The sequence below is a fragment of the Vulpes lagopus genome, chromosome 15 (genome assembly GCF_018345385.1).
Source record: "Vulpes lagopus strain Blue_001 chromosome 15, ASM1834538v1, whole genome shotgun sequence".
NCBI classification, from domain to species: domain Eukaryota; kingdom Metazoa; phylum Chordata; class Mammalia; order Carnivora; family Canidae; genus Vulpes; species Vulpes lagopus.
In genome coordinates this window covers 20,603,919-20,670,494 of record NC_054838.1, presented here as the reverse complement: position 1 = coordinate 20,670,494, position 66,576 = coordinate 20,603,919, and the positions used below count along the sequence as shown (strand labels likewise).

At 35.4% G+C, this 66,576-nt stretch overlaps 5 protein-coding genes and 1 pseudogene across 5 annotated transcripts in view; 5 read left to right on the top strand and 1 right to left on the bottom strand.

Annotated features, from left to right (window-relative positions):
- The first annotated feature begins 6,646 nt into the window (after nt 1-6,646).
- LOC121476109 (olfactory receptor 52N4-like) lies at nt 6,647-7,612 on the top strand. The gene has a single exon (XM_041729851.1). The coding sequence runs from the start codon at nt 6,647-6,649 to the stop codon at nt 7,610-7,612; it is 966 nt and encodes a 321-aa protein (XP_041585785.1).
- Nucleotides 7,613-23,108: 15,496 nt separating this feature from the next.
- LOC121476482 (olfactory receptor 52N4-like) lies at nt 23,109-24,000 on the top strand. Its single transcript, XM_041730535.1, is given in 2 exon segments — nt 23,109-23,144; nt 23,146-24,000. Coding segments are annotated over 2 exon segments (891 nt in total).
- Nucleotides 24,001-33,562: 9,562 nt separating this feature from the next.
- Nucleotides 33,563-34,522, top strand: LOC121476108 (putative olfactory receptor 56B2). Its single transcript, XM_041729850.1, has one exon. It carries the CDS (start codon nt 33,563-33,565, stop codon nt 34,520-34,522), a length of 960 nt encoding a protein of 319 aa, XP_041585784.1.
- A 9,201-nt stretch (nt 34,523-43,723) lies between these two features.
- LOC121476107 (putative olfactory receptor 56B2) lies at nt 43,724-44,683 on the top strand. The gene has a single exon (XM_041729849.1). It carries the CDS (start codon nt 43,724-43,726, stop codon nt 44,681-44,683), a length of 960 nt encoding a protein of 319 aa, XP_041585783.1.
- Nucleotides 44,684-55,646: 10,963 nt separating this feature from the next.
- On the top strand, nt 55,647-56,607 carry LOC121476106 (annotated as a pseudogene).
- A 9,382-nt stretch (nt 56,608-65,989) lies between these two features.
- Nucleotides 65,990-66,576, bottom strand: part of LOC121476481 (olfactory receptor 52N1-like) — a 955-nt gene continuing 368 nt past the window's right edge. Inside the window, 2 exon segments of the mRNA XM_041730534.1 lie at nt 65,990-66,350; nt 66,352-66,576. The exon segment at nt 66,352-66,576 is cut by the window's right edge and continues 368 nt beyond it. Coding sequence (XP_041586468.1) covers nt 65,990-66,350; nt 66,352-66,576 — 586 coding nt within the window.

Below are 66,576 nucleotides of genomic sequence, written 5' to 3'. Positions count from 1 at the left end.
CAGGTACCTATGTCTAGGTAGAGACATAGACAGAGGGAGAAGCAGGCTCCATGCCAGAAGCCCAACGTGGGACTTGATCCCGGGTTCCCAGGATCACACCCTGGGCTGAAGGTGGCGCTAAACCGCCAAGCCACCCGGGCTGCCCAAAAAGCCTATATATTTTAAGCAGTCATCTCCTTCCCCCTGCCCAGGGCAACCGAATATTTACTTTCTATTCTATGGATTTGCCTATTCTTAATATCTCATATAAATGGAATAACATAATATGTGGCTATCTGCCTCTGAATTGTTTGACCTAGCCTAAAGTTTGAAGGTTCATGTTTTTTGATCTCTTTTTTATGCATACTGCACTGCCTTGGAGACAACTAAGAACTCAATCATATTATTTGATTAGAGTCATTAAAAATAAGATAATAAAAGAAAAAATGGTTACATGTGTGAGTGACTGAAACATTCTGTGCTAGGTGCTTTCACCATGTGTCCTACAAGACCTCACATGGAAAGAAAACTCTGCAGAATTAAAAAAACTCACTTTTATCACAATTTCTGTTCGATTCCTCTTCATTAAGTACATGCACACATGTGAGTGTACACATACACACACACACATAACATACGTATGAAATAATTCACTTATTTAACTATCATCACATAGCAGTAAGAATGGAAAGCTCCCTTTTTTTTTCCCTCATCCCATAAGGGTTAGTTGATTGCTACACAAGCATCTGTGTATGCAATTTTTGAAGTATCCCTTTAGGATATATAGGACATTTTTCTTTAATACTTGCTTTACTAGTATAGGTATGGGATTTAGAAATTGAGGGCTGTGCATGTACATATAGCTTACATTTTATACTAAGATCCCGAATACCTGGACCAGACTGCATTCAGCTCACTGTTTGCTATCCAGAACCTAAGGTATTAAAAGACTATAAAAGTGGGACTACAGACAGGATTTATTATTATATTTTCAGGCAGAAAGATAACGTGGAGGCTTTGAATTGTTATGACAGTCTCAGAAATACAGATTTCAGTCCACTCACCAGATTTGAAGGCAGGAGTGCTGTGGGGGCTGGCTGGGAGGTTACAAAATATTTGTTTCCCCAATGCTCAGATTGTGATTCAATGTAGCTTTCCATCATGATTTTGAATGTCAATGTCATCTCCCTAACCAAATAGGAATCACTGGTTCTGTTGTACTGGAAGTCAGGTATGAATCCTGCTCATGACAAGAAGAAATGGGTGAGAACTAGGATTCTCCATCAATGATTAGAACACTTACTTCTTACCTGCCCTCCCCTTGTACTCAGAAAGAGAACTTAATTTTTCTTGGTTCATTTCTAGGGAGAGTTAGGACTGTATTTCATCTGTTTCTTTTTTTATTTTTTGTATATTTTTATTGGAGTTCGATTTGCCAACATGTAGCATAACACCCAGTGCTCATCCTGCCAAGTGCCCCCCTCAGTGCCCGTCACCCAGTCACCCCATCACCCCGCCCACCTCCCCTTCCACTACCCCCTTGTTTGTTTCCCAGAGTTAGGAGTCTCTCATGTTCTGTCACCCTCTCTGATTTTTCCCACTCATTTTCTCTCCTTTCCCCCCTATAATCCCTTTCACTATTTTTTAGATTCCCTGTATGAGTGAAACCATATAATGTTATGACAACACTTGAGCAGAGGACCCACTGTCATGTTAGAGAAGACCATGGGTTTTAGACTTAGAACAGTCTAAAGAGAAAACAAACTTGTTGCGAAGGGAGTTTGGGAATGACAATGGACAAAAGATGATATCAAAGTTGAGCCTTACAGATAACATAAATGTATTAGTATTAGTACTCCAAAATGCCTGTCCACACCCATGACATAATATTAGTTAATTTTCCTTGCTGAAACAATTAAGTTATAATGTATTGAAATCATTTTTACTTTGTTTTGGAAATTTCCTTAGTTATTTTGTGCTTAGTACTATATTACCTATGTATAAGTGTGGACCTCTGACAGTTTTACAAATGTATTAAAGATGGCACTTAAAATTATTGTGTAACATGAAAGTCAGTTTTAGTAGTTAAATATATAAAAAGAAAGTACAAGAGATATATCTAGGATATTTATTTCATATTTAGGAAAGACATTCTCTAGAATACAGTACAAGGAATCTAAAAAATAAATTGCCTATTTTTAAATTAAGGATACCTGTACTTTTCCTAAATTTATCTCCTTCTGTTGCACAGATATATAAAGAGTTGACTAGCTGAATGTATTAAGGAGAAGTGAGTAGTTATATTATTTTTTCAACAACTTATGACAATTTACATTAGTCAAACACTTATCAGAAATAAATTTCAATATCTATTTTAATAGAAAACATATATAGATGGATAAACATATGCACTTATATACATATATATGATTTTTATAGTTTTAAAAACTTACTCTAATGATATCTATGAAAATAATCAGAAATATATTATTGTATTCAAACATAATGTACACATTTACCAGCCCAATAGAATGAAACTCTATGACAATATTGTTTTTCATGGAAACACAATATTAAAAACCTGTACTGTTCTTTTTTCCCAAAATGCAAATTGTAAGAGTTTTGTTAGCTGTGTATCATTAATTGAGGCCACACCAATGACACAAAAATAAGAAACTGAGAAGCAGTTCAGCTGTGATATAATTCAAATGTCTCATTTTATTATTTATTTATTTATTTATTTACCTATTTTTATCTCTCATTTTCAGTGTTCTGTATACTAACAAAGTGAACAAGAGAATTATATCAGCACTGTTTAATGTTTTGGTTGTGGAGAAATTTTGCCAAAACTAGAGATAAAACAATTTGGTATTTCAGCTTGAATTGCACTGTGTCAAGGCTTTCTTTTATTTTTTTCAAAAGTGATCTTGATCCAATATTTTCTTGCTTTTGTTTCTGCATTATCTGAAAGTAATATTTTATCCAAAAATTTTTGATGTTTTTTTTATTTTGGTATGTTTCCTGTTTATAAAAAAAATTCTCTGCATACTTTGAGTGTGGCTCACTTTCTGATATACCACTTCTTAAAAACCATAAATATGTTAAAAAAAACACTCTGAGTTAAGACCAATTTTGTAGGGTAGTTTAGATAGTTGATATTTATTTCCCAATGAATATATTTTCTCTAGCACATTTTTTCGAATTCCTTGGATTTCCTTTGTTTTCTCTATTTCATTATTTTTTTGAAATTTATAATTTCTGATGATTTATGAGGTAAACATTATGGTTTTGTTTCTTTTGGTGGTTCCTTGGTGCTTTCCAAGTAATACTACTTATACTATAGCATTTAATTTAATAATGCTTAATGTCTGGTATAGATTATGACTCATTAACTCATTAACCTGCTCATTTATTAAAAAATATTTTTCTAATAGGTACTAAGTGTTTTACTTGCCACTGTCTTAATATGAAGGTTTCATTAAATTGTGGATGATTCAAAAATATCATATTTATGATACCATGATGTTAAAATAGTGAAAGACATTGATTCCATTAGCAAATCTATTCCTTAACTATAAGCCTGGTACTTTGATAATTACATGATATTAAGAGGCTTTGAGGTTGGCTTTCTAACCTCTTGAAAAGAGAACTGAGTTTTCCTGAAATATGTTATACTAGAGGCTATTTGGGAGGAATATGAAAAAGAGAGAGGTTTGCAGAATCAAGAAGTTAAAATACCAGTATGATTTGAGTGAGAAAAAACAAGCATCAAGAGAGAACACTACTCTGACCATTTTGACTCTTCATATTGAAAAGAATTTGTCCATTCCTTGTAGAAACTTTTTTGATATGCCTCAAAGTTAACTTCATTGCCATTTCTTTCTGTTTCTATATGATTCTATGATTTTTGTAATGGCATAGAGGAGATCTTTGAAGGGCATGTTCATCTTATGTTGCTTTACTATTTCCAAAAAAAAAAAAAAAAAAAGGTCTTTTGCAGTATCTAATCTGTCATCCTATGGTGCAAGTATATAAGGATAAAAAATAGGTGTAGGTAGAAAAACTGAATAAAGAACAAGTTGATATATCTGATTCGTCCACTATCCTAAACAATGTTAATTATCCTCTTATAATGACTAGCAGTGTAAGACTAAGAATGTCTCCAAGGGAGTAGAGGTCCCTGTTTGAGCACTGTAAGTAAATCCTACCAATTGATGAGATTCACTCAATGCCTGGAGTTTCAAATCAGCTCTTGATAGTCTCTTTCTTTCTTTCTTTTTTTTTTTTTTTCGCAAAATCATTTTCTTTTATTCTGTGGCACTTCAATAAAGTAAGTAGACTTGTGCATGATTTATGTTAATTTATACATGATGGTGGGGATTAAGACCAAAGAGAGGCTTCTGGGGGAATTCTTGGTCTTTACTTCCTAAGATCTTCAGGGCAGGGGTTGACTTCTCTCGACTTCCCCACACTTCCTAACCAACAGTCGGCCTGAATGCACATTGGCCAAATGTTTGGAGCAGCATCTTGAAGAGAGGCAATCTGTTTAGAATTCGTGACATCCGTGCCAGCGTCGGGGCCGGTTTTCTGTACCCCTTGGTAGGGACGATGAGCACAATGCCTGGACTCCCCACTCGGCCCTGTTTCTATGATATTGATTTGGACCCTGAAACTGAACAGGTGAATGGGTTGTCCTAAACAGATAGTCTCTTTCTTAAGCGTGAATTAATATTCAAAAATTACCATATATATGAGAAACTTCTCCAAATTAAAGAAAAAAACTATAAAAATAAGTAATTGAAACTTAGATAATATATGAAGCATGTGTGTATATATATATATATATATATATAATATATATATATATTACTGTCAGATTCACAAGATTCAGAAGAAAATATGATGTTGGAATTTCGTAGTGTTAGGCAACAGAAAATGCCAATATATTTGGGATATAGAATTCAGGAATTTTTCTAGAAAGTGGCTAAAAAATAAATAGATGCAATATAAAACTTTTTAAAGAAAAACAATGAAAAGAAGGGAATAAGGCCAGAAAATCCCATATTTAACTAAAAACAATAGTAGTAAAATAACAAGGACAAGATTGGGAAGATATTATCAAAAGTTAATACAAGAAAATTTCTAAAACCAAAGGCCACAGATTTCCAGATCCCAAAAGGCCCAATAAATGCCTGCACTTGATGGGATGAGCACTGGGTGTTATTCTGTATGTTGGCAAATTGAACACCCATAAAAAATAAATTTATTATTAAAAAAATGCCTGCTTGGTAAATGACATACATGCACACATACACCTCTGTCATCACTGTCACCAGCATTAAATATGAAAGCATAGAAGTTTTAAAATGTTCTCTTTTTTTAAGGTTTTATTTACTTATTTGAGAGAGAGACAGTGAAAGAGAGAGAACAGGAGCAGGATGAGGGGTGGAGGGAGAAGCCGACTCCCTGCTGAGCAGGGAGCCAATGTGGTCTAAATCCAGGGACTCCAGGATCACGACCTGAGCCAAAAGCAGGGACCCTGTTTTTTTTTTTTTTTCTTAAGATTTTATTTAAAAATGTTCTTAAGTAGGGTGCCTGAGTGGCTCAGTAGGTTAAGTGTCTGTCTTCCACTCTGGTGGAGATCCCGGGGTCATGGGATGGAGCCCCAGGTAGGGCTCCCTGCTCAGCGGGGAGTCTGCTTCTCGCTCTTCCTTGCAGTTCCCCTTGCTTGTGCTCTCTCTCTGTCAAATAAATAAATGAAATATTTAAAAAATAAAATAAAATAAAATGTTCTTAAGTATTTCAGAACCAGAAAACAAATAAATGGTTGTTTAGGAAAGGAAAGGAAGAATAGTTCATGTAAAAAGTATCAACTGTCTTTTTACTATCTGTACCTTAAACTAGGAGATTGAGAATGCCTCTGAAATTCAGACATAAGAAACCTCATCTACATAGAACCTCCATTTACTCAATAATAAAGTGCAGATAATAAAAATGCATCCTGGGCTCATAGTAAGGATAAAATGAGTTAATGTATATAAACTCCTTAGAACTTTACCTAGTACATAGTAAGTATAAATATGAATTATTGTTAAAAAAAGAACAATAAAAAATAAAAACAATAACAAATACATCCTAATCATACCTGTTATGTCACTAGTGAGGTAATCAATGAGTTCTACCTTCAGAAAGCACCCAGATGGAGAGGTTATAATAATTAACATTTAAATAAGATATTACAACAAATACCAATCTGAAAGATCATAATGACATAGATCATAAGTGTAACACAATTACACTTGATTATAAGTTTAAGGGGATTGTATCTATATCTTTTTGTCTTAAAATAATGTAAACACATTATCTGTCATAAAACCTGACACATAGTAGATGTGAAGTATATATTGTTAAATGAACCAAAAAATTAATGAATTAACAAACAATAGTTTAAACTTAAACAGTGTTTACATAAATTTGTCCTGGCACTTAAAATGTTTATTTTCTTGTTATTACAATACAATATTTAACAGAGAGAAGAGACAGAGAGAGGGAGCACAACAAAGATTATTTTTCCCATTTTTCCAAACCTCAGAGGATCAAAAAATGAAACAAAACAAAGATATAATTTCATCACTACAGGCTTCTTAACAATTACACCAGCTTAATTATGATAATTCTGAATGAAACAGATGCAACACCAGCCTCATTCATTCTTAATGGGATCCCAGGACTGGAAGACATGCACATGTGGATTTCCTTCCCATTCTGCTCCATGTATATTGTGGCCATGGTAGGGAATTGTGGGCTTCTATACCTCATCTGCTATGAGGACTCCTTGCACAGATCCATGTATTATTTTTTGGCCATGCTTTCCCTTACCGACCTTGTTATGTGCTCTAGTACAATCCCTAAAGCTCTCTGCATCTTCTGGTTTCATCTCAAGAAAATTGGATTTGAAGAATGCCTAGTCCAGATGTTCTTCATCCATACCTTCACAGGGATGGAATCTGGGGTGCTCATGCTCATGGCCCTGGACCGCTATGTGGCCATCTGCTACCCTCTGCGCTATTCAACCATCCTCACCAATTCTGTCATTGCAAAGGTTGGGCTTGCTACTTTTCTGAGAGCAGTGTTGCTCATCATTCCCTTGATTTTCTTCACCAAGAGACTACCCTATTGCAAGGGCAATATAATACACCATACCTATTGTGACCAGCTATCTGTAGCCAAGTTATCCTGTGGAAATATCAAGGCCAATGTTATCTATGGTCTGATAGCTGCCCTTCTGATTGGAGGCTTTGACATCCTGTGCATCACAATCTCCTACACCATGATCCTCCGGGCAGTGGTCAGCCTCTTTTCAGCAGATGCTCGACAGAAGGCCTTCAGCACCTTCACTGCCCACATCTCTGCCATTGTTTTCTCCTACAGTCCAGCCTTCTTCTGCTTCTTTTTTAATCGTTTTGGGAGCCGTACAATCCCTCCTTCTTGCCACATCATTGTGGCCAATATTTATCTGCTCCTGCCTCCCACTATGAACCCTATTGTTTATGGAGTGAAAACCAAGCAGATACGAGACTGTATCATAAAGATTTTTTCAGGTTCTAGGAACATTAAATCCCACAGCACATAAGGGAGATATTTTTCATGGAAGAGATGAAGGAGGAGGAAAATAATACTCCATTGGCTGTGTAGTGAGAACCTAAAGATGCCTTTTATGATTTCTACTTTGTTCTTCACAAGGGAAAGACCTGGGGGGGGGGGCATTAAATGTTTTCAGAATCTCCAAATCACTGATATGCCTCCCATGTTGTTTTTCACCTCTTCACCCCTGTGAAGAAGTTCCCAGGTTCCCATAAGCAAAACACAATGGGAACCTGAGTAACTTATCAAAAGAAATGGATAAATCAGAAAGAGAGAATCTGCTGTTAGGTGCCAGTTTGTCTTGTTTTCAAATAGTGATTAGAATTTTTGTTTGAAAGACAGTTGTTACTTATGTCTGGAAAACATGTGCTATATTTTTCTCATCATTGCCAAAAATTTCTCTATTTTTTCAATATCATCCTCCTGATGGAGAAACTTGTAAATACACTATGAGGTCATTAGTCTAATGAGATTTCAGCCTCTGGACTGTAATTTGGAAGTAAGTCATCTGACTATGTCTCCTGTAGAAAACTCCTAAATGACTAAAGATATTTGTCTAGTAAATAGATCAAAGAAGAAATTTTGGGATCTGGAAAGAAGAAAAAAATATAGTAAGAAAAAATGATAAATATAGAAATCTTTTCTTCTCATTTTGAATTTTCTAAATTATATTTGACTATTGAAAATAAATTTATAGCTTTGTTGATATGGTTCCAAATTTATGTTTAAAATGTTTAAAGTAACTATAAATAAGATAGGATAAAGGAACTTAAAAGAAGGTTAAGTTTTTATATTTCACTTGAACTATCAAATGATGATATCAGGAGACTGTGATGCTATGTATATAAGTATAAAACAAAGAACAACCACTAAATAATCTATGCAAAGAGATACATTGTAAAAACACTATAAATAAAAAATGAACTTGTAAAAATACATTCAGGACCTACAGAATGGCAGAAATGTTAGATTATTCTGATTATTTGACCCTGTTATCATTATCTAGTGTCCTTTTTTGTTCTTTGTGACAGTTTGGCTTAAAGTTTATTTTGTCAGATATAAGTATAGACTTCACTGCTCTTTATTTGGTTACCATTTGCAAAATATCTTTTTCCATCCTTTTCTCTTCAACCTGTTTATATCTTCATATATAAAATCTTTTGAATATAGCACATAGTTGAATCTTGCATTTTAATCTATTCAGTCACTCCATATTTTTTATTATGATGTTTATTTAATCCATTTGCATTTAAAGTATTAATGTTACGAAAGAACTTACATTCTTACTTTCCCCATTGTTTTCTGTATGTCTTTAATTATTTTATCTTTTTCCTCTCTTATTTCCTTTGTGTTTCACTAATTTCTTTGTTGTGGCATGCTTAGACTTCTTTATTTCTGTTGTGCTCCTTATATAAATATTTTCTTTGTAGCTACTGTGGGGACAGCATAAAATTATATATTGGTCATAATATATTTTGACTAATGTATTTAAATTATATTATGACATAATTTATTTAAATGCTACTCCTTTACATCTCTTCTACCGCTTTCAGTTATCAATATCACAAATTACATTATTTTATATTTTGTACCATTAACACTGTCTCATAGTTATTTTTTATGCTTTTTCTTTTAAATTATGCACTGGAGGGATGCCTGAGAGGGTCAACAGTTAAGCATCTGCCTTTGGCTCAGGTCGCGATCCCGGGATCCTGGGATAGAGTCCCATATCAGGCCCCTCTGGAGGAGCCTGCTTCTCCCTCTACCTATGTCTCTGCCTCTCTCTCTGTGTCTCTCATGAATAAATAAAATCTTTAAAAATACATAAATAAATTATACACTGGAATTAAGTGATTTACGCAATGCTATTACAGTATTACAGGATTCTTTATTCTTTACCAAAGAGTTTTGTATTTTCATGATTTCATGTTGCTGTCCAGAGTCCTCTTGTCTCAACTTCAGGTCCTTGTACCAATTCTTATAAGGTAGATCTAGTATTGATGAACTCCTTCGGATTTTGTTTATCTGTGAAGGTATTTAATTCTCCTTAGCTTTTGACAGTTTGCCAGATTGATTGGCAGCTTTTACTTTTCCTTTCAGAACTTTGAACATATCATCTGACATCTTTATGGCTTGCAAAATTTCTGCTGAAAATTGCTAATTTTATGGAAGCTTATCTGTACATGATAAATTACTTTTCTCTTATTGCTATTGAGATTCTTTGTCTTGACTTCTGGTAATTTGTTTATAATGTGTCTCTGAACCCTTTTGGGTTTAGCCTAGTTGGACTCCTTTAAGCTTTCTGAAATGAGAGGTCTATTTTCTTCTTCAGATTTGGGAACATTTTGGTGATTATTTCTTCAAAAAACTCACTGCCCTTTTCTCCTCCTTTTCTTCTTTTAAGACTCCTGTCATGTATATGTTGATTTTATTGCTGATTTCCCATAAATATCTTAGGTTTTCCTTACTTTTTTCCCCATTCCTTTTCTGTTTTGCTCCTCTGGCTCAGTAATATCAAATGACCTGTCTTCAAGATCACTGTTTCTTTTTTCTGCTTGATCAAAACATCAGTTTATGCTCTGTAGTAGATTTTTTTAAATTAATTTTTATTGGTGTTCAACTTACCAACATACAGAAAAACACCCAGTGCTCATCCCATCAAGTGTCCGCCTCAGTGCCCGTCACCCATTCCCCTCCAACACCCGCCCTCCTCCCCTTCCACCACCCCTAGTTGGTTTCCCAGAGTTAGGAGTCTTTATATTCTGTCTCCCTTCCTGATATTACCCAACATTTCTTCTCCCTTCCTTTATATTCCCTTTCACTATTATTTATATTCCCCAAATGAGTGAGAACATACACTGTCCTTCTCCGATTGACTTATTTCTCTCAGCATAATACTCTCCAGTTCCATCCACGTTGAACCAAATGGTGGGTATTTGTCATTTCTAATTGCTGAGTAATATTCCATTGTATACATAAACCACATCTTCTTTATCCATTCATCTTTCGATGGACACCGAGGCCCCTTCCACAGTTTGGCTATTGTGGACATTGCTGATAGAAACATCGGGGTGCAGGTGTCCCGACGTTTCATTGCATCTGAATCTTTGGGGTAAATTCCCAACAGTGCAATTGCTGGGTCATAGGGCAGGTCTATTTTTAACTCTTTGAGGAATCTCCACACAGTTTTCCAGAGTGGCTGCACCAGTTCACATTCCCACCAACAGTGTAAGAGGGTTCCCTTTTCTCCGCATCCTCTCCAACATTTGTGGTTTCCTGCCTTGTTAATTTTCCCCATTCTCACTGGTGTGAGGTGGTATCTCATTGTGGTTTTGATTTGTATTTCCCTGATGGCAAGTGATGCAGAGCATTTTCTCATGTGCATGTTGGCCATGTCCATGTCTTCCTCTGTGAGATTTCTCTTCATGTCTTTTGCCCATTTCATGATTGGATTGTTTGTTTCTTTGGTGTTGAGTTTAATAAGTTCTTTATAGATTTTGGAAACTAGCCCTTTATCTGATACGTCATTTGCAAATATCTTCTCCCATTCTGTAGGTTGTCTTTTAGTTTTGTTGACTGTATCCTTTGCTGTGCAAAAGCTTCTTATCTTGATGAAGTCCCAATAGTTCATTTTTGCTTTTGTTTCTTTTGCCTTTGTGGATGTATCTTGCAAGAAGTTACTGTGGCCGAGTTCAAAAAGGGTGTTGCCTGTGTTCTCTTCTATTATTTTGATGGACTCTTGTCTCACATTTAGATCTCTCATCCATTTTGAGTTTATCTTTGTGTATGGTGAAAGAGAGTGGTCCAGTTTCATTCTTCTGCATGTGGATGTCCAATTTTCCCAACACCATTTATTGAAGAGACTGTCTTTCTTCCAATGGATAGTCTTTCCTCCTTTATCAAATATTAGATGACCGTACATTTCAGGGTCCACTTCTGGGTTCTCTATTCTGTTCCATTGATCTATGTGTCTGTTTTTGTGCCAGTACCACACTGTCTTGATGACCACAGCTTTGTAGTACAACCTGAAATCTGGCATTGTGATGCCCCCAGCTATGGTTTTCTTTTTTAAAATTCCCCTGGCTATTCGGGGTCTTTTCTGATTCCACACAAATCTTAAATTAATTTGTTCTAACTCTCTGAAGAAAGTCCATGGTATCTTGATAGGGATTGCATTAAACGAGCAAATTGCCCTGGGTAACATTGACATTTTCACAATATTAATTCTACCAATCCATGAGCATGGAATATTTTTCCATCTCTTTGTGTCTTCCTCAATTTCTTTCAGAAGTGTTCTATAGTTTTTAGGGTATGGATCTTTTACCTCTTTGGTTAGGTTTATTCCTAGGTATCTTATGCTTTTGGGTGCAATTGTAAATGGGATTGACTCCTTAATTTCTTTCTCTTCAATCTCATTGTTAGTGTATAGAGATGCCATTGATTTCTGGGCATTGATTTTGTATCCTGCCACGCTACCAAATTGCTGTATGAGTTCTAGCAATCTTGGGGTGGAGGCTTTTGGGTTTTCTATGTAGAGTATCATGTCATCGGCGAAGAGGGAGAGTTTGACTTCTTCTTTGCAAATTTGAATGTCTTTAATGTCTTTTTGTTGTCTGATTGCTGAGGCGAGGGCTTCCAGAGCTATGTTGAACAGCAGTGGTGAGAGTGGACATCCCTGTCTTGTTCCTGATCTTAGGGGAAAGGCTCCCAGTGCTTCCCCATTGAGAATGATATTTGCTGTGGGCTTTTCGTAAATGGCTTTTAAGATGTCGAGGAAAGTTCCCTCTGTCCCAACACTCTGAAAAGTTTTGATCAGGAATGGATGCTGTATTTTGTCATATGCTTTCTCTGCATCTAATGAGAGTATCATATGGTTCTTGGTTTTTCTCTTGCTGATATGATGAATCACATTGATGGTTTTACGAGTGTTGAACCAGCCTTGTGTCCCGGGGATAAATCCTACTTGGTCATGGTGAATAATTTTCTTAATGTGTTGTTGGATTCTTTGGCTAGTATCTTTTTGAGAATTTTTGCATCCATGTTCATGAGGGATATTCGTCTGTAATTCTCCTTTTTGGTGGGATCTTTGTCTGATTTTGGAATTAAGGTGATGCTGGCCTCATAGAACGAATTTGGAAGTACTCCATCTCTTTCTATCTTTCCAAACAGCTTTAGTAGAATAGGTATGATTTCTTCTTTAAACGTTTGATAAAATTCCCCTGGGAAGCCATCTGGCCCTGGACTCTTGTGTCTTGGGAGGTTTTTGATGACTGCTTCAATTTCCTCCCTGGTTATTGGCCTGTTCAGGTTTTCTATTTCTTCCTGCTCCAGTTTTGGTAGTTTGTGGCTTTCCAAGAATGCGTCCATTTCTTCTAGATTTCCTAATTTATTGGCGTACAGCTGTTCATAATATGTTTTTAAAATATTTTGTATTTCCTTGGTGTTGGGAGTGATGTCTTCTTTCTCATTCATGATTTTATTAACTTGAGTCTTCTCTCTCTTCTTTTTAATAAGGTTGGCTAATGGTTTATCTATCTTATTAATTCTTTCAAAGAACCAACTCCTGGTTCTTTTGATCTGTTCCACAGTTCTTTTGGTCTCGATTTCATTTAGTTCTGCTCGAATTTTAATTAACTCTCTTCTTCTGCTGGGGGTGGGGTCCATTTGTTGCTTTTTCTCTAGTTCCTTTATGTGTAAGGTGAGCTTTTGAATTTGAGTTCTTTCCAGTTTTTGAATGGATGCTTGTATTGCGATGTATTTCCCCCTCAGGACTGCTTTTGCTGCATCCCAAAGATTTTGAATGGTTGTATCTTCATTCTCATTAGTTTCTATAAATCTTTTTAATTCTTCCTTAAGTTCCTGGTTGGCCTTTTCATCTTTTAGCAGGATGGTCCTTAACCTCCACGTGTTTGTGGTCCTTCCAAACTTCTTGTTGTGATTAAGTTCTAATTTCAAGGCATTATGGTCTGAGAATATACAGGGGACTATCCCGATCTTTTGGTATCGGTTCAGACCTGATTTGTGACCCAGTATGTGGTCTATTCTGGAGAAAGTTCCATGTGCACTTGAGAAGAATGTGTATTCAGTTGAGTTTGGATGTAAAGTTCTGTAGATATCTGTGAAATCCATCTGGTCCAGTGTATCATTTAAAGCTCTCGTTTCTTTGGAGATGTTGTGCTTAGAAGACCTATCTAGTATAGAGAGAGCTAGATTGAAGTCACCAAGTATAAGTGTATTATTATCAAAGTATTTCTTCAGTTTGGTTATTAATTGGTTTAAATATTTTGCAGCTCCCACATTCGGGGCATATATATTGAGGATTGTTAAGTCCTCTTGTTGGATAGATCCTTTGAGTATGATATAGTGTCCCTCTTCAGCTCTCACTATAGTCTTCGGGGTAAATTTTAATTTATCTGATATAAGGATGGCTACCCCTGCTTTCTTTTGAGGACCATTTGAATGGTAAATGGTTCTCCATCCTTTTATTTTCAGGTTGTAGGTGTCCTTCTGTCTAAAATGAGTCTCTTGTAGACAGCAAATAGATGGGTCCTGCTTTTTTATCCAGTCTGAAACCCTGCGCCTTTTGATGGGGTCATTAAGCCTGTTCACGTTCAGAGTTACTATTGACAGATATGAGTTTAGTGTCACCATGATATCTATTCAGTCCTTGTTTTTGTGGATTGTTCCACTGAACTTCTTCTTAAAGGGGAATTTTAAGAGTCCCCCTTAAAATTTCTTGCACAGCTGGTTTGGAGGTTCCATATTCTTTCAGTTCCTGCCTGTCTTGGAAGCTCTTTATCTCTCCTTCCATTTTGAATGAAAGCCTTGCTGGGTAAAGTATTCTTGGTTGCATGTTCTTCTCATTTAGGACCCTGAATATATCCTGCCAGCCCTTTCTGGCCTGCCAGGTCTCTGTGGAGAGGTCTGCTGTTACCCTAATATTCCTCCCCATAAAAGTCAGGGACTTTTTTTCTCTTGCTGCTTTAAGGATCTTCTCCTTATCTTTGGAATTTGCAAGCTTCACTATTAAATGTCGAGGTGTTGAACGTTTTTTGTTGATTTTAGGGGGGGATCTCTCTATTTCCTGGATCTGAATGCCTGTTTCCCTTCCCAGATTAGGAAATTTTTCAGCTAGGATTTGTTCAAATACATATTCTGGCCCTCTGTCCCTTTCGGCGCCCTGGGGAACCCCAATTAAACGTAGGTTTTTCTTCCTCAGGCTGTCATTTATTTCCCTTAATCTATCCTCATGGTCTTTTAATTGTTTGTCTCTTTTTTCCTCCGTTTCCCTCTTTGCCATCAACTTGTCTTCTATGTCACTCACTCGTTCTTTCACCTCGTTAAGCCTCGTCGTTAGGACTTCTAGCTTGGATTACATCGCATTTAATTGATTTTTAATTTCTGCCTGATTGGATCTAAATTCTGCAGTCATGAAGTCTCTTGAATCCTTTATGCTTTTTTCTAGAGCCACCAGTAGCTGTATAATAGTGTTTCTGAATTGGCTTCTGACATTGAATTCTAATCCAGATTTTGTAACTCTGTGGGAGAGAGGGCTGTTTCTGATTCTTTTTTTTTTTTTGAGGTGAGGTTTTCCTTCTAGTCATTTTGCTCAGTGCAGAGTGGCCAAAAACAAGTTGTATTGGGTAAAGGAGAAAAAGAGAGAGAAGGAAAGAAAAGAGAAAAAGAAAAAAGAGAAAGAAGAAAAAAAAGGGGGGGGGAAGAGAAGAAAAAGAGAAAGAAAAAGAAAGAAAGGAGAAAAAAAAGGGGCGTGGGGTGGGGAAGCAATCAGAAATCAAGAAGAAAGAAAGAAAGAAAAGCACAAAACAAAACAAAAACAAAAAACAAAAACAAAAACAACAAAAACACGTGGGAGTATCTTCCGATTCTGTATACTTTAAGTCCCTTGACTTCCCCTGGACCTGGTCCGTCTCCTTGGTCTTCTGGGGGAGGGGCCTGCTGTGTGATTCTCAGGTGTTAGCACTTGGGGGAGCTGCTCTGCTCCTGCCTGGTGCAGGGCTCAGTGGGGGTGTTTACCCCGTGAGGGCCCGGGAGGAAGCCACAGTGGCGGGGCAGCAGCTCTGGGACCCTGGAGTCAGCCCCCGCAGTAGCTCCGGGGCTCTCCGTCTGCAGGGCCTGGGGGCTCCGGGGCGGGGCCGCTGATCTGCTCAGCTCCAGGCAGGAGCGTCCTCGCTGTCCTGGGCCCTCCCGGCCTCTGCCTGTCCCGGGGGAGGCCGGATCCTGGGCTGTGTCCCGGCGCCCTGTGCTCCGGAGCCTGCGCTGTTGGATTCGCGCTCCCGCCCCGCAGCCCCCTCCGCGGAGCCGCTGCCCGAGCCCCTCCGAGCTGCTCCGGGTCCCGCCGAGCGCTGCAGCCCTTAGGGTGCTCGGGGCGCTCTCCCGGGGCTCAGGTGCCTGTTAGTGTCCCAGGGAGCCCGAGGGCATCCCCGCCCTCCTGGGTCCTGCTCTAACTCCCTGTGGGCCCCTTTCCGCGGGGAAGGTTGGTGCAGCTCCTGCTCCTCCGGGACGGGGCTCTCCTGTCCTGGGGACACTCGCCCCGGCCTCAGCCCGGCTCCTCGCGGGGCCCCTCCCCCTTGGGGATCTTTTGTTTCTTTATTTCTTTTTCCCTGTCTTCCTGCCTTGATAGAAGCGCGAACTCTTCTCACTGTAGCGTTCCAGCTGTTCTCTCTTTAAATCTCAGGCCGAATTCGTAGATTTTCAGGATGATTTGAAGGTTATCTAGGTAATTTGGTGGGGACAGGTGGTTGGGGACCCTACTCTTCTGCCATCTTGCCCCTCCTCTAGGAATCTAAATTTAGAATCAGTTATTTTTTTTATTGTTGCCACTCTAGCCATCATTATTATGTCAAAATGTAAGCATTTAATTATTCTTCACATAATATGTATGCATGACAAGCCTGAACTTTTGATGACTTTCTAGAATGCCATAATATTTCATTATCTACGTTAGTAGAAAGTAAGCTCTTTAAAACTAGAATACATAATATCTGTTTCTTTTTTCATAGTTCTTAGTCTGACTAGAAAGTATTCCATATTCAATGATGTTATTTAATTAGACACACGGAAATATAAACAAATAAAAAAGAAGTGGATGGATGTGTGAATGACTGAAACATTCTGTATGTAAGTGCTTGCAACTTGTGTCCTATAAGGCTGTACATAGAAAGAAACAACTGTGTAACAAATATTAAAATCACTAATGTCATTTTTAAAAGTCTCCATATACACATGCTTACACAAATACACAACGTATGAAACTATTATTTATGTAATATTATTTCGTTGGTAAGCATGAAGCATTTCCTCTAGTTTTGATCCTCTCCTACAGGTCGGGTAGACTTGACTCACACCTGCACCTGTGTCTCTAATGTTCTGAAATATTCTATAGAGAAATATACAATTTTATCCCCTTAAGAAAAACAGAATATTTCTTTAAATACTCAGTTCAATAGTAAAGATATCAAGGGATTTAGAACTTAAAGGCTGTACATGTACACATATTGTAGAATACTGAATTTTTGTGATCAACATCCTGAACACCGGGAACAGATTGCATTCAGCTTATTGCTTTGCTGTCAGAAACCAAGATATTAAGGGACATACTGAAGGGAATCCTGGGTGACTCAACTGGTTGAGCATATGAGTCCTGATTTCAGCTCAGGGCATGATCTCAGGTCATGAAGTCCCCCCGCCCCCCCGCACTTTGGACTCTGCATTCAGTACAGAATCTGCTTGAGATTCTCTTTCCCTCTCTCTGTCCCTCCCCCAGTTCACACACACTCTCTCTTTAAATGAACAAATAAAATATTTTTTTTAAAGTGGGACTAGAGACAGGACTTTTTATTTTATAGGCAGTAAGGAGGAGAGAGTCTTTAGACATATAACATTTGATTATTATATTCTCAGAAACACAGGTTTGATTTCATTCACCCATTTGAAGGCAGAACTGTTGTAAAAGATTGGGTTTTCTTGGAAAAATGTTTATTTCCCCATTTTTCAGATTGCATACCGGTAGGACTTACCATCATGATTATAAACATCTATGTTATCTTCCTAACCAAATAGGAATCATTGGTCTTGTTCAGGTGTGAGTCAGCCTCATCACAAGAAGAAATGGCAGAGAGCTAGAGAATAGTTCTCAGTCTTGGTCAAACAGTTACTTTGATGTGACATCCCCTTGTTCTCAAAATGAGGACCTACTTTCCTTGCTTCATTCCTAGAGAGATTTATTTGAGACTGTATTTCTTTTATTCCAGATAGCAAAATATAGTTGGAGGAACCCATTATCATATTGAAGGAAAAACTTGGTTTTTAAAATTGAGGAGTCTAATGAGAAAATTCATTTATTACCTATGGATTTGGGGAATGAAAATAGACAACAGATGACATAAAAATGTACTTTATAAGTGGTGATATTCTTGTGTTGATGTTACTACTTCAGTATAACCTACACACAGATAGCATAATATGAGTTCAATTTCCTTGTAGAAAAATTAAGCTATATGTATGAAAATAATTTTAAATTTGTTTTGGAGAAGTAATTTAAACTATGGTTGATATTGTATTACTTGGAATATACTTGGTGGATCTATAACTAAGAGTTTTGCAAATGTATAGATATAAAATGTAACAATAAAGCTAGTTTTATTAATTGACCCTAGATTAAAAAAAGGAAATACAAGGGATATAAATGTGATAAAGATATCATATTTAGGAAACACCTTCTTAAAAATAGAACACAATCTCTGAGACATATTTTCAGTTTATGGGTATCTGTGCTTTCCCCAATTTCTCTACTTGCTTCTGTTTCATGGATAGTATTAAGAGTCAAAGAAAGGCTGAGGAAATGTCCCAGATTAAAGAAGTCTGGAGAAATGCACAAACTTTACTCATTACATGACCTGGCCAGAATCCTATATGGAAAACAGTCCTACATGGGACATTATTGGCACAATTGCATTAACCAGTGTTGGACTCTGGGTTACAATAAAGTATTGTATTACTGTTAAATTTCATAAATGTATTAATTTTACTGAGGTTTTTAAAGAAAAATATTCTTGCATAAATATTCTTAATAAATGAAAATTAAAACAAAAGAAGAGTTTACTATTCAAATTTATTGAGATGAATAAATAAGTAGTGATACTATTTTTCAACAACTTGTGTGAGAATTTGGCATATAATGATCAAATAAATGAAATAAGTGAGTCAGAGAGACAAATACCATATGGTTTCACTCATATGTGGAATTTAAGAAACAAACTGATGAACATGGTGGAAAGAAGAGAGAGGCAAACCATAAAACAGACTCTTATTGTGTGTGTATATATATATATACTTTTAAATGTATACATATATTGCAAGCTTATCTTATTTCTACAATGATCAAATGAGGTAAAACATATATATGTACATATGTTTATATATAATATGTTTATGTTTTAAACATAAAAATATTTAAAATGTTTATATATGTTATACATATTTGTGTGTGCATGTGTATGTATACAAATATGTAAATGTACATATATAAATTATTACAGCTTTTGTTACTTTTAATAATATCTATAAAAGTAATCTGAAAAACAATGCTGTATACAAGTAGAAATTTATACACCTGATAGAAAAGGACTTGATGGCAATTTTGATAACCAAGGAAATTATTCTTGTATTATAAAAACATATTTTTCTTTTGTCCATAATGCAAATTACAGGACTTCTATTGGTCTTCCAATTATTTATCTTAAGTTGAGTAACTAGGAAATTAAGGATTAGCTAAGAAGCTGATATACGATTTAAATAAATTCCCAAATTTAAAAGCTTCTACTGTGTAGTAGTAACAAATAAAGGAAAATAATTTCAGTGTTGTCTATTATTTTGATTGTGAAGAATCCTTGTCAAACCTGGGGTTGCAACAATTTGATATAAATTGGTTCAAATTAAATAGCTCGACCTCAAATTTTTTAATCTAATATTTCTCGAAAGTCACTTTGACTCAACATACAAGAAAATATATATAAATATATGCAATAAAAGATATATTCTTTATTTTTTGATGGAGAATTTTATTTTTTTAAATTGATTTGTTTATTTGAGAGAGAGAAAGAGCATGAGAGTGGAAGGGGGATAGAAAGAGAGAAAGAAAGAATCTCAAGCAGACACCCCAGACACCCCACTGAGTGTGGAGCCCAGGCTCAATCTCATGACCTGAGCCAAAACCGAGTCAGATGCCTAACAGACTGAGCCATCCAGGCACCCCAGTGGAGAATTATAGAAACTTATATTTTCTGGTGACTGATGAAGCAGACGTCATAGTTTTGTTTCATCTGGTGCCCCCTTTATGCTTTCTAAGAAATAATATTTAGACTGCAGTGCTATAATTCTTAAAGTCAAGTATGAAATATGATTCATTCACTCATTTATCTCTTCCTTTATTCAAAAATATTCATTAACATCGAAAGCAAGCCTGGTGTCTTCCTAGACACTTCAGATATGAAAATAAATACAGTCTGAAAATATATTAAGAGTTTTGTTACATTAAAGGTGATTCAAGTATATAAATAAATTTTCAGAATCCATGATGTTAAAAAAAGAGATTGATTTCATCAATAGTTCTATTCCTTACCTGTAAGCCTGCCACCTTCATAATTACATCATGTTAGGAGGAGTTAGAGGAAGGCACTCTATCCTCTCCAAATGAAAGTTGAATCATCCTGAAGAAATTGATCACTGAGCTAGTTTTGGTGGGAAGAGAGGGACACAAATAGGATAAAGAATTGTAAAATCATAAAGCTAAACATAGCAGTGTAATGGGAATAAACAGCAACAGAATGGATCATGCTTCTGGCCTAAGACAATTTGTCCTTTCCTGTTTGAAAATTTTCCTGATGCCCTGCAAGTGTTTTTTCATGGTAGTTTCTGTCTACTCTTATTTTGTAACTATATGAAAACAGGTCTTTGAAGAGCACTCAATAACATTCAAGCTAGGTTGCTTTGCTGTTTCTAAAAGGAGTTGCTTTGTGCAGTATCTAATCTCTCATCCTTCAGTGTAAATACAGAAAGATAAAACAGGGATGTAGATAGGAAAATGGAATAAGAGAAACTTGGTATTTCTGGCTCATCCACTATACTACACAATGTTAATTATCCTCTTATGATGACCTGAAGTTTATTCTTGGAAGAAACTAACACGACCTATGAATGAATATATGTTAGATGTGATAAAGGCCAAAGATGAGGCATAATAAAATATGTGAGAATTTAATACAATATTCATATTTAAGTGTGATACCTGTAGTGTCCTTCTACTCAACTCCAAGAACTCTGGAAGCCAATTAAATATTCACTTCAGGAACTAGATTGGTGGATTCTCTTTGGAAAAAATCGCAAATCTCTAAGACCTATAAATGATGACAACTAAGGATGTCAACAATGAAGCAGTCTCTACAGAGGATTCAAAGTAAATATTACCAAATGCTGAGAATCAGTCATCACCTGGAATTTCAAATCAGCTTTTTAAAGACTCTCTCTTAAGTGTGAATTAAGTCAAAGATTATCAGACAGTTGAGAAATACTTCCAAAATAAAAAAAAATAAAAAATAAAGTATAAAACTAAATTATTAAAATTTAAAAGTTATGTAAATAATATACAAGAAGTAGAGTAAATATATGTGTATTTAATTTTTGTACATTCACCATAATCAGAGAAAAATAAGATGTTGGAAACCTGTAATATCACACAACAACAACAAAAAAATACCAAGAGGTTTGGGATATATAACACTTTCAGAACACTTTCAGAAAGTGGATTAAATAGATTCAGCCTAAAAAATTTCAATTAAAAAAACAAAGACGAATTTCAGAAGAACCAATACCGAACTAAAAAATGTGTAGAAAAATAACAAGAAAAAAATTGGGAACAAATTATTAGAAGTTAGGTAAATTTCCAAAGTCAAAGATATTAGATTTCCAGTGTCAGAAATCCCATAAATGTCTTCACAATTATACATGCACAAACACACATATCTTTTTATCATTACCATTAAATTTCAAAATGCAAAAAAATTTATATTTTTTAATAGTTCAGGGCCAAAAACAATACAAATGAAAAAAATGCCAGTAGGAAATAGTTCATGTACAAAGGAACTGTCCTTTTAATGTCTTCCTGGAAACTAGGATATACCTAAATGCCTTTATTAATCTACAATTTTAAATCCAGCAAAAAAGATTAATAAACTAAACCATATTCAGACACTGATACTTTCGAAAAAAGTATCATGGAGTTTTCCATGGAGTCCTGGAAACATAGAAGAAAAAAAAATCATATCTACAAATAAATCTACAGAGAGTTGGTGAAGGGGAATTTCTAGATAAGAATTATGTGTCTAATTGAGAAAAAAGCTATTTTAGAAAAGCAGGGCAGAGACTTCTCAGAAACAGATGATGTGGGAAGGACTAATATTGATAGGTTGTGTTTATCAAGAAATAATAGTAGAAATGTTTTATAATTTTGAAAATAAGTTAAATTATTTTCATATATCTACACTAAATACTAAGAAAACTAAAGTATTAGCAAAAGGTAAAATATGAATTGAGAAGAAAATATAGTCATCATATCATGTGACAGCAAGGGATAAAACCTATATTATATAAAATTAAACATGTAATACAAATTTTAACAAAAACAATTTCAAGAGAAAAAGGAAAAAAAGCAGGTTGGACATATTATTTAGAAGTGCAAAGGTTAATACTAGTAGAGAGCTAAAATAAGTAATTGTGACCAACTGTGAGAGGATAGACTTCAACAGTTGGAAAGATGGACCTGGATATTTTTTTTCATTATTAATCTATAGTACTATTTCTACACATTTTTTATGGCAAAATTTACAAGAATTAATTTTTTAAAAATGGTCAAAAAGGGTTTAGCTTTGGTATCATATATCAGTACATAGACATGAAAAAGCTTCATCTAAATAGTGCCTCAATTTATTCAAATACAAAATTGCAGATTAATAAAAAATACTTCCTGGACTTGTAGTGAGGATTAAATGAGTCAATATTTGTAAAGTTCTTAGAAGAATATTTAGTATAGCATAAATATGACCCAATAAGGGCAAAAACATTTTTGACACTTGCTAGTTTCTGGGCTCTAAGATATATATTGTGTCTACACTACAGGAACAAATATTTCTTTAAATGTTCTCTTAAGGAAAACTTCACCGATCACTTTTCCAATGACCTAATAGATATGGTGAGAATGTTTTTGTTGTTATTACCTTTACGTGTTCTCTCATGTATGAAATATTTGGTTATTTGATATTAAAATGCACACTTGACAGAGAGAAAAAGGAAGAATGAGAGAAAATATGGCTAAAATTTAAAAAAAAATTTTCTAATATTGGAGGATCAGAAAACAAAAACCGAGGAATATAGAAAAATCTAAGTTGTTTAATGATTATAGCAGCCTGATCATGTCAATGCTGAACCAAACAGTCCTGACCCCCAGTCACATTTATTCTTAATGGGATCCCAGGACTGGAAGACATGAACATGTGGATTCCCTTCCCATTATACTCCATTTATATTGTGGTTGTGGTAGGGAATTGTGGGTTGCTTTACCTCACCTGCTATGAAAATTCCCTGCACAGGTCCATGTACTACTTTTTTGCTATGCTTTCCCTAACTAATCTTGTTATGTGCACTTCTACAACGCCTAAAGCTCTCTGCATCTTCTGGTTCCATCTTAAGGAAATCAGCTTTAATGAATGCCTGGTCCAGATGTTCTTAATCTATGCCTCAATAGGGATGGAGTGTGGTATGCTCATGCTCATGGCCCTGGACTGCGATGCGGCCATCTGCTACCTTCTGCACTACTCAACTATCCTCACCAATCCTGTCATTGCAAAGGTTGGGCTTGCTACTTTTCTGAGAGTAGTGATGCTTGTCACTCCCTTGACTTACATCATCAAGAGACTACCCTACTCTAGAGGGAATATACTATATCATACCTATTGTGACCACATGTCAGTAGCCAAGTTATCCTGTGGAAATATCAAGGTCAATGTTATCTACGGACTGATGGTTGCCCTCCTATTTGGCGGCTTTGACATCCTGTGCATCACAATCTCCTACACTATGATCCTCCAGGCAGTGATCAGCCTCTCTTTAGCAGATGCTCCACAGAAGGCCTTCACCACTTGCACTGCCCATATCTGTTCCATTGTTTTCTCCTATAGCCCAGCCTTCTTCTGCTTCTTTTCCCACGGCTTTGGGGGTCACAAGATCCCTCCTTCTTGCCACATCATTGTGGCCAATATTTATCTGCTCTTGCCTCCCACTATGAACCCTATGCTTATGGAGTGAAAACCACGCAGATATGAGACTGTGTCATAAAGATCCTTTTGGGTTCTATGAACATCAAATCCCACATCTTATGAAAAGGATATTTGTAAGGGAAGGGAAGAGAAAGGAAGGAGAAAAGGAACAAGGAAGGGAAGGGTATCTACAGCAGGAAATATGGGGAAAGAGATACTTCTATTGTCTGTTAACTCAGGGTCTAATAGTGCCTTCCTGAGAGTACCATTTTGTCCACGAAAAGGGAGGGTGTTGAGTGGTGCATTCTTGTTAAGTGTCTTCAGAATTCCAATGTCATTGGCATCCCCACAACTTTTTATGTGAGTTTTTCATCTCCTCAGTGAAAGACTGCAGAAACCTGGTTAATGATGATACCAAACAAAAATATGAGAAGATGATTGAGGTATATGAAATCAGCTATGATGGATGCCTGATGGAAGGCAATCATCCACAACCAGAATCCAGTTTGCCCTATTTCCAAATAGCAATCATAATTTCCAGTTTGAACAATATTGTCACTTGGATTTGCTATATTTTAAATTAATTGCAAAGACTGAAAGTTTGACTTCCTTGTCAATTTGGATGCCTTTTTATTTCTTTTTATTGTCTGATTGCTGAGGCTAGGACTTCTAGTATTATGTTGAACAACAGTGGTGAGAGTGGACATCCCTTAGGGGTCGTGTTCCTGACCTTAGGGGAAAAGCTCTTAGACTTTCCTCATTGAGGGTGATATTCATTGTGGGCTTTTTGTATATGGCTTTTATGATATTAGGGTATGTTCCCCCTACCCCACACTGTGGAGAGTTTTAAACAAGAAAGAATGCTATATTTTGTCAAATGCTTTTTATGCATGTATTGAGAAGATCATATGATTGTCCATTAATGTGGTGTATCATATTGTTGATTAGCAGATGTTGAACCACCCTTGCAGCCCAGGAATAAATGGTGAATAATCATTTTAATGTTGGATCCCATTGGCTAGTATCTTGGTGAAACTTTCTGCATCCATATTAATCAGGGATATTGCTCTGTAATTCTCCTTTTTGGTGGAGTCTTTGTCTGGTTTTGGATCTAGTGGGAATGCAAGCTGGTACAGCCACTCTGGAAAACAGTATGGAGGTTCCTGAAAAGGTTAAAAATAGAGCTAACCTATCACCCAGCAATTGTAATGCTAGGTATTTACACAAAGGGTACAAACATAGTGATCTGATGGGGATCAATGTTTATGGGGGTCCAACATGAGGGTCCAATATTTATAGCAGAAATGTCCACAATATCCAAAATATAGCAAGGGCCCAGATGTCCATCAATAGCTGAATGAATAAAAAATATGTGCCATGTATATCAGAATATTAGCCATCAAAAACCGAAATCAAAAACCATTTGCAATCAAAACCATTTGCAATGGCATGGATGAAACTAGAGGGTATTATGCAACTTCCTGAATAGGGAAAGGTATTTGCAAATGATATATCTGATGATAGCTTAATATCAAAATATAAAATGAACTTACACAGCTCAACACCAAAAACACCAATAATTATATTTTTAAAAACGGGCAGAGGACCTGAAGAGACTTTTTTTCCAAAGAAGACATATGGATTGCCAACAGACAGACATATGAAAGATGCTCAACATCACTTATCATCGGGAAAATACAAATTAAAACCACAATGAGATATCACTTTACACTTATAATAATGGCTAAAATAAAAACACAAAAAGTAACAAGTGTTAGAGAGGATGTAAAGAAAAAGGAGCCCTCATGCACTGTTGCTGGGAATACAACTACAGCAACTTGGTGCAGCCACTGTGGAAAATGGTATGGGGTTTCCTTAAAAAAATAAAAGTAGAGTTATCATAAGATTTGGCAAATTTCACTTTTTGGATTTAACCAAAGAAAACAAAAACATTAGTTCAAAAATGTATGCACTTCTATATTTATTGCAGTATTATTTACAATAGCCAAATTATGGAAGTAACCCAAGGGTCTATTAATAGATGAATAGATAATGAAGATGTGGTATTCATTACATCTATGTGATATTATGGAATATTCCCCAGCCATAAAAAAGAATGAAATCTTGCCCTTTACAACAACATGGATGGATCTTGAGACTATAATGCTAAGTGAAATAAGTCAGTTAGAGAAAGATAAATACCATATTGTTTCACTCATATGTTTAATTTAAGAAACAAAACAGATGAGCAAAGAAAACAAGAGACAAACAAACAAAAACACCCTTAAAAATAGAGAACAAACTGGAGGTTTTCAGAGGGGAGATAAGTAGAGAGGTACACAAAATAGATAAAGGAGATTAAGAGTACACTTATCTTGATGAGCACTGAGAAATGTATAGCATTGTTGAATCATTATATTGTACATCTGAAACTAATATAACCCTATTAGTTATACTTGAATCAAAAAATAAAATTATTCAAACAGAAAAAACATAGAGAGATTTTACATTATGCTTTTCCTTAAAAACAAAACACTTCTAGGGCACCTGGATGGCTCAGTCAGTTGAGTTTCTGCCTTAGGTCTAGGTCATGATCCCAGGGTCCTCTGGGATCCAGCCCTGAATCAGGTCTGTCTGCTCACCCAGGAGCGTGCGTCTCCTTTTCCCTCTTTCTGCCACTCCATCTACTTGTACACACACTCTCTCTCTCTGTCAAATAAATAAATAAATAAAATCTTAAAAAAATAAATAAAACAACCCCCCCAAACACTATCAAAAGGCTTTCTTTAAAGAGAAATCTATCCTAAAAAGTAAACATTTAAATACATTTATGCCTGAATGTAATAAGAGCTTAGCTCCATCAAAGCCAGATTAGCTAAATGATATGATTTCAAAACTTTTCCCAAATTACATTGCTGGATTTGACTGATCTCAGACTGACTTGGGATTTATGGCTCTAGGGAACTGGCTTTCTCTCCACAAGGCAGGCCCCTGAGTTTCTCTCTGTTGATTATAAAATCCTTAAGTCCACCTGCAATGCCCATACTCCATCTATGTTTATCCTGAAGTCCACTACTTGAGACAAGCCAAGTGCAGCACCCCCATAGTAAGTACATATCTAGGGGCAGAGCCAGTCTTTTCATCTTCTGCAGAGATTTTGGGATGCTTTCTTTAGAAGAGAAGTGCAACTGCATCATAATCTCCAGTGACCCAATAGAAATCATGAGGTGCACTTTGCCAAATCAACTTAGATTGTGGAAAATTTTACCAAACTTGGTAGGACAAAAATACCCTAATATGTCAAAAAAAATCACAGGAATTTATGTTAATACTGATATTCTTTAGAATCATATTCACTGTTTTGTCAGTTCTCTTTTATATACTTCACGTCTTTACAATTCTTCAGAAAATTTCCCAAAATCAAGATTTAGTTGGCTGTTTCAGAAGTTGTCAGCCTCCTTTGGGTTTCTATACATATTCATACTCATGTTTTTCTTAGCTTTTTAACTCTTAATAACGTGTCTTATGGTATCAGGCCCTAATGACTACTGTCCTGACTGAAGAAGACGAGCCATCCAGGACCTCACTTAAAATGACCACATAAATGTTAATTCTCCTATTTTGTAAGGATTTTACTTTATGTTTAAGATTTTATTTATTTATTCATGAGAGACAGAGAGAGGGAGGCAGAGACACAGGCAGAGGGAGAAGCAGGCTCCATGCAGGGAGACAGACTGAGACTCAATCCCAGGTCTCCAGGATCATGCCCTGGGCGGAAGGCGGTGCTAAACCGCTGCGCCACCGGGGCTGCCCTATTTTGTAAGGATTTTAATAGAATTTAAGTCTTAACCAAACCCAGGAACTAGAAACGAATTATCTCATTTTATAGTTTGGAACTGAGGATCCCACTAGCTTGTGGGTAATTTTTCAAGTCTTTCAAGTATTTTTTTCCAAAGCCACATGGGAAATGTAGCTTTTCCCAAAGCCGCATTTTCACTCAAAATAGTTGAATGTAAAAAAAAAAAAAAGTGAAAAAAAATAGTTGAATGTTTGCTGAACGATAAGAACAAGACATTTCAGTGTGTGGCTTACAATGAGAAACTGTATAATTAAAAGGACACTCTGTTCCTCCTAAATGTCTGGCAAGATATATTCATTTTTAACACAAATCAGTGAATAAATAAATATAATCCACTGTAAGAATACATTACACTGTATGTTAACTAACTGGGATTAAAATAAAAAGTTAAAAAAAAAAACCAAAATCAATGCAAATGGAAAAAAAAGAACACATTACACAGTTGTCTTCCAAATAATTTTTCATGTTTTAAAAAGTTTGTCTTAAAATTTCTGGTATTTCAATCTAGATGATTTTATTTTGAACTTTTTTTTTTCTTTACTAACACATTAACCTCTGGATCTCCAGTATATTGATGAATGCAAACTGAGGTAGTGGGCACCACTGTCTTGTTGATTTAAATAACTTGTCTTTGAATCTTGCTAGATAATACTTGCCATATTCCTTTTTAAATAGCTATTACTTTTTCGATAAATAGATAGATAGATAGATAGATAGATAGATAGATAGATGATAGATGATAGACAGATAGATAAAATCAAATACTTCTCTGACACAACTAACCTATACTTCTCTGACCTACTGACTTCTGGGTGTATGTTTAGACAAATAAAAAATAGTGCCTCACAGACATATTTATACATCCATGTATAATAGCAGCATTATTCACAATAGCTAAAATATAGGAATAACCCAAAGGAACACCGACCAGTGAATGGATAGCAAAATGTGGTGTGTGTGTGTGTGTGTGTGCGCGCGCTCATGTGTGTGTGTGTGTATGTGCAGAATGGGATATTAAAAGAGGAGATTCTGAAATGTGCTATAATATGGATGGACTTGAGAACATTATACTGAATGAAATAAGCATTCACAAAAAGACAAAGACTGTAAAATTCCACTTAAATGAGATATTTAGTAGTCAAAAATTATAAATACAAAAAGGGTGGTGGCTAGGGGTAGGGAGAGGAGAGAATAGAGAGTTATTGTTTAATAGTTATATAATTTAAGTTTCATAAGATGGAAGGAGTTATGGGAATGGATAGTGGTTGATCACAATAGGAATGCATTTAATGTCATTGAACTGTGCATTTTAAAATGGTTAAGATAATAAATATGTTATTTGGGTTTTACCACAACAAAAAAATGAAGAGAAGGTACAGACTATATATTCTCTGCCCCCGTACATACATTTTTAAAATAATATTTTAACGTAGTGAATTATAGCTAATATATTTCTAATGCTGTTATATTTGGTATATATATCTATTTTTACATGCTGCATAGATTTTCAAATATTTGAAATTTATAATCAAAATAGTCCTAAAACATTTCTTTTTGAAATGTGTTTGCCAGTTTGAAACTTAGTTAAGCTGTTAGAAGGTTTTCCTCTTTTTATTATTCCTCGAATAACTACGTAGGATAATAATTATATCTTCTAAGAAGTAAATTTTGTTTTAAGATTTAACTTAAGAGTTAATATTAAATCCTCTGTCAAATTCTTCTGGTATTTTACACATTTTTAACTTCTGTTTCAAATTATTTATCTGTTTAGTCAATATACTTTTGACTTTTATTCTCCTTAAGATACTGTACAGTTTCAGGGATACCTGAGTGGCTCAGTCAGGGTCCTGGGATCCAGCCCAACATGGTTTTCCTCACTCAGCAGGGAGTCTGCTTGTACCTCTGCCCCTCCCCTAGCTTGTGCTCTCTCTCTCCGTCCCAAATAATAAAATCTCAAAAAATATAATTTACAATACCTAAATGTTTAATTTTGATTCATAAACTCACTATAACCTCTAATATTTTAAAATAATTTTTCCAAATGCCTAATCTCAACTTTTTGTTTTCAATTGAATAATATCTTAGATTGTGCCTATTTTGTAAATTTAAGTATAATTAATACAGAATTTTACATTAGTTTCAGATGTACAATATAGTGATTTGAAAAGTCTGTATGCTATCCTTGCTCAGCACAAGGGTAGCTACTATCTGTCACCATACTACACTATTACAATACTATTGAATATATTCCCTGTGCTGTGCTTTTCATCCCTGTGACTTATTCATTCCATAACTGGAGGTTTGTATCTCCCAGTCTCCTTTACCCATTTTTTTGCTCATTATCTTATCCACAAAATTGTGCCTATTTTATGACTCTTTAAATATATCTTTCATTTTTTGAGAATTCTTATTTTTCTTTTTCCACTACTGTGCTGCCTTACTTTTTATTGTTTTCTTTGTTAAATCTGAAGTTAGTTAATATCATAACTTGTATTAATTGATTACTCTAATTCTTGTCTGTAATATGTGCATTTAAAGTTACAGATTTATTGAATGTTTACTAAACTTACAGATTTATTAACATATTCCCAAAGTTTTACGTTTCTCATTATTATTCTATTCTTTCTCTTTCACAACTTCAATTATTATATTATATTTGAAATATTTATTGTTTAATACTTACTAAGTCTTTCCAAATATATGCATCTCTTTTGTCTCTTTTATGGTCTGTGTGATACTAACATTTTGTTACTTCTCATTTCTTTTTTTTTTTTTAATTTTTTTATTTATTTATGATAGTCACAGAGAGAGAGAGGGGCAGAGACACAGGCGGAGGGAGAAGCAGGCTCCATGCACCGGGAGCCCGATGTGGGATTCGATCCCGGGTCTCCAGGATCGCGCCCTGGGCCAAAGGCAGGCGCCAAACCGCTGCGCCACCCAGGGATCCCTTACTTCTCATTTCTGATCTAGAACATGAGTGATACTGTGTGTTTAAAATGGTCTGTAATCTATTTTTTTCATGTAGGTTTATACATAAACTATTTGATACAAAATTGTTAATACTGATATAGATTTATATTATTATAAATTTTGTTTGCATATTTGTTTCAAGAAATATATTTTAGGGCAGCCGGGTGGCTCAGTGGTTTAGAACTGCCTTCAGCCCAGGGCCTGATCCTGGAGTCCCACGATCGAGTCCCACGTCAGGCTCCCTGCATAGAGCCTGCTTCTCCCTCTGCCTGTGTCTCTCTCTCTCTGTCTCTCATGAATAAATAAACAAAATCTTAAAAAAAAAGAAATATATCTTAAAATTTCTTGTCCATCTTAACTTTAAAATTGTTATTTTCTACTTGAAATTCTTTCAAGTTAAGATTAGGTGTTTAGAATCAAATGAGTCACAAATATTATATTATCTTATCAATTGTTCTATACCTCAGTATATAATTATTATTTTTAACTGCACTAAGTGCTCTAAAAATACATGGTACCGATTTATTAAATTGTTTTGTCTAAGAATACTGGATTCATTTTACACATTTGCTTTCCAACATTGTATTCTTAGTATCCCTTAGAAATAGTATGTAGTTTTTTTAAAAAAAATAATCTGAAAATGCCTTCTTTAATTGGCAAATGTACTCTATAATAATTATTGCATTTGTAGATGTAATATGAATTGTCTTTATGCTAATACACATTATTTTTTTTTAATTTTATTTTGGTTTTGACAAAATATCTGTTATTCTCTTCTAACCCTTTATTGTTTTGACATGATTCTCCCTTACTATCATTCCTTTACATTCTTAACATACATTCATATTTTAATATATGTGTTGATAGCTCAGACTCCCTTATGAATAATGCAAGAATCATAGGCATATAAGCTGTCAAATCCTCTTCGAATATTCATTCATATTACAAATATGTACTGAGTGTTTAACTGCCAGGCTCTTGGAGTAAACCAGTGTTATAAATGACACAAATACCATGCCTTTCCTTTCTGAGGAGATAGGTATATTGACTTAATGAACTAGAATATATATCTTTGATCCTTTAGAAAGTTAGAAACTGTCTTTTAAGTAAAGCTGAAGCTATTCCATTGCTCTGAACTGATGAAGGAATCTCACTATTAGTACTGAAAATAGCATGCCTAAAGCTATTTCTCTTTTTAAGTGTGAGTATTAAGATACCAAAACACAGACACTAGAGCTTTTATCTTATATAGTATATCTTCAAACTATTATGGCATCAGTTTGCAATCTTAAAAATCTTAATTAAATTTATCTTTTCATTTCAGTCTCAGGCTTTTTTAATTTGAAATTTTGTATATTTGTTAAAATATTGTATTTTCTTAACAATTAAAAATTCTTAGTTACATCTTAATTGATTTTCTTAATTCATTATCTTATAAGGAATATAGGATGCCATTATCTGGATTAGATGAATATACCCACCAGACTATCAACATTACCTTTCTATATATAACTTTAATTCACAGTAATATTTAAATATATTTTACGTTGTATCCTTAATATATGAAATACTAAAGAAGAAATAGTTAATAGCACACGTTTTGAAGGAGCATACAATATAATCTGCCTTCATTTTAAAATTAAAATATTAATAAAATACTGTATCAAAAAGTGTCTTATATAGAGAGTGATATAATTTTATCAGAACTTCTCAGCAAAACATTGATCCCAAACTCATTAGATCGTCAGTTTTTTGGTTTTTTTCACTTCTGCTTTATTAATTATAATGTGACTGCCTAGACTGTTTTTTTTTAATTTATTTTATTTTATTTTATCCTTTTAAGATTTTATTTATTTATTCATGAGAGACACACACACACAAAGAGAGAGAGAGAAAGAGAGAGAGAAGGAGGGAGAGGTTGAGGCAGAGACACAGGCAGAGGGAGAAGCAGGCTCCATGCAGGGAGCCCAACGCGGGACTGGATCCGGGTCTCCAGGATCACACCCTGGGCTGAAGTCAGCATTAAACTGCTAAGCCACCAGGGCTGCTCCTGTCTAGACTGTTTAAGCCATGTCCAAATAGAGGAAAGTTACACAGAACCAGAAAGAACAGACTTAAAAATACTGAGATTTCCAAACCATATTATTGCTTTCATAGTTGCAAGGATTTAGACAGCTAACCAGCATTTTGGACAACACTGTACTGTTTATAAAATTGACATACTAACTGATTAATGCTAACTGATCTAATGCATTTTAATTACAATTAAATAGTTCAGATATAATCAAGTCTATGAATAAAGGAAGTTTATATGTATAAACATATATTCTATAACCTAATCTGTCATCTGAGAAGACTCAATGCTTGAAAGCCTCTATTCTGAGACTTGCATTTGGTCTACAAAGAAAACAATCCATTAGCAAAGTCAAACTTAAAGACCAGGCTATAATATCAGATGGTTTTCTTTTTGTCAAGCTCCCATGACTTATTATGGAATACAATAAACATGATCCAGATTACTATAATGTTCTATTCCTCAACAATGAGACAGTAGAAATCTTATTAACCACCTTATAGAGTGTTTGTGATGATTAAATGACTTACAATATAAAATGCACAGTTCCAGTTTCATAATAATATCCCATAAATATTAGTAATGGAATGAGAATAATGAACATGAATCTCCCCTTCAGTATCATCAACCTAGGTAATTCCTTTTTAAATATTGTCTAAGTGTCTGTTAAACATATTAACTTCAAATATGTTTTTCTCTTAGTGAAGGATGCTCCAGGATCTTAGACATTCCAACATCTCTAAGTTCCAGGTCTCTGAGTTCATTCTGATGGGATTCCCAGGCATTCACACCTGGCAGCACTGGCTCTCCCTGCCCCTGGCACTACTTTACCTCTTAGCTCTCACTGCCAACATCCTTATCCTGATCATCATCAAACAAGAGGCCACACTGCACCAGCCTATGTACTATTTCTTGGGGATCCTGGCTGTGGTAGACATGGGACTGGCTACCACCATCATGCCCAAGATTTTGGCCATCTTATGGTTTAGTGCAAAGGCCATCAGTCTCCCTGAGTGCTTTGCTCAGATGTATGTCATACATTGTTTTGTGGCCATGGAATCAGGTATCTTTGTCTGCATGGCTATAGACAGATATGTAGCCATTTGCCAACCACTACGTTATCCATCAATAGTTACTGATTCTTTTGTGGTCAAGGCAACTGTGTTCATGGCACTCAGAAACAGTCTGGCTACCATCCCAGTGCCAGTGTTGGCTGCTCAGAGGCACTACTGTTCCAAGAACCAAATTGAGCATTGCCTATGCTCCAATCTTGGAGTCACTAGCTTATCCTGTGATGACAGGACAATCAACAGCATCTACCAGGTTCTTTTGGCCTGGACACTGATGGGGAGTGACCTGGGTTTGATTTTCTTATCATATGCTCTGATACTTCACTCAGTGCTGAAGCTGAACTCAGCAGAAGCTGCATCCAAAGCCCTAAGTACCTGTACTTCTCACCTCATTCTAATCCTGTTCTTCTACTCAGTTATTATAGTCATTTCCATCACCCACAGTGCAACAATGACTCTTCCCCTCATCCCAGTTCTGCTTAATGTACTACACAATGTTATTCCTCCTGCCCTTAACCCTATGGTATATGCACTCAAGAACAAGGAGCTCAGGCAGGGCTTCTATAAGGTTCTGAATCTGGACAACAAGGGTAATTAACACTGAGAATGGGCTCATTTAGATAATTCTCCTACATATGTTTAATTATATTTGCCGATCATTACACATGGCTGAAGATGTAAGAAACATATACACTGGCAAATTTTCAGTTAAGAATCTGTGGTGAAAATGAAACTTCAAAAACAGAAGTGAACTAATATTTGAAATTTTGGTTCTCAGGAAAGACCTTCATCAGAGCACAATGATGTTGATTGTCTCAAGGAATCTATGGGAAAAGAATGGGGCATATGCAACTCACCGTTTTATCTAGTTGCCCTGGCTAGAACTTTAGACAATATTGAGTATGCATGATTTGAGCAGATATCTGCCAATATCTTCTTTTTAATTGGGCAATTAATCCATGTACATTAATTTGTTTACTGATAACTTAGGACTTACTCCTGCCATTTGTCTTTTTGCTTTTTAATGTGTCATATATTTTTAAATGGACAATGAATTGGAATAGACATTTCTCTATAGAAGATGTTCAATGGTGATCAACCACATGAAAAGATGCTCAACATCATTAGTCATTAGACGAATTCAATTAAAAAGCACAAGATAGCACTCCATCCCCTAAGCTGGCCTTAATTATGTGTTATTGTAGTTGTTATTGAAGTATAATTAGTGTACAGTGTTATATTAATCTCAGGTATACAATATAATGATTCAATAATTTTATACATTGTTATAGATCTACCCCCTCTCTATTACCTTCCCTCTGGTAACAACAAATTTTTTCTACATACTTAAGAGTTTGTCTCCATTTTCTTTGTTCATTTGTTTCTTAAATTCTTTATATAAGTGAAATCATATGGTATCTGTCATTCTCTGTCTGCCTTATTTCTCTTAGCATTATACCTTCTAAGTCCATCCATGTTGTTGAAAATGGAAAAATCACATTTTTTTATGACAAGCAATATTTCATTGTATATATACACTACATGTTCTTCATCTATTCATCTATTGATAGGTACCTGGGTTGCTTCCATATCCTGGATATTGTAAATAATATTGCAAAAAAACCCATAAAGGTCTCTCTCTCTCTCTCTCTCTCTCTCTCTCTCTATATATATATATATATATATATATATATATATATATATATATATATATAATGTATTTGAATTTATATTTTCATTTTCATTGAGTCAATACCCAGTAGTGGAATTATGAATTATTTGGCAATTCTATTTTTAATTTTTTGAGGAAACTCCATACTGTTTTCCACAGTCACTGCACCAATTTGCATTCTTACCAGAGGTTTTCTTTTTCTCTTGTACTTCAAAAACTATAAAACACTGATGAAATAAATTGAAGGTAACACAAATAAATGGAAAGTTATTCCATATTTACAGATTGGAAGAACCAATATTGTTAAAATGTCCTTACTATTCAAAGCAATCTATACATTCAATCCAATGCCTATCAAAATACCAACATCTTTCAAAGAACTAGAATAAATAATCCTGAAATTTGTAAAAGACAATAGACCCTGAATAACAAAGCAATCTTCAGAAAGAAGAACAAATCTAGAAGTATCATAATTCCAATTTCCCAGGATACAGTGCAAAGCTGTAGTAATCAAAACAGTATGGCACTGGCACAAGAATAAACATAGATCAATGGAACAGAATAGAGAACCCTAATTGTAACCCATATTTATATGGTCAGCTAATCTATGACAAAAGAGGCAAAATATTCAATGGGGAAAAGATAGTCTCTTCAACATATGGTACTGGAAAAACTACATAGCTACATGCAAAGGAATAAAACTGGACCACTTTCTTACATCCTCCACACAATCAACTCAAAATGGATTAAAGACCTAGTTGTGAGACCTGAAACTATAAAACTTCTAGCAGAAAACTTAGGTAGTAATTTCTTTGAGATTGGCCTTAGCAACTTTTTTCTGTATATGTCTCCTCAAGAATGTAACAAAAACAAACAAATTGTTGGAACTATACCAAAATAAAACTCCTTTAAAGAATAAAGAACACATCAACAAAACAAAAAGGCAACCTATTGAATGGGAAAAGATATTTGTAAATGATATTTCCAAAAAGGGGTGAATGTCCAAAGTATGAAAAGAACTTAACTCAACACCAAAACAACACATATTCTGATCAAAAAATAACTTTAATTCTTTTTAACTAGCTAGTATTACTGCTAGTTAATCACACACTGCTTGTGGTAGTATAAAAATCATTTAGGAGATGTGAAAACAGTGAAAATTACTCAAAAAGTTGAACACAACTAGCATATGACTTAACAGTTCAACTCCTTAGTATATATCCAAAATAATTGAAAACACACCTTCTAACAACTTGTATATGAATGTTCATAGTAGGATTATTAGCCAAAAAATGGAAAGAACCCAATGTTCATTAGCTGCCTAATGAATGAACAGGCTGAGGCATATTCATACAAGCCACAATTATTCACCCATAAAAAGAATGAAGAAATATTGCTACATGCTATTTCAGAGATGAAATTTGAAAACATTATGCTACATGACAAAAATCAAACACAAAAATTATATGTTTGTCAATACAATTTTAGGTGTTTTTTTTTTTAATTAAGTAGGCTCCATACCCAACATGAGGCTTGAACTCACAACCCTGAAATCAAGAGCCACTTGTTATACCAACTGAGCCAGTCAGGTCCCCAAACGTCACACGTTTTATGATTACAGTTATTTAACGTTCAAAATAAGTAAGTCATTGAATCAGAAAGCATAGTAGTTTTGCCAGGAGCAGGAGAGAGAGGGGAAAGGGGAATTACTGTTTGATGATTATTGAGTTTCCTTTTGAGATAATGGAAATGTTTTGGAATTATAAAGTGTTGATGAGAATGTACTAAAAGCCACCTGATTGTACATTTTCAAATGATTTAATTGGGTAATTTTATAGTATGTGAATTTCATTCCTCAAAAAAAACATTAAATGGAAAAAGTGCTAAAAATGTCCTCTACATATATATTTGTTGCACCATTTCTAGCAACATTAAAGAAACATATATGTCTAAGAATAGGAAATGGTTTAAAAAGTGTGTAAATACATATTATGTAATGTTATTTCATCATAATATTACCAGAATAGGAAATGGTTTAAAAAGTGTGTAAATACATATTATGTAATGTTATTTCATCATAATATTACCAAATAATATTTGGGTTTTTTAAAAGATTTTATTTATTTATTCATGAGAGCCACACAGAGAGAAAGAGACACAGGCAGAGGGAGAAGCAGGCTTCACGCAGGGAGCCCAATGTGGGAGTCTATCCGGGGACTCCAGGATCACGCTTAACCACTGAGCCACCCAGGTGTCCCCTAAATAATCATATTTGAATGTGCTTCCTAGATGATGTACATTAAAAATGTCAGAATTTATCTTTTAATATGGTATTATCCAAGCTTTTTTTCCAAAACACATGTGGCAAAACTCTATTAAATGTATTAGAAGTTACCTCTACATATAGAATATGAGTTCTGTTTATTTATTCCAAACTCACTTTTATTTTTTCAATAAAAAAAACTATGTAGCCATGGCTCACTATCTAATAAAAGTCCTAGAAAAATAAAATCAGTTATTATGCTTTCTTATTATTGCTTCATCACCATCACCATCATTATTAGTGTTTAAATTATTATTTATTAGAGCTTCAAAGTATCTTGTCCTAATATGCTGAGCCTGAATTTCTACAATGCCATAATATTCATTATCAGCATCACTTGAAAGTGAAAATAAACAATTAAAGAAACCACAAATGTGTGTGATGGGGGTTGAAATTTTGTGAAACATTTTAAGTGCTTTCAGCTTGTGTCCTAAAGGCCTGAAACTAAGAGAAATGATACTCTCAATAAATATTAAAATCAATAATTTTCATTAAAATTGTGTCACAGTTTCAGATGTAGTATTCAATAATTCATCAGTTGCATACAACTACATCTGAAACTGATGATAGACTATACATTGATTAATTGAATTTAAATTTAAAAAATTTAAATAAAATTGTGTCATTCTCACCCCTCAGCACATAATTTTTCACACACAAGGATACCAATATAGGTATGCTCATATTAAATTATTCTTATTTGTGCATCATTTCATAAGTGGTAAGAATGTAAAACCTATCCTCTTTTTCTCCCTCAGTAGAGGTTAGCTTATCTCCTATACCAGCGCCTATGTCTCTAATAGGGTGTAATATTCCTTTGGGATGTATAACACACATTTTTATTTAAAGATTCAGTTCAGTAGTACCGGCATCAGAGATTTAGGGGTTGAGGGTTGTGCATGTACATACATATAGAACCAGGACATTTTTGACCTGAATACCTGGACCAGATTTCATTCAGCTCACTGTCTGCTATCCAGAAATTAAGGTATTAAAGGACATAAAAAGTGGGACTACTGGCAGGACTTTTGTTGTTGTTAGTACTAAGATAAATTAGAGCCAGGCTTTTAGTGTATATTAACTGATTATTAAATGTTTAGAAACACAGGTTTGATTCCATCCACCCATTTGAAGGCATTTGCTTATTTCCTTAATTATCAGAGTTACCATTCACTGTAACTTTCTATCATGATTATTAATATCTATGTTATCTTCTAACCAAATAGAAATCACTGATTCTGTTGTAGCAGAAGTCAGGTATGAATCACCTCCATGACAAAAAAAAAAAAAAAATTGGAGAAGAGCTAGAGAATAGTTGTCAGCCATGGTCAGGTCCTCTTTACCTGCCCTCCCATTGTCTTGGAATGAAAATCTTATTTGCTTTATCCATTTCTAGAAATTTGATTTGTGACTGTTTTTTTTTTCCATTCTAGATAGCAAAATCTACTTGGAGGAACCTCTGTCATATTGAGAGAACACCCTGGGTTGTAAAATAAGGACTATCCTGTGAGGAAACAAGCTAATTGTCTATGAGGTTTAGGAATGAAAACAGCAGATGATAAAAATTTTTACCTTATTAAGCAGCTATATTTTTGTGTTAATGCTACTACCTCAATATACTTGTACAACTTGTACACTTGTATACTTAATTTTCCCTGCATAAAAATTAAGCTATGTTTAGAAATTATTTAAAATTGTTATGGAAAAGATCTATAATTTCTGGTTACCACTATATTAGTTGGTATTAACTTGGATCTTTGAGAGTTTGGCAAATGTATTGAAAGTGGACCTAAATTTCTCATGTAATATTAGGATCATTATAGTAATCAACACCAGAACTATCAAAAGGAAACACATGGAACATAAATAGGATGTTTATCTCATAGAAGAAATCTATTCTTAAGAATGGAATACAAGTAATCTGAGACATATTTCTTAATCTCAATTTATGTTTATACATGTTTCAGCTAATTTTCTACTTTCTTTTGTTGCATGGAGTCAAGAATTGAATTAAATTATCCAATTTTAACATCTTGACAGTAACACTAATCAAATATTTATAAACAATACATTTAAAATCTCTCATATGCATAGTGATCAATTGCCTATGTGTGTGCAAATATATGTGTATATATGTGCATATGAATTGTTGCAGTTTTGTGTCTTAATAATTTTTTAAAGAAACATGATGACAGGAGTTCCTGGGTGGCTCATGAAAATATAGCAGTCTATGAAAATATTAAGTAGAAATTTATCAGCCTCATAGAAAAACACTTGATGAAAATTTTGGTATGTAAGGAACCAAATTTTAATACTGCAAATCCCTATTATTCGTTGTCTATAATACAAATTATAAGGGTTTTGAGAGTCAAGCAATTATTAATTTCAATGCACATCAGGATTGTTATACAAAAAGTTAGGGATCAGCTAATGAGTTGCAATATATTTTAGTGAATTCCTCCCCACTTTTGAATTTTCTACCATGGACTAATAAAGTGAAAAATATTATTTCAGAATTTCCTATTATTTTGTGAGTGGAAAACCATATCATACCTGGAAATGAAACATTTTATATGATCAGAATTATTTGCATTGTTTAAAGCATGTCATCTATTGTTTCTCAAAAGTGCTCTTGATTCAAAATTTGCTTAATTTGGTTTCTATTTTGTCTGATATTAATATTTCCTAACAGTTTTGAAGTATGTGCTTAGTGTGTTAGTGTGAATTTTGATAACCAAAAGTCTTTGTGCATACTTTGTGTATGGTTTGCTTTGTACATCTCATATAACTTTAAAAATATTTTTATTTATATTTCTGCATATATATATACATATTTTTAAAGAATTGATTTATTTATTCATAAGAGATACACACACACAGAGAAGCAGAGAAATAGGCAGAGGAAGAAGCAGACTTCCCATGGAGAGCCCATTGTGGGACTTGATTCCAGGACCTCAGGATCATGACCTGAGCCAAATGAAGATGTTCAACTACTGAGCCACCCAGGTGCCCCTCTGCATATATTTTCATAGCATAAATTGGTGTTTACTATCACTGTTGGTTGTGACCCATATGTAGTATATGTTAATTAATTCCCTTTTATGATCCAATTCAAAATATTCATTTTACATGCTGTCTTATTTTTTTCTCTGCTTTAAAAAAAATTTTTTTTTGTTTTATCTCTTTTATGAGGGGTATTTTTTTGAAATTTGGGTTTTCTATTGATCTATGAAGCAGACATTATAGTTCTGTTTCCTCTAGTGGTTCCTTTCTACTCTCCAAAAAATATTTTGAGTACATATAAGAATGCTTAGTATCTATTATGAAATTTGATTCATCTTTATATTAATCTTTTATTCACTCAAAAATGCCTGTTTACACCTAGTATGTGTGCAACATCTTGCTAGGCACTGCAAATACAAATATCAATACAATGTTCCAAATATTAAGGCTTTGGTTAAATTGTAGCTGATTCAAGAACATCAGTAAGTTTTTACAATACCGTGATGTTAAAATAGATATTGAACCATTGGCAAATGTATTCCTTTTTTAACAATTTTATTTATTTATTCATGAGAGACACCGAGAGAGAGAGGCAGAGACACAGGCAGAGAGAGAAGCAGGCTCACTGAGGAGAGCTGATGTGAGACCCAATCCCAGGACTCTGGGATCAGCACCTGAGCCAAAGGCAGATGCTCAGTTGCTGAGTCACCCAGGCGTCCCTGGCAAATGTATTCCTTACCTACAAAACCTGCCACTTTTCCAACTATGTCATATTGAGAACATTTAAAGGGTGGTTCTCTCTCTTCTCTCTGAGAGAAAGTTGAGTTCTCCTGAAGAAGGTGATGATCAAAGCTGAATTTGGTGGTGGGAGGACACAAAATAGATCAGAAGGTTGCCCAGTCACAAAGTGCGAGTCTGGGTAGGAAAGAGCAAACAGGAATGGACTGAATGGCTTATCTGTCAGAATCCGAGTCATACTTTATGTTGAAGAGCATTTTTCTTTTCCTCTTTGAAAAATCTCCTCCGAAATGTAGCTTCATTGCTCCTTCTGTCCTCCTTCATGAGTCTGTGATGACCCCAGAATGATCTTCAAGGAGTATTCTTAATTAGTTTGCTTTGTGTGGCCTTGCTATTCTCAAAAAGTGTTGCTTTTTGAAGCATCGAATCTTTCATTCTTCAGTGAGAATAAAAATAAGAGGGCAATGTAGGGAAACATTAACATGTACTATAAACGTGAATGCATCAGCTGTGAGGTGGGCCATGAATGAGACATCATAGAAAAGGAGAAGGTTGAACCCATTATTCATATTTAAGTGTCAGACCCAGTGTCCTACTACTCAACTCCAAGAACAGTGGAAGGCCATCACATATTCCTCCAGGGAGTACATTTGTGGATTCTTTTCTAAAAAAAATTCTGTGAGTAAAGACCTATAGAGAATGATTCAAACTAAGGATGTCAACAAAGCAAAAAGTCCTTACAGAGGACTCAAAGTCCTACTATTGGTGAGACTCAATCACCACTGGCACTTCAAGTCAGCTTCAAAGACTTTATTAATTGTGAATTAACAGTCAAAGATTGCAAGATATTTGACAAATAGATCCAAAATTAAAGATAAAAAAGCAAGGCATAAAAATAAACAACTGAAAGTAATATATTTATGTAAGTATAAGCAGTGTATAAAAAGTATAAGTATAAAAAAACAAGTATAAGTATATACTTATATAAGTATAAGCAGTATATATATATATACTGCTTATAGTATATAAATATATATATATTTCTTCATTGTAAGCATAATGGACAGGTTTTTGTTTTGTGTGTGTGTTACAATGAATATTTTCATCAAGTCTATATATCTACACTGTTCCTCTACTAAAATTCTGAACAAATGATTTTTCAAATATCCTGTTTGCTTATATCAAGTCCTTAAAGTTTCCAGTATTGAAAGGAAAGAAATAATATACTGCACATAACTGATTAAAGTACATCATGAAAATTTGCTTCACCTTTCACATTAAAAATAATGAAATCAAGGAATTTGCTTAGATATAGGGTAATAACTTACTAATTTGATATAAAAATATTTACCTCAAACTCATTTTATTTAAACATTCACTTTATTCATTATAGTGGGAGTATCTCCACATCTCCAAGACAAAAAAAGCATGTTAAGAAGGGGAAACCAGAATCAACTGGATTGAAGAATACTGAGGTTCATGAAACATAGTTCTCTTTATTATACTTACTTGAATTTGAGCAGGTTATTGACAATTCTGGGCATCAGTCTCCTCACTAAAAATCAAAACAAAACAAAACATACAAAAACAACAACAAAAATGGGTATACTAACTAACCTCATATATTTTAATTAAAATTAAATACTATTCATGAATAGTTCAAACATTTTCATGTGCTTGAATAAAAACAGAGTTATATTCAATAATCTATACTGATTTGTGCCCTCAGTATCTCAATACATAAACATGTCTACTTTCATACTATAGCTTAGGTCTCTAAAGCATGTAACACCTTAGAAATCCAAACTGAAGAAGACAAGTTGTGATACCAGATCACTTTCCTCTTCTACGGGTTCCATGATTTGCCAGAGGGAAAATAATGAACAAGTTCCCAAAATATGAGAGGGATGTGTGTCCTGCCTTAGGGAGATTTTTGGATGATTGTCTAAGACAACATGTAGAATATGCTGCCATTGTTCGTGTTTAGCTATTAATGTCAAATAAATGTTAGTACAGAAACATTAAGAACAGTAACTTTGATTTTTTTTTTCTCTTAGTGAAGGATGCTCCAGGATCTTAGACATTCCAACATCTCTAAGTTCCAGGTCTCTGAGTTCATTCTGTTGGGATTCCCAGGCATTCACACCTGGCAGCACTGGCTCTCCCTGCCCCTGGCACTACTTTACCTCTTAGCTCTCACTGCCAACATCCTTATCTTGATCATCATCAAACAAGAGGCCACACTGCACCAGCCTATGTACTATTTCTTGGGGATCCTGGCTGTGGTAGACATGGGACTGGCTACCACCATCATGCCCAAGATTTTGGCCATCTTATGGTTTAGTGCAAAGGCCATCAGTCTCCCTGAGTGCTTTGCTCAGATGTATGTCATACACTTTTTTGTGGGCATGGAGTCAGGTATCTTTGTCTGCATGGCTATAGACAGATATGTAGCCATTTGCCAACCACTACGTTATCCATCAATAGTTACTGATTCTTTTGTCATCAAGGCAACTGTGTTCATGGCACTCAGAAACAGTCTGGCTACCATCCCAGTGCCAGTGTTGGCTGCTCAGAGGCACTACTGTTCCAAGAACCAAATTGAGCATTGCCTATGCTCTAATCTTGGAGTCACTAGCTTATCCTGTGATGACAGGACCATCAACAGCATCTACCAGCTATTTCTGGCCTGGACACTGATGGGGAGTGACCTGGGTTTGATTTTCTTATCATATGCTCTGATACTCCACTCAGTGCTGAAGCTGAACTCAGCAGAAGCTGCATCCAAAGCCCTAAGTACCTGTACTTCTCACCTCATTCTAATCCTGTTCTTCTACACAGTTGTCATTGTTATTTCCATTACCCACAGTGCAACAATGACTCTTCCCCTCATCCCAGTTCTGCTTAATGTACTACACAATGTTATTCCTCCTGCCCTTAACCCTATGGTATATGCACTCAAGAACAAGGACCTCAGGCAGGGCTTCTATAAGATTCTGAAGCTGGGCAACAAAGGTAATTAACACTGAGAATGGGCTCACTTAGATAATTCTCCTACATATATTTCATTATATTTGCCAATCATTAAACATGGCTCATGAATTAAGGAACATATACACTGGCAACTTTTCAGTTAGTATAAGGAATCTGCGGTAAAAATGAAACTTCAAAAACGGGTGAAACCAACATTTGAAATTTTGGTACTCAGGAAATATCTTCATCATAACACAATGATACTAGTTATCTCAAGGAATCCAAGGGAAGGACAAATGGAAAATGAAATTCACTGTCTTACCTAGTTGCCCTGGCTAGAACTTTAGACAATGTTGAGTAGGAGTGGTTTGAGCAGATATCTGCTAGTCTCTTCTTTTTGACTGGAGCATTTAATCCCAGCACATTGTTTACTGATAACATAGGACTTACTCCTGTCATTTGTCTTTTTGCTTTTTGATGTATCTTATATCTTTATAATGGGCAAAGGATTGGAACAGATATTTCTCTAAAGATGTTGTGTAATATCAATCAACTATGTGAAAGATGCTCAACATCACTAGTTGTTAGACAAATGCAAATCAAAATCATGATTTGATGATGTGATGTTATAATGCATCTTGTATCCTATAAAATGCCCATACATTTTTTTTTAATCAAGTGAGCAAGTATTGGATTTTGAGGATACAGTGGAGTCCTTGTATAATGCTGGTGCAAATATTAAATCATACAAGAGATGTGGAAAACAGCTCTGACAAATAGACAAAAAAGCCAAGCACAATTACCATATAACTCAACAATGCAACTCCTGAGTATATACCCAAATAATTAAAAATAACTATAAGAATAAAAACTTGTACATGAATTTTCATAATAGCATTATTAGCCAAAAACTGGAAATAATTCAAATGTCCATCAGCTTTTAAATGCAAATAATTAGGTATATTCATACAAGGAAACTAATTATCCATTAAATATAAAATATTGATACATGGTATTATAGATATGAACTTTGAAAACATTCTGTTAAGTGAAAAAAGCCAGACACAGAAGGGTTCACCTTTTATCTACATCTTGTTTGATTGCACTTATGTGAAATGTTCAGAACTAGTTAAGTCTACTGAATTAGAAAGCAGATTAGTTATTGCTCAGGGCAGGAGAGAGTGCAATTGAGAGTGACTGATATAATGTCTACTGAGTTTTGTTTTGAGCTAATGAAAATGTTCTGGAATTATATAGTGCTGATGGTTTCACAGCCACTTAATTTACATTTCAAATGGTAAAATGATTAATTTCATGTCATGTGAATTTCACCTCAATTAAATATAAAATAAAATTTAAAAACACTGTCAGTGTTCTCTACGTAGGTAATTATTGTATTATTTCCTACAATGTAAATGATATATATGTCTAAGAATAGGAAAATCGATAAATAAATCATGTAATACATATGATACACTCTTATGTAATTATATTACTGAATAATTTTGTTCTAATGCACTTGTTTTTAAATGTCAATTGAAAATTGCAGACTCTGCATTTTAATATGATATTGTCTAAATCTTTTTTCAAAAATGTGTATAGCAAATATTTGTTAAGAAATGTATCAGAAGTTACCTCTACTCTTTTTAATTTTAGTTCAAATTATCTCCTTCAAAATGCATTTTTATTTTTCCAATTAATAAAAACACAGGCATTACTTTTATTATTAAATTAAAGGAATACAAAACTAAAATTACTTAGTTTTGTTATTTCCCTTATAAGCACTTTTATCATTATTATCTCAAAATTCAGGTTCATTCAGTAGAGCAGCTGACTCTTGGTTTCAGCTCAGGTCATGATCTCAGGGTTCTGGGATCCAGTCCCACTTTGGGCTCTGCACTCAGTGGAGAATCTTGTGGATTCTCTCCTTTCCCTCTGCCCCTCACCCAGCTGGCATTCTTTCTCTCTCTCTCTCTGTTTCTCTCAAATAAAGGAATAAATAAATCTTAAAAAAAATGCTTTGGTGCCTACATATTCCTAACAATGTATCAGCTTAATTAACCCAAACTTTTAATGAATTTCTACAATTCTGTGAAATTATCATCAATCTTATTTTTTTAATCAAATAAATAAACATGTGAATGAATGTGTATGAGAGGGATTGCACCATTATGACAAATTTTAAGTACTTTCAACTCCTGTCCTACTGGCCTGACAAACAACCACAGCTCCTCAATCAATATTAAAATTGGTAGCATTGATTAATTAAATGTGGCTGTATTTATTCTGATCCTCTCCATATGTAATTCTCATACATAGCAAACAGATATAGATACATGCATAGAAAATTATTATTTATGTATCTATCATCTTACATCTATCATCACATGACAAGAATGTAAAGTTTCCACTCATCTTCCTCCTCAGGGTGACTAGAGTCTCATATCAGCATCTGTGTCTCTGATGTTGTATAATAGCCCCCTTGGGATATATAATAGACATTTTTCTTTAAAGATTCAGTTCAGTAATATAGATATCAAGGGATTTAGAGGTTTAGGACTGTGCATGTACATATATTGTAGAATTGTGCTGTTTTTACCAATACCCTTAACACCTGGACCAGATGGCGTTCAGCCTACTATTTTGCTGTCCAGAAACTGAGGTATTAAAAGAATATTAAAAGGTGAGAGTAGTAAGATTTTTGTTGTTGTTGTTACTTCTAAGTTGAATTGGAGAGAAGCTTTGTTAAAGAGGAAAGAGGATTTGGGTGCACATGAGTTGATTTTTATATTCTCAGAAGCACAGGTTTGCTTCCATACATCCATTTGAAGGCAGAAGTTTTATAAAAGATTGGGTTTCCATTTTTTAAAGATTTTATTTATTTATTTGACAGAGAGAAAGAAAGAGGAAGGTAGAGGGAGAAAGAGAAGCAGGGTCTCTGTTGAGTAGAGAGCCCCACACGGGGCTTGATCCCAGGACCCTTGGATCATGACCTGTGCTGAAGGCAGGCATTTAACTGATTGAGCCACCCAGGCACCCTAAGATTGGGTTTTCTTGAAAACTGTTATTTCCCCAATTCTCAGATTACAATTTAGTGTAACTTTCCATCATGATTATGAATATCTATGTTATTTTCCTAAACAAATAGGAATTATTGGTTCTGGAAGTCTCATGGTAATCACCCTTGTCACAAGAAAAAATAGAATAGCTACAGAATAGTTCTCAGCTCTGGTCAAAACACTTGCTTTTTAGCTGCCCTCCTATTGTCCCACAATGAGAACTTAATTTACTTGCTTCATTTCTAGATAGATTTATTTGTGACTGTGTTCCTTTCATTCTAGATAACAAAACCTACTTGGAGGAACCCACTGTCATATTGAAAGAAGAACATGAATTTACATTGAGGACAATCTAGTGAGAAAACAAACTTACTCTTTATGGGGATTGAAAAAGAGAATAAACCACAGACCATATAGAACTGTACTTTATAAGTGGTGATATTCCTTTGTTAATGTAAACTAATTCAATGCACCTGTCCACCCATAAGTCAATTTTTCTTGCAGAAAAATTAAATTATATTTAAATCATTTACATTTATTTTGGAAAAAGCTTGAAATAATTTGTCATTAACTCTCTATTACTTGGTGTTAATCTGGATCTTTGAGAGTTTTGAAAATGTATTGAAGATTACCATAATATCTCATAACAATAAAACCAGTTTTAGTAATCAACACTAGAACTATCAAAAAGAAACATGAAGAACATAACTAGGATATCTATCTCACATGTAGGCAATATATTCTTAAGAATGGAGCCCCCTCTCCCCAAAAAAAGAATGGAGCCCAAGTAATCTCAGACATTCTTCCTATTTTCAATTTATGAGTATTTAGCATTCCCTAATTTTTCTATTTTCTTCAGTTGCATAAACACATAGAGTCAAGAATTTACTGATCAAAAATATTGCAAGGGTAGAAATGGGGAATGACTCTATTTTTTCAACAACTTTAACAATTTGTATACCTTAGTGAAATATTTACAATAACATATTTCAGAGTCTATCTTGTTTTCATAGTAATCATTTATATGTTTGTAAATATACATGTATATATACATATATATGAATTGTAACAGTTCCATTCCTTAATAATTTTCCCCCAAAAAAGCCAAAAATGCAATGTAGGCAAACATGAAGTAGAATTTATAAGTTTGATAGAAAGAAACTTGACGACAATACTGGTATGTCAGGAAACAGAGTCTTATATTGTAAACTCATATTATTCTTCTGTCAATTTTACAAATTACAAGGCCTTTGTTAGCCTTTCAATGATTAGCTTTTAGTCCACAGCATTGTTGTCAAACAGTAAATTGAAAATCAGCTAATGAGGCCCCTGGGTGGCTCAGTCAGACAAGCATCTGCCTTTGGCTCAAGTCATGATCCAGGGTCCGGGGATGGAGCCCCATCTTGGCTCTCTGCTCAGCAAGGAGACTGCTTTTCCCTCTCCCTTTGCCCCTCTCTCCCATTGATTTTATTTCTCTCAAATAAGCAAATAAAATCTTTAAAACAAAATATAAAATCAGCTAATAAGTTGAGAAATATTTAAGCAAATTCCTTTTTATTTTTTTTTATTTTGTCTGCTTTTTATTATTTTTTTAATTAATTTTTATTGGTGTTCAATTTACCAACGTACAGAAAAACACCCAGTGCTCATCCCGTCAAGCGTCCACCTCAGTGCCCCTCACCCATTCCCCTCCAACACCCGCCCTCCTCCCCTTCCACCACCCCTAGTTCGTTTCCCAGAGTTAGGAGTCTTTATGTTCTGTCTCCCTTCCTGATATTTCCCAACATTTCTTCTCCCTTCCGTTATATTCCCTTTCACTATTATTCATATTCCCCAAATGAATGAGAACATACACTGTTTGTCCTTCTCCGATTGACTTATTTCACTCAGCATAATACCCTCCAGTTCCATCCACGTCGAAGCAAATGGTGGGTATTTGTCGTTTCTAATTGCTGAGTAATATTCCATTGTATACATAAACCACATCTTCTTTATCCATTCATCTTTCGATGGACACCGAGGCTCCTTCCACAGTTTGGCTATTGTGGCCATTGCTGATAGAAACATCGGGGTGCAGGTGTCCCGACGTTTCATTGCATCTGAATCTTTGGGGTAAATCCCCAACAGTGCAATTGCTGGGTCATAGGGCAGGTCTATTTTTAACTCTTTGAGGAACCTCCACACAGTTTTCCAGAGTGGCTGCACCAGTTCACATTCCCACCAACAGTGTAAGAGGGTTCCCTTTTCTCCGCATCCTCTCCAACATTTGTGGTTTCCTGCCTTGTTAATTTTCCCCATTCTCACTGGTGTGAGGTGGTATCTCATTGCGGTTTTGATTTGTATTTCCCTGATGGCAAGTGATGCAGAGCATTTTCTCATGTGCATGTTGGCCATGTCTATGTCTTCCTCTGTGAGATTTCTCTTCATGTCTTTTGCCCATTTCATGATTGGATTGTTTGTTTCTTTGGTGTTGAGTTTAATAAGTTCTTTATAGATTTTGGAAACTAGCCCTTTATCTGATATGTCATTTGCAAATATCTTCTCCCATTCTGTAGGTTGTCTTTTAGTTTTGTTGACTGTATCCTTTGCTGTGCAAAAGCTTCTTATCTTGATGAAGTCCCAATAGTTCATTTTTGCTTTTGTTTCTTTTGCCTTTGTGGATGTATCTTGCAAGAAGTTACTGTGGCCGAGTTCAAAGAGGGTGTTTGTTGCCTGTGTTCTCTTCTATGATTTTGATGGACTCTTGTCTCACATTTAGATCTCTCATCCATTTTGAGTTTATCTTTGTGTATGGTGAAAGAGAGTGGTCCAGTTTCATTCTTCTGCATGTGGATGTCCAATTTTCCCAGCACCATTTATTGAAGAGACTGTCTTTCTTCCAATGGATAGTCTTTCCTCCTTTATCGAATATTAGATGACCATACATTTCAGGGTCCACTTCTGGGTTCTCTATTCTGTTCCATTGATCTATGTGTCTGTTTTTGTGCCAGTACCACACTGTCTTGATGACCACAGCTTTGTAGTACAACTTGAAATCTGGCATTGTGTTCCCCCCAGCTATGGTTTTCTTTTTTAAAATTCCCCTGGCTATTCGGGGTCTTTTCTGATTCCACACAAATCTTAAAATAATTTGTTCTAACTCTCTGAAGAAAGTCCATGGTATTTTGATAGGGATTGCATTAAACGTGTAAATTGCCCTGGGTAACATTGACATTTTTACAATATTAATTCTGCCAATCCATGAGCATGGAATAGTTTTCCATCTCTTGGTGTCTTCCTCAATTTCTTTCAGAAGTGTTCTATAGTTTTTAGGGTATAGATCTTTTACCTCTTTGGTTAGGTTTATTCCTAGGTATCTTATGCTTTTGGGTGCAATTGTAAATGGGATTGACTCCTTAATTTCTCTTTCTTCAGTCTCATTGTTAGTGTATAGAAATGCCATTGATTTCTGGGCATTGATTTTGTATCCTGCCACACTGCCAAATTGCTGTATGAGTTCTAGCAATCTTGGGGTGGAGGCTTTTGGGTTTTCTATGTAGAGTATCATGTCAATGGCGAAGAGGGAGAGTTTGACTTCTTCTTTGCCAATTTGAATGCCTTTAATGTCTTTTTGTTGTCTGATTGCTGAGGCGAGGACTTCCAGAACTATGTTGAACAGCAGTGGTGAGAGTGGACATCCCTGTCTTGTTCCTGATCTTAGGGGAAAGGCTCCCAGTGCTTCCCCATTGAGAATGATATTTGCTGTGGGCTTTTCGTAAATGGCTTTTAAGATGTCGAGGAAAGTTCCCTCTATCCCAACACTCTGAAGGGTTTTGATCAGGAATGGATGCTGTATTTTGTCAAATGCTTTCTCTGCATCTAATGAGAGGATCATATGGTTCTTGGTTTTTCTCTTGCTGATATGATGAATCACATTGATGGTTTTACGAGTGTTGAACCAGCCTTGTGTCCCAGGGATAAATCCTACTTGGTCATGGTGAATAATTTTCTTAATGTATTGTTGGATCGTATTGGCTAGTATCTTGTTGAGAATTTTTGCATCCATGTGCAAATTCCTTTTTAAAAAAATTTCTGCATGTGCTAATAAAATGAAAAAGATAATTTCAGTCCTTTCTGTTATTTTGCTTGTGGAAAAATGTGTTAAACCTGATGATGACATAATCTGGTATGATTAACTTTAATTGTACACTACAACCATGTGATCTACTGTTTCTCAAAGGCGATTTTTATCCAAAATTTATGTTTTTATTTTCTATTTTGTCTGACATTGATACTTCCTTCCAAATTTGTTTATGTCTTTGATATGTTAGTACGTATTTTGTTTCCTGAAAATGTGCATAACTTATTGTTTTATATGCATATTTTTATTTATTTTTATTTTTTTTTAATTTTTATTTATTTATGATAGTCACAGAGAGAGACAGAGAGGCAGAGACACAGGCGGGGGAAGAAGCAGGCTCCACGCACCGGGAGCCTGATGTGGGACTCGATCCCAGGTCCCCAGGATCGCGCCCTTGGCCAAAGGCAGGTGCCAAACCGCTGCACCACCGAGGGATCCCTATATGCATATTTTTAAATATGTAAGTCATATGTGTATATAAAAATCATTATGTAATATGACCAATTAATAGCATGATTTATTTAATTGACCTTTTTGTCTAATCCAAAATGTATTTTTTTCTCTGCATTATTTTTCTTTGCTTTTTTGGGATTTTCTTTGTTTTATCTATTTTATGAAAGATTTTTTTTATGATTTTAAGTTTCTGTTGCATGAAGTAGACATCATAGTTCTATTTCTTCTTGTGGTTCCTTTTATGTTTTGCAAAAAATAATATTTAGACAACAGCATAATAATTCTTGAAGTCTGTTAGAAAATTTGATTCATTTTTATATTAACTTGTTTACTCACTCAAAAACATCTGTTGATATCTAATATGTGCATGAAAACTTGCTAGACACTGCAAATACAAGTATCAATACAATATGTCCAAATATCAAGGGTTTGGTTAAACTGTGGCTGATTCAAGAACATCAGTAGGTTTTTACTATACCATGATATTAGAATACAGAAAAGAGATTGGTCCATCAGAAATCGTATTCCTTACCCATAAAGTTGGCCACTTTTCCAATTATGTCATACTAAGAAGATTTAAGGAATGGTTCTCTGTCCTTTCTGAGAGCGAGTTGAGTCCTTCTGAAGAAGATAATAATTGAAGCTGGATTTGGTGGTGGAAGGACACACAATATAGGGTTGCCAAATCACAAAGCTAATATTACTAGAGTGATCTAAGAAAGACCAAACATCAATGGAACGAATCACTGATCTGGAACAATCCTAATCATGCTTCATGTTCAAGAGTTTTGCTTCCCTTTTGAAAGATTCCTGATTTCCAAAAGTTAGTTTAGTTGCAAGTTTCTATCTACTCCTGCATGAGTCTGTGATGACACCAAAATGATCTTCAAGGAACTTTCTTATTAATTAGTTTGCCTTGTGTTGCATTGCTATTTCCAAAAGTGTTGCTTTCTGAAGTATCTAATCTTTCATTCTTTGTTTTTAAGACTTTATTTATTTATTCATGAGACACAGAAAGAGAGGCAGACACATACACAGTGGGAGAAGCAGGCTCCTCTCATGGAACCATATACAGGACTGGATCCCTTGATGGGGATCACACCCTGAGCCAAGCAGATGCTCAACTGCTGAGCTACCCAGACATCTCTCTTTCATTCTTTGTGAGAATAAAGATATAGGTAGTAAAACTAATGTCTGGGGCACAGAAGTGAGTCTTGATGAGGAATTTGATCGAATCAATTAAGTTAATAGAGTTAGACTTGGCTAGGAAGGCAGGGAACAGGGAAACAGCACTCTCAGACTCTGGCTCTAGCTTCCTAGATATTGTTATTATTTTTTTATTTGAACTTTAATCATGTAATAAACTTGCCCATGGCAAACTAAAAAGAAAAAAAAGAACAACTTGGTAAATCTGATCCATTCACTATCTTTAACAATATTAACTATTTTCTAATGATGACTAGAAGCTTATTTTTGGAAGGAACTTTAACAGATATGTGGAGAACCAGCTGCAGAGCCTATCTGAGAACTGAATCTCTTAGTTCTAGGGACCCTGGAGATATGAGAGGTTCTGAGTCAGCACACTGAGTCTAGACCACATTGTTCTCCAGATGCAGCTCCTCTGCTCCCCCTCTTTGAGTCAATAGCCTATTTTACCTTTTGAAGTAAACATGTTCTTCTCTGCTTCCCAAGTTAATCATTCCTAGGCCTATCTGTTAGCTCTCTTAATAAAAACTGGAGGAGGCAAAACCTCGGGGTCCAAACCCGAGTCTGGTCTGAGTCCGAGTCGGATTCTCAGTCCCCCTGTCCCCTATATTAAAATTCGGTGAGACACCAGTCTTTCTTCATTTCGTTGCCTCCGACTATCTTGGATCTGTGGCACAAATACCGTGCTATAAATGCATATATATGATGTGATAAAGGCTGAGAATGAAGCATTATAAAAAATGAGAAGGTCAATTCCAATATTCATAATAAAGGTGAGAAATTCCAGTGTTCTTCAACTCCAAGAACGCTAACAACCAGCCATATATTCCTGCAGGAAACAGGTTGGTGGATAATTTTCTGAACAAATGGAGAGTCCCTGAGAAAATACATATAACACTGAACTAAGAATATCTGCACTGAAGCAGAGGTCCCTATTGAAGCTCCCAAAGTAAATGATACCAATTGATGATACTCACTCATCACCTGGAATTTCAAGTTAGCCTTCTAAAGCCTATTCATTAAGTGTAAATTAATAGTCAAACATTGAATGACATTTGAGAAATAGTTCCAAAACTAAAGTTAAAAAACAAAGCAAGATATTAAAAAAAAATGTTTGAACCTTAGAAGCTATGAAAGCAATAGTGGAATACAAATATGTAACTTCTCAATTTATCTTTCTTTAAGTATATGAATGTCATTACATAGTTTAAAATTAGTATATCCACTAGTCTTTATCAACATTAATTATTGTGTGTTTATATTATGCCCTTAATATTTGAAATATTGAAAACAAATAGAAGATATTTAGTAGAAACAGATAATGAAAATCTTCTTTCAGCTTTTTATTAAAATATTAATAAATGATGAAAATGTCTTGGTTATAGTGTAATTTGATTATAACAACACTTCTGTCAAATCATTTATCTTAAACTTGATTTTTTTTTCATATCTGTTTTATTCATTACTGTGTGACCAGCTGAACTGCTTTATGAAGCAAAGTAAGTCCTAGTGGAAGAATGTTACACAAAACCAGAATCAACTGGACTCAGAAATACTGAAAGTTTCTAGGTATATTTCTATCTTTTAGAGTAAGTTGACATTAGACAGTCCAATAGCATTTTTGGACATCAGTTCTCCAATTTAAAAATGGATGTACTAAATTATGTCATATGTTTTAATGACAATTATCTAACATTCATGAGTATTTCACAAATTCTTGAATACTTGAATTTTTACAAAAGGGATATTCTTATATTCTTTCATCTAATCTGTTATAAAAATATTTCCCTGCGTAATAATCTCTACTCTGAATCTATACCTTTAGTTGCTAAAAAAAAAAAATACAACTCTTTATCAAAACCAAGCTTAAGAGACCATGCTATAGTATCAGATTGCTTTCATCTTGTTCCCTCCATGACTTGTACAAGATGGAAAGTAATGACCAAGTTTCTAATAACTCCAATGTTCTCTTTCTCAATTATGACAAGGTAGAAATAATATGACCTGTCTTATGGAACATCATGATTCCTGCCACTAGAAATGTCTAATAAATGTCTGTAGCAGAATAAGAAAAATGAAGATGAAGAATCTTACACTTCAATATCATTAACCAAATAATGTCAGAGAGATTATTAAGAATAGTAACTTCAAATACTTTTTTTCTCTTAGTGAAGGATGCTCCAGGATCTTAGACATTCCAACATCTCGAAGTCCCAAGTCTCTGAGTTCATTCTGTTGGGATTCCCAGGCATTCACACCTGGCAGCACTGGCTCTCCCTGCCCCTGGCACTACTTTACCTCTTAACTCTCACTGCCAACATCCTTATCCTGATCATCATCAAACAAGAGGCCACACTGCACCAGCCTATGTACTATTTCTTGGGGATCCTAGCTGTGGTAGACATGGGACTGGCTACCACCATCATGCCCAAGATTTTGGCCATCTTATGGTTCAGTGCAAAGGCCATCAGTCTCCCTGAGTGCTTTGCTCAGATGTATGTCATACATTGTTTTGTACTCATGGAGTCAGGTATCTTTGTCTGCATGGCTATAGACAGATATGTAGCCATTTGCCAACCACTACGTTATCCATCAATAGTTACTGATTCTTTTGTCGTCAAGGCAACTGTGTTCATAGGCACTCAGAAACAGTCTGGCTACCATCCCAGTGCCAGTGTTGGCTGCTCAGAGGCACTACTGTTCCAAGAACCAAATTGAGCATTGCCTATGCTCTAATCTTGGAGTCACTAGCTTATCCTGTGATGACAGGACCATCAACAGCATCTACCAGCTATTTCTGGCCTGGACACTGATGGCGAGTGACCTGGGTTTGATTTTTTTATCATATGCTCTGATACTCCACTCAGTGCTGAAGCTGAACTCAGCAGAAGCTGCATCCAAAGCCCTAAGTACCTGTACTTCCCATCTCATCCTAATTTTATTCTTTTACACTGTCATTGTTGTCATTTCTATTACCCAGAGTGCAACAATAACTCTTCCCCTCATCCCAGTTCTGCTTAATGTACTACACAATGTTATTCCTCCTGCCCTCAATCCCATAGTGTATGCATTCAAAAACAAGGAGCTCAGGCAAGGCTTCTATAAGGCTCTTAAGCTGAATATCAAGGGCAACTAACATGGAGAAGGGGCTCACTTAGGTAGTTTACTCATATATTTATCCTTATATTTTCCAATCATTATGCATGGCAGAAATACTATAAAAAAAGAGCACGGTGGCATATTTTCAGTTAATAAATCAAATTGGTGGCAACAAGTGAAATTTTAAATAATTCCAACAGGTATGAAATATCTTTGGGTTTCAAGAAATATATGAAATCTTTTTATATATGAAATCTTTGGGTTTCAAGAAAAAATCTTATTGCAAAAGAGGACCATTATGATGCTTATTGTCTCAAGGGATCTAAGGGAAAGGCAAGTGAAATATACTACCTGAACTTCCTCAGAGCTTTTTGCTTCACATTATCTTTTTTCTATCATATTTCACTCTCTTATTTCTTGTTTAAGAATGTCTTTATCCAGATCTCAGTTCATAAGGAAGAAATACTAATTGTCCAAATTAATCATATTCATTAGTTCAAGATATTTCAGTATCCATTGGAATATTTTTTTCCCATTATAAATCCCCATGGAAGGATTCCCATTGATCATGTTTATTTGGGGAAATCCTTTCTGAAATAACCAACCATTATCCAAGATCCATATCCTTCATGTATCACTTAGTTAGAAACTAAATAATGCCCTTGGATGCAAAATAGCAAGAATTAAAATCATGAGAATAGTACACTGTTAAGACTATTAAAATATTGCAATCTGAATGCCTAGGAAAAAACTTTACATGAATATCAACATAAACAATGGTCTTTATAACTTGGTAAAACTTTAACAATTACATATTACATATATATAGTTAGAGTACATTATATATAGTTAGAGTACATTAAAATTTTCATATTTTGAACTCAGGGCATCTAACCACTGAATTATTAAACGACTTTGGAGTTTGTATATTTGTAAGATAACTCCCATAGGTTACATGTTGATAAATTGGGCAGGAATGAAAGGGCAGGTTTCAGAATGAGGTGGGATGTTACTAGGACAGTGAGCACTGAAGAAGCAAGGTGAACAAAACATTTCAGGCAATCTATATTGGGATGTGATACACTCTCATAATTTCACTGCTTGTAAAATGTATAGCTAACATTATGAATTTAAAAAGTATCCGGATTGCTTTTCATTTTGCTGATGCATGGTTACATTATCCTTTTTTAAAAAAAGAAACATTTCATTTTTTATTCATGAGAGACATACACAGAAAGAGAGAGAGAGAGAGAGAGAGAGAGAAGAGGCAGAGACACAGGCAGAGGGAGAAGCAGGCTCCATGCAGGTTAGTCTGATGTGGGACTCGATCCGGGGTCTCCAGGATCATGCCCTGGCTGAAGGAGGCGCTAAACCGCTGAGCCACCCAGGCTACCCTACATTATCCTTAAAAAAATTATCAATGATCAAAACTAAAAGACTATGGTCACGTTTGAGATAATTTTTTAGTCATTTTTAATCCTTTTATTCTGTTATTCCAGACCACTCGTTTTTTCAAGGAGGCTTCATCCATTTAAAGCCATTCTGCTATTCAGTCCCATCTTACTTGGGGGACTCTCTAAGTCATCTAATTTATAAGTGTTAAATTGTATAAATAAATGCAGGGACTGGATTTCCTTCAGTCAATTCTTTGTTAATATCACAAATCTAGACTTGGAAATGTATTGAAAGTATCAACACTGTAGGAATTCAGGGTAATCTGTTAGTGTAATGTGTTGTTAATTAGTTCATATTTTTTGTTAATCAACTGGTTAAGTGATAGGTACAGTCTTGCCCTAGACACAGTCAAAAGATCTTCCATTTGCATTATCAAAGAACCTTCTTAATTTTCACAATACAGCAGTTCATATCATAGCATATGTACCAATTGTACATCTGTCTGGATCTCTAGACCAAATATCCCATGAAAAGATTAATGACTTATTCATCTCTCTATCAGTAGCATTTGGTTTAATGTCAGAAATATAGTGCAAGTTATAAATCAATACTTTTGATTGAATAAGTACTTTTTCTTCACTTTAAATTTAACAGTCACTGACTTACAATTTATATCACAATTAGCATAATACCTAGCTTGTGATGTGTTAAATTTGGAGCTTCTACAGAAGATATTAGTAATGTGGAAGAACTTTGGGAGTTGCAGGACTATGTCTAAGAGACACACTAAGCCTCATGTAGCCACTTGGAGAAGTTTCATTTCTATCTCCAGATTCTGTCTAACATATGGAGATGTAGAATTGGGTTCAACTTCAGCCAGAGAGATAGACTACAGAGGGTAAGGCTTATCATCAAGTGTATCCAGACCATGAGTTGCTATTAACAGTATAGTATGTTTTAGCTTGCTAGAAATCTCAGGGTAGTGAATACTAAAACAAAAATGTTTGTTACTCTGGAACCCTTAATACAGGATAAGAGAATAATTTAAAATGCTGCTCAGTAAAATCAACTTCTGAAGCTTAAAAATAATGTATGTCTGATATGATACAGTTCATCTGTCTAATCCAAGTGTAAAATAAAACATATTTTATTCTCATCAAGCAAGTTTATTTTAAATTAATATTATTCATTTTGTTTGAGCTAGTGTTAAAGGTTTGGGTTCATTCATTTGCAACAAGCTGGGGAAGAGCAGGTCTTTCTATATTGAGAATTGACCTATTCTTCTGGCATTAATAAGTTGAATTATAGATTTTTACGTGAAATAAAAATTCTTATCTTCATTGACATAGCAACTGAGATATATGTCTAAAATGATTTCTTCTTTTTTTAAAGATTTATTTATGATAGACATAGAGAGAGAGAGAGAGAGAGAGAGAGAGAGAGAGAGGCAGAGACACAGGAGGAGGGAGAAGCAGGCTCCATGCCGCGAGCCCGACGCGGGACTCGATTCCGGGATTCCAGGATCGCGTCCTGGGCCAAATGCAGGCACCAAACCGCTGAGACACCCAGGGATCCCTAAAATGATTTCTAAAAAAATTTTATAAGTGTCTTTACATGATTCTCTTTTCATCTAGATTTAAACTTTGTCTTTTTTTTTAATAAATTAATTTTTATTGGTGTTCAATTTACCAACATACAGAAAAACACCCAGTGCTCATCCCGTCAAGTGTCCCCCTCAGTGCCCGTCACCCATTTCCCCCCACCCCCCGCCCTCCTCCCCTTCCACCACCCCTAGTTCGTTTCCCAGAGTTAGGAGTCTTTATGTTCTGTCTCCCTTCCTGATATTTCCCACACATTTCTTCTCCCTTCCCTTATATTCCCTTTCACTATTATTTATTTATTTATTTATTTATTTATTTATTTATTTTTTAATTAATTTTTATTGGTGTTCAATTTACCAACATACAGAAAAACACCCAGTGCTCATCCCGTCAAGTGTCCACCTCAGTGCCCCTCACCCATTCCCCTCCAACACCCGCCCTCCTCCCCTTCCACCACCCCTAGTTCGTTTCCCCGAGTTAGGAGTCTTTATGTTCTGTCTCCCTTCCTGATATTTCCCAACATTTCTTCTCCCTTCCTTTATATTCCCTTTCACTATTATTTATATTCCCCAAATGAATGAGAACATACACTGCTTGTCCTTCTCCGATTGACTTATTTCACTCAGCATAATACCCTCCAGTTCCATCCACGTTGAAGCAAATGGTGGGTATTTGTCGTTTCTAATTGCTGAGGAACATTCCATTGTATACATAGACCACATCTTTATCCATTCATCTTTCGATGGACACCGAGGCTCCTTCCACAGTTTGGCTATTGTGGCCATTGCTGATAGAAACATCGGGGTGCAGGTGTCCCGACGTTTCATTGCATCTGAATCTTTGGGGTAAATCCCCAACAGTGCAATTGCTGGGTCGTAGGGCAGGTCTATTTTTAACTCTTTGAGGAACCTCCACACAGTTTTCCAGAGTGGCTGCACCAGTTCACATTCCCACCAACAGTGTAAGAGGGTTCCCTTTTCTCCGCATCCTCTCCAACATTTGTGGTTTCCTGCCTTGTTAATTTTCCCCATTCTCACTGGTGTGAGGTGGTATCTCATTGCGGTTTTGATTTGTATTTCCCTGATGGCAAGTGATGCAGAGCATTTTCTCATGTGCATGTTGGCCATGTCTATGTCTTCCTCTGTGAGATTTCTCTTCATGTCTTTTGCCCATTTCATGATTGGATTGTTTGTTTCTTTGGTGTTGAGTTTAATAAGTTCTTTATAGATTTTGGAAACTAGCCCTTTATCTGATATGTCATTTGCAAATATCTTCTCCCATTCTGTAGGTTGTCTTTTAGTTTTGTTGACTGTATCCTTTGCTGTGCAAAAGCTTCTTATCTTTTTTTTTTTTAATTAACTTTTATTGGTGTTTAATTTACCAACATACAGAAAAACACCCAGTGCTCATCCCGTCAAGTGTCCACCTCAGTGCCCGTCACCCATTCCCCTCCAACACCCGCCCTCCTCCCCTTCCACCACCCCTAGTTCGTTTCCCCGAGTTAGGAGTCTTTATGTTCTGTCTCCCTTCCTGATATTTCCCAACATTTCTTTTCCCTTCCTTTATATTCCCTTTCACTATTATTCATATTCCCCAAATGAATGAGAACATGCACTGTTTGTCCTTCTCCGATTGACTTATTTCACTCAGCATAATACCCTCCAGTTCCATCCACGTTGAAGCAAATGGTGGGTATTTGTCGTTTCTAATTGCTGAGTAATATCCCATTGTATACATAAACCACATCTTCTTTATCCATTCATCTTTCGATGGACACCGAGGCTCCTTCCACAGTTTGGCTATTGTGGCCATTGCTGATAGAAACATCGGGGTGCAGGTGTCCCGACGTTTCATTGCATCTGAATCTTTGGGGTAAATCCCCAACAGTGCAATTGCTGGGTCGTAGGGCAGGTCTATTTTTAACTCTTTGAGGAACCTCCACACAGTTTTCCAGAGTGGCTGCACCAGTTCACATTCCCACCAATAGTGTAAGAGGGTTCCCTTTTCTCCGCATCCTCTCCAACATTTGTTGTTTCCTGCCTTGTTAATTTTCCCCATTCTCACTGGTGTGAGGTGGTATCTCATTGTGGTTTTGATTTGTATTTCCCTGATGGCAAGTGATGCAGAGCATTTTCTCATGTGCTTGTTGGCCATGTCCATGTCTTCCTCTGTGAGATTTCTCTTCATGTCTTTTGCCCATTTCATGATTGGATTGTTTGTTTCTTTGGGGTTGAGTTTAATAAGTTCTTTATAGATTTTGGAAACTAGCCCTTTATCTGATATGTCATTTGCAAATATCTTCTCCCATTCTGTAGGTTGTCTTTTAGTTTTGTTGACTGTATCCTTTGCTGTGCAAAAGCTTCTTATCTTGATGAAGTCCCAATAGTTCATTTTTGCTTTTGTTTCTTTTGCCTTCGTGGATGTATCTTGCAAGAAGTTACTGTGGCCAAGTTCAAAAAGGGTGTTGCCTGTGTTCTCCTCTAGGATTTTGATGGAATCTTGTCTCACATTTAGATCTCTCATCCATTTTGAGTTTATCTTTGTGTATGGTGAAAGAGAGTGGTCCAGTTTCATTCTTCTGCATGTGGATGTCCAATTTTCCCAGCACCATTTATTGAAGAGACTGTCTTTCTTCCAATGGATAGTCTTTCCTCCTTTATCGAATATTAGATGACCGTACATTTCAGGGTCCACTTCTGAGTTCTCTATTCTGTTCCATTGATCTATGTGTCTGTTTTTGTGCCAGTACCACACTGTCTTGATGACCACAGCTTTGTAGTACAACCTGAAATCTGGCATTGTGATGCCCCCAGGTATGGTTTTCTTTTTTAAAATTCCCCTGGCTATTCGGGGTGTTTTCTGATTCCACACAAATCTTAAAATAATTTGCTCTAACTCTCTGAAGAAAGTCCATGGTATTTTGATAGGGATTGCATTAAACGTGTAAATTGCCCTGGGTAACATTGACATTTTTACAATATTAATTCTGCCAATCCATGAGCATGGAATATTTTTCCATCTCTTTGTGTCTTCCTCAATTTCTTTCAGAAGTGTTCTATAGTTTTTAGGGTATAGATCTTTTACCTCTTTGGTTAGGTTTATTCCTAGGTATCTTATGCTTTTGGGTGCAATTGTAAATGGGATTGACTCCTTAATTTCTCTTTCTTCAGTCTCATTGTTAGTGTATAGAAATGCCATTGATTTCTGGGCATTGATTTTGTATCCTGCCACGCTACCAAATTGCTGTATGAGTTCTAGCAATCTTGGGGTGGAGGCTTTTGGGTTTTCTATGTAGAGTTATCATGTCATTGGCGAAGAGGGAGAGTTTGACTTCTTCTTTGCCAATTTGAATGCCTTTAATGTCTTTTTGTTGTCTGATTGCTGAGGCGAGGACTTCCAGAACTATGTTGAACAGCAGTGGTGAGAGTGGACATCCCTGTCTTGTTCCTGATCTTAGGGGAAAGGCTCCCAGTGCTTCCCCATTGAGAATGATATTTGCTGTGGGCTTTTCGTAAATGGCTTTTAAGATGTCGAGGAAAGTTTCCTCTATCCCAACACTCTGAAGGGTTTTGATCAGGGATGGATGCTGTATTTTGTCAAATGCTTTCTCTGCATCTAATGAGAGTATCATATGGTTCTTGGTTTTTCTCTTGCTGATATGATGAATCACATTGATGGTTTTACGAGTGTTGAACCAGCCTTGTGTCCCGGGGATAACAGTTACCACTTTTAATGTAAATCTTGGAAGTCAAACTTTTACCCTCCTGGACAGAACTTCTATATTTCTTGTTTTTCTTTCATATTTGATATTGCCTTGTATTTTTTTTCTCTTTATGTGAGACTTTGCAGCTCTATTTTCTTTGGTTTACACACTTTTGCCATTGTTCATTCTTTTCTATTATAAAAGACATTTTCTTTTTTTATTAATTTTTATTTATGTATTATAGTCACAGAGAGAGAGAGAGAGGCAGAGATACAGGCAGAGGGAGAAGCAGGCTCCATGCACCGGGAGCCCGATGTGGGATTCGATCCCGGGTCTCCAGGATCGCGCCCTGGGCCAAAGGCCGGCGCCAAACCGCTGCGCCACCCAGGGATCCCTAAAAGACATTTTCTAATTGTCTGCTTATCCCCTTTCCCAAATCCTTTAATTGTTTTATGGGTGAAATACATTATCAGACATCTGAAAAATATTGATGCTGGAAATAGTCTTTTGTAAAGATAAGATTGGTGACATTGGACAAATATAGAAGGGAATGTAATCCTGATCTGGTTGTAAAGTAGTACATATTCATACGCAATATTCATATCAATATTTATGTCATTAGTGGTAATGATCTTAAGGACAGGAAATTAAAAATATATCTGATTAACAATGAGGTTGGAAGTAGTAGGGAAAGAAACTACAGACACATACATTTGAATATATATAAATATGTACACATTTATGTATATACATTTACACACCATATGCACACACACGTACATAAATCACACACACACAGAGAAATGTATATAAATCATACACAAGTGACAGATACTGTAATTGAGTTACAGTCCTTATTGTCTATAACAGGGTAGTTTGTAGTCAAATTAAAGTTCAACTATAACTTGCAGGAAAAGAAGAAATCATCAAAAAGAAAAAAAGCCATACACATACACACACACAATATTTTTAAGAGGCTATTATGCTGAGTGAAGTCAATCGAAGGACAAACATTATATGGTCTCATTCATTTAGGGAATATAAATAATAGTGAAAGGGAATAGAAGGGAAGGGAGAAGAAATGGGTAGGAAATATCAGAAAGGGAGACAGAACATGAAGACTCCTACCTCTGGGAAATGAACTAGGGGTGGTGGAAGGGGAGGAGGGCGGGGGGTGGGGGTGAATGGGTGATGGACACTGAGGGGGGCACTTGATGAGATGAGCACTGGGTGTTATTCTGTATGTTGGCAAGTTGAACAACAATACAATATAAATTTATTATTAAAAAATAAAATAAAATAATAAATTAAAATAAAATAATAAAATAAAATAAAATAAAATAAAATAAAATAAAATAGAAGAGGCTATCTCTGGAAAGAAACTAGAAGATATTTTCAAGATGGAGGTTTTTTAGTTTTTTATGATTATCTTTTCTGTGTTGTTTGATCACAATTTGTACAAATATACATGTTATTTATACTAAATTTCATATACTCTGGAAAGAAAATAAAGTAGATATACTTCATAAGCTATGGATAGACAGCACAATAGTTGAGGAAGAAAATGCTTCAAGTTTAGAGAGATCAGGAAATGTTCTCAAGACATATTTTGGTTTTTATAAAGATTTTATTTATTTATTCATAAGAGAGACAGAGAGATAGGCAGAGACACAGGCAGAGGGAGAAGCAGGCTCCTCGCAGGGAGCCCAATGTGGGACTCGATTCCGGGACCCCAGAATCATGCCGAAGACAGGTGCTAAACCACTGAGCCACCCAGGGATCCCCTCAAGACATATTGTAAATAAATATTTTGTTGAACTATAATATGCATGCCAAAAAGGGCACACATCATAAAAGTATAGCTTCATGAAATATCATCAGGTGGACAAACTTTGTAATTACTGTTCAGGTCAAGAAATAAATCATTGGTGGCACACTTCAGAAACACTCCTCATACTCTATTCAATCATTCCTCAGGCTTTCATTCTCAAAGTTAAACATCAGCTTCATTTCTTTTTTTTTTTTTTAATTAACTTTTATTGGTGTTTAATTTACCAACATACAGAAAAACACCCAGTCATCAGCTTCATTTCTAACACCAAAATTAGTTTTGCAACCTTGTGAACTTTATCTAAATGAAATCACACGATGCATATTACTTGGTCTTTTTCAGTCAACATTTTATTTGAATAGGCTACTATTACTTATTTATTCAGTTTGGATGTTGATGGAAATACATTCTGGGTATTATGAATATGCTGCAACTTACATCTTTTAGAAGTTTTCTGGTGGACATATATATACACTGCTATATATACAGTTGATAAACTTGTGAAAGAAAGTAGGAGAAAAGAACTTGGGAAAGAAGAATGAACTCCAAATGGTTTCGGCAGAAGAATGTTGAAATAAATAAATTACCACAGACATTGATGAACACAGCTCCTGTTTTGCCAGGGATTTAAATTTTTTAAAAAGTTCAGAACTCCAGTCCTAGTGGTCCAACAATTGTCTCCAATGAGTAAGAGTCTTTTAAGAACACAGAATTTCAGGAGAGAAAGTCTGCCTAATGGGCATAGTGGTACCCTTTAAAGGAAGTAAAAGAACTAAAGTTCCATGGAAGTATTTCCTGTGGCCAGATATCTGTTTTCATTTGGAGAATTCCTTATAGACTTGGTGATTTCAGCCTGGCTAAGAGAATCAAACTTCTCAAAAGATTCTACTTAAATGCTATGAGAATTGTCCTTTCCCTTAAGCAAGAATCTAATGACACTTTCTCGTATCTGCTTGGTTTTCACCCCATACACAATAGGGTTCATTGTGGGAGGCATGAGCAGATAGAGATTAGCCATAATAATGTGTATGTGTGGAGGAATGGTGTGTCCCCCAAACCGGTGGGTAAAGAAGGTGAAGAAGGCTGGAACATAGGTGATGACAATGGCACAGATGTGGGCAGTACATGTGCTGAAGGCCTTCTGCTGAGCATCTGCTGATGAGAGACTCACAACTGCTCGAAGGATCATTGTGTAGGAGATTGTGATGCACAAGATATCAAAGCCCCCAATCAGAAGGGCAACCATTAATGGCATTGATCCTAACATTGCCACAGGATACCTTGGCCACAGACATGTGGTCACAGTAGGTGTGCGGTATGACATTGCCCCTGCAGTATGGCAGGCGCTTGGTAAGGTAAGTGAAAGGGATAACAAGCATTACACCTCTAAGAAAAGTGAGGAGTCCAGCCTTGGCAATGACTGAATTAGTGAGGATAGTAGCATAGCGCAGGGGGTAGCAGATGGCCACATAGCGG

What these genes read in the sequence shown, in the direction of transcription:
- LOC121476109 (XM_041729851.1), top strand. Translation starts at nt 6,647, where the DNA reads ATGATAATTCTGAATGAAACAGATGCAACACCAGCCTCATTCATTCTT.
- LOC121476108 (XM_041729850.1), top strand. Translation starts at nt 33,563, where the DNA reads ATGCTCCAGGATCTTAGACATTCCAACATCTCTAAGTTCCAGGTCTCT.
- LOC121476107 (XM_041729849.1), top strand. Translation starts at nt 43,724, where the DNA reads ATGCTCCAGGATCTTAGACATTCCAACATCTCTAAGTTCCAGGTCTCT.